The sequence below is a fragment of the Peromyscus maniculatus genome, chromosome 5 (assembly GCF_049852395.1).
Source record: "Peromyscus maniculatus bairdii isolate BWxNUB_F1_BW_parent chromosome 5, HU_Pman_BW_mat_3.1, whole genome shotgun sequence".
Taxonomy (NCBI): Eukaryota; Metazoa; Chordata; class Mammalia; order Rodentia; family Cricetidae; genus Peromyscus; species Peromyscus maniculatus.
Window position 1 is genome coordinate 8148297 of NC_134856.1, and position 72089 is coordinate 8220385.

Genomic DNA, 72089 nt, shown 5'->3' on the forward strand with positions numbered 1-72089 from the left:
GAGCTCTTCCCATCATAAACTGAACTATTTCAACATACCTTCCCAACCATGATGGGCTTAAGGTATGAGCCAAATATAACCTTAAGTTGTTCAGGTATTTTGGTTATAATTAAACAAAAGTAACCAATATAATAATGCATGTTATAATTTATGAAAAACAAAAACAGAAGTTATTTGAACCTTATAAATGCTCTAATTTATTCCCTAAATGCAGTATCTAAATTGCAGTCTCAGAGGAGGAGAAAGCAAGCACTGGATGTATATAAGAGTTCAGGGAGAGAGAAGTAGCTGTGAGTGGAAAGCAGTTTTGAAAAGAAGGGTCTGTGTAGATACACAGAGCCTGAAATACAGCCTTCAAAACTGACAGTAGTATGCTATTTAAGCAACTGGTTTTATTGAGTGTTTGTGTGTACGATAAAACTCTGTAAGGGTTAGCATCAAATTCCATAGAGTAGCATGACAACAACAAAATGTTCAAAGCTCACAGCAGTCCAGGAGTTGTTCGAAGTCTAACTAGCCAGGAATTGCAAACATGAGTGATCAGCCAGGCTGTTTGGTAAAGACTTCAGAAGAATTATACCTTAGAAGTAGGGATTAATTATCCCTAGAGTGAAATGTGCTCCAAATACATACTACAAAACCTTTAAAGTGGGCTTCAACATCATTTTTTTTCCAAAATAACATACTTGCCAAAAATTAGTTTCTAAAACATTGGCCTAGGACGTATAAGGTCCAGCCCCAGTCAAAATATTTCATCCACACCAAGAAGATAGGAAAAGTAACTTATAGACAAGGGAACAGGGAATACAGTCAACAAAAAGTACAAGTGGCAGTAAGACCATTCATAAATGTTAGCTCGGATTCTTTGGTTCTTCAAGGAGAGCTTGAAGCTACAGCAATAGAATGAAACCAAGTGAAAAAGACAACAAAAACCCAGAAAAAATTGGGAAAGTCTTCCCTGGCTGAAAGCATTCCAGATCTGATACAGATGAAAAGAAAAGGAGAAGAAGAAAAAGTTATTCAAACCTGGATTTCAAAATTGCCTTTAAAGCCTTTTCTCATTTAGTGGCTTTGAATCATTTGCATTCAGTTTTAGATCTGCATAAATTAGTTTCCTTACTGGGAGTTAAAATGTTATCTAGTTTGCTCTTTGGGAAATAATAAAGTGAGATGAAATTGAGATGGCATTTGGCCAGTACTCTCTCTTTTAATTCTAGGGAGATGTATACAGAAGGATGAAGCCAGGCAAAGTAGAACTTTATTACTGGCTGACATTTCATGCCCATCGCCCTATAAAGAATACTAGTGATATAGGCCGGAACAATTGGAGAAATCAGTTTTAAAGTCTGCTTTGAAAAGGCCTATGTAAACCAGTATAATGAAGGTGAAAGGTTGAATTTTGTCATTTTCCACACTTTCCAAAGCCCCAGAGAATAAGTACAATTCTCAACTGTAAATAGCAGAAACACAGAAAATGTGGCCAAGATAGCAACTGGTTATTAGGAAATGGTCAAAGGGAAAAGTATATTAATTTAGCATCATCATCACAGACAAGGTTGACTATTCACTGACTTAGTTGCCATTTTAAAGAAAGAAAAACAGTTTCACTTAAAAGAATGTAATGTGCCCAGCAAACAAACAGAAACTCTCTAGGAGTTCTCCCTGTTGAAGCAAGCTTTAAGCTTTTAAAGCTGTAGTGAGAAAAGAGACTATTGAGATACTATCATGTTTAATGATCCTATGCATTTCCTTTTATATGATTTGTGTTACTAAGAACTTATTCTAGGTTGTCCTTGACTTCTTGGCCCTTATTAGCTCTGTTGAATGAAATCACAAAAGATACACAAATGTTAATGTAGAAGAGACCAAATTTGTTATGGATTGACATGGGGCATTTGCAAGGGTAAGAGTGGGCAAATGCCAAAAGGACTATTGTTCTAACCTACAGTATTAAACAGGCTTTATACTTGTGTTTGTTTGAATGATAAAGTCCATATGTTTGAAGACTTGGTTTTCAGTTGGTTGAACTTTTTGGGAAAGATCAGAAGACATGGCCTTATTGTAGAAAGTGTGGCTTTACTAGACAAGCTCTGTTACTGGGGGCTGGCTTTGCGGTTTCAAAAGCTCATACCATTATGTGGTGGTTTGAATAAGAATGGACCACATAGCCTCATATATTTGAATGCTTTGTCATTTGGGAATGGTGCTACTTGAGAGATGTTGGATTAGAAATCCATTAGGATGAGCCATCCTAGTAGAAACATGAAAGATAATTGTGTTGAGGGAGATGCGAACTGTGGGAGCCTAGCTTAAGAGGTTTCAGAGGGGAAGCATATTAGCAAGTAGCAGTCTTATGATACTTTGGCAAAGAATATGGCTGCTTTTTGTCTGTGTCTAAAAAATCTGTCTAAGGCTAAATTGAAGAGTTTTGGATTAGTGGCATTGGCAGAGGACATTTCAAGATAGCCTAGTATTGACTGTTGTGTGGTTATTAGTCCTTACGCAGATCTGTAATGAAAGGGAGCAAGGTGAGCAAGGAAAAATACAAAATGTACAGTTTGAAGAGAAAATGAGGGCCAGAAAATGTAACATAGCTAAATTCAGAGCTCACGGAGATAAAAAGATTAAGGAGCCTGAGGCTAAATGTAATAAGGGGAATGGTAGTTACAGGGCAAGACTCCAACCAACTAAGTTTCCAGTTTGTGAAAAGGAATTAAAGAAAAGCTTAAGCAGTGAAGGAAACCATCAAAAACAGAAAGCTGAAGAAAATGTATTTGAATGGCAGTTCCAAGTTCAAGCCCTGGTAAGCAAAAGAACTGGGCAGCTTCAGCCACATTGTTCTGGCTTTAGAGTCAACAATATAAGAGGCCGTCCCCACCAGCCTGAAAGCAGGTGAGAGACTTGCCTCCAGGATGAACCACCACCCCTACCACCCACTGGATTCTGTACTCCAAGATCTACTCCACTGCCCAACCCCATAAACCTGAACATTCTCCCCATGGCTAGCCCTCTCCCACAACCCCAGCAGACTACATAAGCACAAACCACTCCAGTTGGAAAAACAGGTCTGAAAAGAATTGTGAAGGAGAGATCCAAGCAGCCAGCCAGCAGGTGAAAGATCTGTAGGCAGGCAGCACCACCACCACTGCCACCTACTAGACTCAGTTCCCATAAAACACACTCCACGGTGGCCCAACCATACCTACCCCAGCATCTTCCCTGCAAACAGCCCTCTCCTGCAATATCAGCAGCCCCTATAGGCACAAGCAACCTCCTACACCAGTTGGAATAACAGGTGTGTGACTGGTCTCCCAGCTGAACTGACCCAACCTCTAGGCCCTAAGCCCCAGGACAGATCCTATGCTCCTCTCCCTCTTACCTCAGCCCCAGAAAGGCAGCTGAACCTTACCCTCAACTCTGCTGGAATCTCACTGATCTGGTACAGACCCCAGCAACAGGCCAGCAGATGAGAGACCTGCAGGCAGGCTTCATTACCTCCGCTTCCACCCACTGGATTCTGTTCCCACACGGCCCACTCCACAGTTCAACCACACCTACCCCAGCATCCTCCCTGCAGACAGCCCTTTCTGGCAACATCAGCAGACCCTATAGGCACAAGCATCACCTAAATCAACTGGAAATATAGCAGCCCCTATAGACACAACACAAACTTCACCAGTTGGAAGAAGAGATGGGTAAATCCCAGTATAAGAATACATTCAAAAACATTAAGGACAATATGGCATCACCAGAAGCCAGTGGTCCTACAACAATAAGACCTGAACATCCCAACACAAATGGAGCAGGAAAAAAATGACCTAAAAATAAATTTATGAAGATGATAGAGGCCTTTAAAGATGAAATGAAAATGTCTTTTAAAGAAATCTAGAAAAAGACAAACAAAATTTGGAAGAAATCAATAAATCTCTTGAAGAAAGCCAAAAAAGTCAAGGGGAAAAAAATCAAACAGGTTAAAAAAAAAAAAAAAAAAAAACAGTTCAAGACTTGAAATTTGAAATAAAGACAATAAAGAAAACACAAATTGAGGGAATTCTAGAAATGGGAAATCTGGATAAGTGAGGGGGAACTACAGATGCAAGCATCTCTAGCAGAATACAAGAGATGAAAGAGAAAAATATTAGGCATTGAAGATACAAGAGATGAAATAGATTTATAAGTCAAAGAAAATGTTAAATCCAAAAATCTCCTAACACAAATCATCCAGAAAAACTGGAACACCATGAAAAGACCAAACCTAAGAATAACAAGAATAGAAGAAGGAGAATTCCAACTCAAAGGCACAGAAAATATTTTCAACAGAATCATAGACAAAAGCTCCCAACCTAAAGAAGGATATGCTTATGAAGGTACAAGAAGCTTACAGAACACCAAATAGACTGGACCAGAAAAAAAAGTCCCCTCATCACATAATAATCAAAACTCTAAACATATAGAATAAAGAATATTAAGAGCTGAAAAGGGAAAAGGCCAAGTAACATACAAAGGCAAACCTATCAGAATTATACCCAACTCCTCAATGGAGACTCTAAAAGCCAGAAGGTCCAGGACAGACATTTAGCAGATACTAAGAGACCACAGATGCCAACCCAGACTACTACAACCAGCAAAACTTTCAATCACCATAGACAGAGAAAATAAGTTATTCCATGACGAAACCAAATTTAAAAAATTCCTCTCCACAAATCCAGGCCCACAGAAAGTACTAGAAGGAAAACTACAACCCAAGGAATTAAGCTGCACCCACAAAAATATAGGCAATAGATAATCTTACACCAGCAAAACCCAAAGAAGAAACACACACACACACACACACACACACACACACACACACACACACTACCACTACCACCACCAAAACCAAAAAATAACAGGAATTAGCAATTGCTGGTCATTAATATTCCTTAATATCAATGGATTCAATAGGCCTATAAAAAGACATAGGCTAGCAGAATGGATACAAAAACAGGATCCATTCTTCTGCTGCATATATGAAACATACCACAACTTAAAAGTCAGGCATTACCTCAGAGATAAGGATTGGAAAAATATTTTCCAATCAAATGGATTTAAGAAGCAATCTGGTGTAGCTATCCTAATATCTAACAAAATAGACTTCAAACTAAAATTAACCAAAAGAGACGGAAAAGAACATTTCATATACATCAAAGGAAAAATCCATCAAGATGAAGTCTCCATTCTGAGCATTCATGCTCCAAATACAAGGGCACCCACATTTGTAAAAGAAATATCACTGAAGCTTAAACCACAAATTAATCCTCACACATTAAGATTGGGAGACTTCACCGGGCAGTGATGGCGCACGCCTTTAATCCCAGCACTCGGGAGGCAGAGCCAGGAGGATCTCTGAGTTCGAGGCCAGCCTGGGCTACCAAGTGAGTCCCAGGAAAGGCGCAAAGCTACACAGAGAAACCCTGTCTCGAAAAACCAAAAAAAAAAAAAAAAATATTGGGAGACTTCAACACCCCACTCTCACCAATGGACAGGTCTACCAGACAGAAACTTAACAGAGAAATAAGAAAACTAACAGATGTTATGACTCAAATGGACCTAACAAATCTACAGAATATTTGTTACAGAACAATTCACCCAAACACAGCACCTCATGGAACCTTCTCTAAAATTGACCACATACTCGGTCACAAAGCAAATCTCAACAAATAAAAAAAAAATGGAATAACACCCTGTATCTTATCAGATCACCATGTGTTAAATTTAGAATTCAACAACAACACAAACTAAAAAAGCTTATAAACTTATGGAAACTGACAACTCTCAATTGAATTACCTCTGGGTCAAGAAAGAAAGAAATTAAAGAGTTTTCATAGATTTCAATGAAAATGACTGCACAACATACCCAAACTTATGGAACACTATGAAAGCAGTGCTAAGAGGAAAGTTCTTAGCACTGAATGCCTACATAAAAAATTTGGAGAAATCTCACAATAGCAACTTAACAGCACATCTGAATGCTCTAAAACAAAAAGAAGCAAATTCACCCAGGAGGGGTAAATGGCAGGAAATAATCAAACTCAGGGCTGAAATCAACAAAATAGAAACAAAAAGAACAATGCAAAGAATCAATGAAACAGAGTTTGTTCTTTGAGAAAATCAACAAGATAGACAAACTCTTATCCAAACTAACCAAAAAGCAGAAATAGAATAGCCAAATTAACAAAATCAGAAATGAAAAGGGGGACATAACAACAGACACTGAGAAAAATCCAGAGAATCATTATGTCACACTTCAAAAACCTGTACTGCACCAAGCTGGAAAAATCTAAAAGAAATGAACAATTTTCTTGATAAGTACCACATACCAAAATTAAAACAAGACCAGATAAAAAAATTTAGATAGACCTATAACCCCTAAGGAAATATAAGCAGTCATTAAAAGTATCCCAAACAAACAAACAAACAAAAAAGAACCACCCCCCGAAAAAAAAAGTTTCAATGCAGAATTCTACCAGAATTTCAATTTGTTCCAAACAATATAAACAGAAGGAATATTGTTAAATGTGATTATTTTACACAATGGAGTATTACTCAGTTGTAAAAAATAGTGACCCCCATGAAATTTGCAGACAAATGGATGGAATTATAAAAAAATCATTGTGAGTGAGGTAACCATAAACATGCTGTGTACTCACTCATGAGTGGATATTAGGAGTAAAGTACAGGATAACTAACGTATACAATCCACATCCCCAGAGAAGCTAGGTTAAAAAGTGGGCCCAAAGAGAGATTCATGGATTTTCCTGGGAAGGAGAAATAGAAGAGATCTCCTGGGTAAACTGGGGAAGGTAGAGAGGAGCACAAAGGTGGGGGGATGGGAACTTTAGGGAGCAGGTTTGGCTGGCTGCATACTTGAGGGTGGGAAGGAAGGCTAGAGGGAAGCCTAGTGTCAGGGAAACTTTCATGAATCTACAAGGATGACCCTAGTTAAGACTGCTAACAATAGTGGAGAGGGTGCCTGAACTGGCTATCTACTGTAATCAGATTGGTGGCTACCCTAATTGCCATCACCAGCTGATGGATGCATATGCAGAGATCCACTGCCAAGCACCAGGATGAGCTGTAGGAGTTCTTCTAAAGAAAAGGACGGTAGATTGTAAGAGCCAGGGAGGTCAAGATCATGATGGAGGAACCCACAGAGACAGCTGACCTGAGCTCTTGGGAGCACATGTACTCTGGACCAACAGTTAGGGAACCTGCATGAGACCAACCTAGGCCCTTGGCATTTGTGTGACAGTTATGAAGTTTGGTCTGTTTGTAAAACTCCTAGCAGTGAGATCAGAACCCATCCCCGGTGCTTAGCTGGCTAGAGGGAACCTGTTCCCCAGGCTGGATTACCTTGCCCAGTCTTTATAAAGGGGGAGGAGCTCGGTCTTACCTCAACTTGATTGTGCCATGCTATATTCAAGCTCATGGGAAACCTGCCTTTCTGAATGGTGATGGAGGAGGAGCGGATGGATGGGGAGGTGGGTAAATGGGAGTTGGGGGGAGGGAAAAGGAGGATAGGTGGGAGAGGAAACTGTGTTCCATATGTAAAATAAAGGAAAAAATAGCTCCATTCCTGTAGACAAGGATGAAAGCTCTCAGCTACTGCTCCAGAGCCTTCCCTTCTTGTCTGCTGTCATGCTCTTAGCCAAGATTATTATGGATTCTAACTCTCTGGAACTGTAAGTCCCCAATTTAAACAAAATGTTAATTGTTAATTTAAACAAAAAGAAGTACATGGGGAAAAATAATAGAAGAAATAGATTGTAAAATCTCCCTCCACAACAAAGGAAAGCTGCTGAGGCCAGGCTTGAGTCAGGGGTGTCCCTGTACAGAGGCCCATAGAAGCCTGTGTGAAGCTTCGAAAGTGAAGCCTTGATTGTGTTGGAGAGCCCAAGGTGTTGGAGATACCAGAGTCAATGGATATCTGCTAAGGAGAGCTGCAGACCAGGTGCGGAACTAGGCTAAGAGAAGTGTGTTGCCAAAAAACCTGAAAGAAACTGGAGATCTGAAGAGCCCTTTGATATCAGACATGGAGATACAGAATTTGGAGTTTGCCCTGCTGGTTTTAGGTCTTGCTTTGGTTCAGTATTTCCTCATTATACTGCCTTTCTTCCCTTTGGAATGGTAATGCATATTCTGTGCCACTGTATATTAAAAGCATGTGATCTGCTTTTTTATTTTGGCTTTATAGGAGATTACAGTTAAGAGATTACCATGAATCTCAGAAGAGGCTTGGGAATTTTTAAAGTTTTGAGACTGTTATTGACTATGGGGACTTTTGAAGTTGGACTGAATATTTTTTTGCCATATGATATGGCTCTAAGCCTATGAGGGCCAAGTGGAATGTGGTGGTTTAACTAGGCGAGACCCTGATAGGTTCATATATTTGAGTGCTTAATCATTATGGAGTGGCACTACTTGACAGGGATTAGGAGGTGTGGCTTTGTTGGAGTCGATGTGACCTTGTTGGAGGAAGTCTATCTGATGGTGGGTGGGTGAAGTTGGGTTTCAAATAATCAAGCCAGGCACGGTGTCACTCTCTCTTCCTTCTGCCTGTGGATCTGGATGTAGAATTCTCAGCTACTTTTCCAGGATCATGTCTACCTGTGTGCTGCTCTCATGTGCTTCCCACAATAATGAAAATGGATTAACCCCCTGAAACCGTAAGCAAGCCCCAATTAAGTGCTTTCTTTTTATAAGAGATGCCACAGTCATGGTGTTTCTTCACAATAATAGAACACTGACTGGCCACACTGTCAGGCAGCTCTCTCTCTATGCCCCATTCCTGTAGACAAAGATGAAAGCTCTCAGCCACTGCTCCAGAGCCTTCCCTTCTTGTCTGCTGTCATGCTCTTAGCCAAGATTATTATGGATTCTAACTCTCTGGAACTGTAAGTCCCCAATAAATGCTTTCTTCTATAAATTGCCTTGGTCATGGTGTCTTATCACAGCAAATAAAAAGCCACTGAACTATGTCCAGGCATGGCTCTGAACTCATGCTCAAATCCCAAGATTCAGTCAGTCCAAGGACACTCAGTACACTGTTGCCTGTGGGCAAATACTGAACACCACTGTGTTATCTTCATGGCCTGTTGTACCTTAGTATTCCACTCTATAAGCCCCAAGAAATGAATCGAATTTCAATTAATTTTGTCAGACACTTCACACAATGCTAATATGGTAGACAGCCCACAAATGCATCATGAAATAAAACTCTATAAAGTGATTTACTGAAAAATTGAACAAAAGAAGTCACTAAGATAAAAAGTGTTTCTTAAAGTCTCCAGAATGATTTTATAGGCACCGACCAGCATCCTAAGCCATGTAAGTACAGACACACAACCTCCAGTTCTGAGAGAGGAACAATTTTATAACAAACTCACCATGTAGATAAAGGAACCCACTTCTTACCACAAATCTAGAAAATTTGGAAAATGTCTTCTGTACACCATCTAATTTTAATCTGCCAAACAGTAGACTTAGAAAACAATGCCCTCTTCATTAAAATGTAGATGGCATCGGGAACTGGGAAAGGTTAGTGACTTCTTGCCCCTAAGGCTACAGGAGACTGGAAAGTCTCATATTTGAAACTGTGTCTCCTTGAAGCCAAGGATGATATTCTTCATCACTGTACTAAATATATTGAGAAGATTCATAGAAAATGTCATGTTTCAGAGTCACAGGCAATGTATTCACACATGCTTTTTCCTACATTAGACAGTGATATCAGCTTATTATCCTTTAAATTTGTCTTCCTGGGTGGTTGGAGCATTGTTGAAGATCAGTAATTGAACTTCAATTGGAGTTTAACATATTCTATTTCCTTCTGACTCAATAGGAAATTAAGTCTCTCTGATCTATTCATTAGAGCATTCTGTAAAATGCATTAGAAGAAAAAAATTTGTTATTTCAAATGTTTCAGAAAGCTAAGGACCAGCTACTTATTCCAATTTTTCAAGAAAACAGCCTGAGGCAAAGCTTCAGGTGAAATAAGACTTAGGTGGTTTCTTCTGGGTGTCAGGAGGAAGGCAGAAATCAACCAGTCTGACAAGAGATAAAAGAAAATACAAAGTGAGACATTAATGAGATGACCACAACCAGACAGCTTCAGATTTGTGTAGGATCATCTCACCCAAGAACAGTTCACTGAGCTACATAAAAATAAGAGATGGCTGTGTCTGCCTAGCTTTTTCCCAGCTCCATAGCTCAGTGGGCCAAGTTTTCTAGTCAGCAAATCTCAAACTTGCAAGCTCCCCTGAAATGATTCCTCCAGAGCATGCAGGAATGGACAGAAGATACAGAAAAATGTGAAGAAATATGTGAGTTGAGACTCATATGAAATGTCATGAAATGAGAACTCAAAAATCCCTGCCAATATTCCTCATAAGTCTACTTCTTGAAAAGCAGCATATATAAACGGGCTAGTCATTTGCAAATCAAATTGGCCATGTATAATAATGAACTAATTGATTCCCAGGGTGTTAGCCACATATTTGTTGCCAGGCTGCATCTTAAAAACTGGAGTTCTATCAGCTAACAAAATCAAGTGTCCTGTTATAGCAGTGCTCAGATCTTGAAGGTAACTTACAAGGTACTGCTGTCAGTAAGAAACCCTGTGAAAAAAATCAAACAGCATGCATGTGGAGCTAGGAGGGGCACGGGTAATTTAAATGGTTTGAATCTTAGCCCTAAATAGTTAAAAAAAAAAAAAAGACAACTATGCAAATCTGGAAGGCCTGTGGAGGCTGATAGTATTTGAGAATGGGAACCTAAAATGTGGTAAGTCAATACTGACTATTAATCTGGCATTTTGGATGAAAAAAAAGGTACAAAGCCCCTTTTAAGACTCTCCATTTTACTTTCTTTGCTCATTGATACATGGAATTAAAACTCACATGAAATAATGTAAAGATGCATTGCTGACATTAGTGGGGAATACAGGGAGCAGATGATAGAATACATAGAATTCCTTTGTTTCCTCTGCAATAAAAATGGATGAAACTAGACAGTGTTATGTCTAAACCAGACTACTCAGATGCAAAACAAAACAACAATAAAAACAACCAAAAGAAAGCAACAACAAAACTTCATGTTCACTCTCAAATACAGATACGAGCCTATAACGTCTATATGCATGTACATACCTGGTGATGAATGTGGATATAGGCTTTGGAAAAAGAAGGGATGCCAGAGTAAAGGAGAAAAGAGGTATTGAGGAAGGCAGGGAATGTAGAAGGACATACATGGAAATGGAACAATACTAATTAAGGAGTAAAAAGGTACAATGTGAGCCCAGAGGATAGAAGGAGAAAAGGAGAAGAATGAACAAAAACCAATTCTGTTTTAAAATTCCAGAACACAAATGGTGTATGCAAATTGTATTATTATTACTATTATTTGGTTAAAAAAAAAAAGCAAGAGAAGACTCAGCCCAGGGAAGCAGGTAGGCTAACTGCAGATCTTCATTCTCCACCTGCTTCCCCAAATCCAATACCTCAGTCTCATTCCCACCTCTGCAGCAGAACACATTTTGCAACCTCCCTTTCCTCATTAACCCCATCTGCACCCCCATCTACATCGCACAGATCCTCCCCTCCGAGCTTCCTTCTCCCAGTTCATTGTTTTATCCCAGGCCTCATCTCAAATAGGCATTACCTGGGAACTTGCAGGCCACTCCACCCAAAGAATCAGGTAGGCTAATCACAGATCTTCACCTCTCCCCCCATTGCTCCAAGTCCAATGCCTTAGTCTAATCCCCAGCTCTGTAGCAGACCAACAGCTGATGGACCTCATTCTCTGCCCCCATTCCCAGGGGACTAATCTCATCTTGGTGGAATATTCTGCTTTCTTCCCTTCTTCCCTCCTGTGGATGTCTTTAGGACCCCACCCAGCTCATCCTCATTCTTAAGTGTCAGCTTCTATACCTCAAATCACATACTATTGAGTACTAATGGTCTAAACACCACACACACACACACACACACACACACACACACACACACACACACACACCAAAAACTTTAGCAATAAAATGACTTCTAATGACATTCTGATATGCTCAGAGATCAGTGCCTTGCTCATCCATCATCAGGGAAACTTCTTCTGCAGTAGTAAGAAGAAATACAGAGACCCACAGTCTGACACTGTGCAGAGAATGAGAGACTTCTGAACACCCAGCCATAAAAAAGATGTATCCATTAAAATCCCTCCCCTTGATGCTCAGGGAGCCCTGAGAAACAAAGGGTGTAAGATCCAGAGGGGGATGAAGAAAACAAATCCCTCAAGCAACATGATCAATGCACATATGAACTCAGAAAGGGAGGCAGTAAACACCGGGCCTACACAGGTCTGCACCAGTTCTGATGAGTATGTGTTACGGTTTCCATTTTAGTATGTTTGTGGGATTTCTGAGTGTGGGAACAAGTGGGTCTCTGGTTCTTGGGCCTCCTTTTGAACTCTTTTCCTAACGTTCCTTTTGTATAATTCTGTTTTAATTTTTTATCATATTCCATTATAAATTATAATATTATCCCCTAGAAGCCTGTTTGTTTTCTAATGAGAGAAAGTATGTAGATCCAGATGGGAGAGGAGGTAAGGAGAAACTGGGAGGAGTAGAGGGAGGGAAACTGTAATCACAATATATTATGTGAGGAAAAAAATTATTTTCAATAAAAAAAAATGCAAGAGAAATCTCAAGAACAAATCCATGGCTCCTGGAAGACAAATTATAGTGCAGTAAATTTTGATCAGGCATGAAGCATTGTTAATTTTTGCTTTAGGGGTTTTATTGCATAAGAGTTGGTACTTTCATGAAAAAGAAGAAAAATCACTCTTTGTTATTTGAATAGTTTTTTGATACAAAGTTGTCCTTTACCCTAAAGGTAACACTTTGAAGCACAAAGCTTGTTCGATATTTAAGCCAAAGGCCTACTTGACCTCATTTAACATCAATGTTAAATTCAAAAGATTAATAGAAATCAGATATGCCCACAGATAAGCACATTAAACTATTTTACTTTCTTTTATAGAATTTTCTGTCTTGTTTGGCAGAGATGATTATTGATTCTCAAACAAAATCTAGGAGAAAAGACAGAAGAGGGAAGTGTAAGCATCTTGGCTTGCTTCTGAGTATCCTAGGCTCAGATGAATTAATGGTTGATGATTATATTCAGGGGAAGAGCTGGCCTAAAAGACTTGTAGATCCAAGTCCTGTGTCCAGAACACACATAAAAATGCCAAATGTGATGGCACACTCTTGTAATCCCAGTGCTAGGGACGCTGAGATAGGAGGACCCCTGGGACTTATTAACCACAGTCTTGCCCAGGTGATGAACTCCAGCCCAATGGAGAGTATCTACCTTAAATGGAGGTGGACAGCATTCCTGAGGATGACACTCTAGGTTGTCTTATGGTCTCCTCACATTCACAGACACATGCACATGTGTGTCTCCACACCTTAGCACACACTTGTACATACATGTATAAAAATAACTATGTCCCATATATTGAACTTACAGTTTGTCACAGCGGTATGGCCAGCTGCTAGCAAGTGAGGTATATTTAGTGTCACCATCTCTGGTGAATAATCCTGCTTCCAGAAATGATTGTCCATCAGGGCTGTTCAAGTCTATGGGCTGAGAGGGTGGTTCAGTCAAGCTTAGCAATCTTAGTTACATCTCTGGAATCCACATAAAGTTGGAAGGACAGAAATGACTCCACAAGTTGTTCTGATCACCACCTGAGTGTTGTGGGGCCCAATATGTGGCACACACAGTGATGATGATGAAGATATTGATTGTGATGACAGTTAAAACCTCTAGAACTAGTGTTCCTTGAGAAAAAATATTTATCAGTCTCATTTCTGAAGGAAATTGGATTTGAAGAAATATGATTTCTTGGTGAAAAATTATAAAAAGAAATTAAAGAATTAAAATGTAAAAGAATAACAGAAATATGAAAAAGGGAAGATTTAATTAAATTATAGGAAAATAAAATGCTGTGGGTTACATAATATAAAGTGTATTTCTTTAAAAATGGTAGTAGTGTGGGGGATGATGCAACACTGCAGAGGAAAAGTGCAAGCAGTACTGTGATGTGTTGAAGATTTCTTTTTTATACTTCATGATAAGCCTCCTATAGACCATAGCATTCCTTCCATAGAATGCTGTTACACTCTCACAGAATACGGCATTCCTCCCATAGCGTACAGTATTCCTCCCATAGAATACTCTATCCTCCCATAGCATACAGTATTTCTCCCATAGAATACTCTATCCTCACATAGAATACTCTACCCCTCCCATAGAATACTGTACCCCTCTCATGGAATACAGTATTCCTCCCACAGAATACAGTATTCCTCCCATAGAATACTGCATTCCTCCCATAGAATATGGTACCCCTCCTATAAAATATAGTACTCCTTCCACAGATTGGAGCTGTCATTGGTAAATGATTGTAGAGTCAGATTTTACATTTCCTTACTCTCATATGTTTATATGTGCCCATGAGACTGCTGATTATGAAGAGGAGATGAATAGAATGAATGTGTGCCATTTCCACTGCAGGCATTTTAAAAGATAATATGCCTCTTTGCTTTTTAAGCCATTCTCTGTGTGCAAACAGACACACAGGAAAAGGAACCTAAATCGGTGCATCACTCCACAGAAGGGAGGCTCCCTCTGCTGACAAGGGACATTCAGACTCATATGCAAACCAGAAATCAGCCTATTCTGTGTTTGAATCATTATGCACACATATGAGACTGTTTCAGCATCTGGTTTTACCGTAATGAAGAAATCTACTCTATAGTAGTGAAAAATAGCTGTCTCAGCTTGGTGGCAGAATTATAAGAACATTTTATATCTGTAAATATGTGTTTTATAGTTTGTACTGCAAAATATTTGTATTATTGTTCACTAACTCCATTTGTAATTGCATTATAATTTAAGGAAATGGTAAGTATATGCATATACATACAAACATACATGCATACATATACACATATACATATATGTGCACAACCATAAGCTTAACTGTGTCACTGTAGGGGTAGAAAAGGTGCATAAAGTACAGCAGTCCTAAGCATCTCTTCTAGATTTTTCCCTGGTTCCTTTACTATCTCACTCTCTTCTGAAGGTGAACACTCTTCTGATTCCTGTCACTGTATAGCAAATTGGCTTTTTCTTGAAATGTATATAAATGGAACATTTACATATCCATGATAAAGTCTGAAGTTTTGAGAAAATGTTACTTTCATCGTGGAGGTCAAAGCTCTCCATAGAGTCCTTACCCTTTAACTCAGTTTCTCCTGGAGATCCTGTACAACTGACAGTGTTAATTTGCACATTTCTGCTGAGTAAATATTTATGACCTTAAGTCTCTATATTGTTAACCCAGTGCAGACACGAAGAAGCATCTCATAACATTTATTTAAATGATGGATGGACTAAAATATAATTTTACTTTAATATAATGGTTTGCCATTTATACAGAGTATGCTGTAATTTTTCCCCCAATTTTTGCCCTTCCTTGGGCTGCAGCTCTTGAGCCCTCATGATGGTAGATAACAATGTTTTTAACTATAATTTAATAAAAATTAAGCTACTATCATGTTTGCTCTGAGACACATTTTTCATTTCAGAAAAAATGTACCATAAAAGAAAAGAACTTGGTAAGAGAACTGGATGTCTACAATGCAAAACTAACTCAGTCGTCATTTTTGTAGATTTAATCTGTAATATTTGATATTATATCACATTATTTATATTTTTAATTATTCTCTATAAAAGAAGATTAATTTTAGAATAAATAGGAGAAACATGGATGAATCAAAGGATAGAACATGGAAGTTTTAGGTGATAGTCAATACCTGCTGCGATACAACATCATTACATTTTCACCCAAATAGCCACCCATCAACAACATGGCATAGTCAGGGGTCATGAACAAGTCCTTAGAAGTAAAACAATAATATAAAATAAGTATATAAATCAAATTTTTACTAATAGTAAATGTGGTGGTTTAAAAGAAAATGCACCCTACCCCAACCCGGGAGTGACACTATTAGGAGGTATGGCTTTGTTGGAGCATATATGGCCTTTTTGGAGGAAGTATGTCACTGTGGGGGTAGGCATTGAGCTCTCCTATGCTTATGCTACTCGCTACTCCCAGTGTTACAGTTGACTTCCTGTTGGCTTCTGATCAAGATGTAGCCAACACCATGTCTCCCTGCATGTCCCCATCCTCCCAGCTGCCATGCTTCCTGCCATGATGATAATGAACTAAACCTCTGAAACTGTAAGCTGCCATCCCAATTAAAAAAGGGAGTAGATACCAAGCAGTAGTGGTTAAAACTTTAATCCCAGAACTTTCGAGGTAGAGGCAGGTGGATCTTAGTGAGTTTAAGGCCAGCCTGGTCTACAGAGTGAAATCCAAGACAGTCAGGGCTATGTAGAGAAACCTTGGCATGAAAAACAAAAAAAGGGGGTGGATTTAGTCACAATTCTCTTTAGAATCTTCATTGAGGATTTCAATACCCAGTAGCTACCTCCATTTTTAACTCACTTAAAATACACTGTGGGTATAAGGACAAATGTTTATAGTTGTTGCTATAAATTATGCTGCTTTAATAAATTATTGGTTGCAGATTCTCCTCTAATAACCATGTTTCACTAGCAATGATGTACATAGTAACATCAGAAGCTATACCCATGAAGTCTCATCAACATGGCCACCTAAACATGAGCTGAACAAAGGTGGAAACTATAAACATGCCAAACTAGATGGGGAAAATCCCATGAGGTCTCAACCCTACACAAAGAACTGCAGGCGAGTGAGGAAAGTTGGAAACTGGAGAGGTGGTCTTCTCTGGGGAAGAACACATCAATTGATTGTCTAATACTAAGTGGTCAGTCCTGAAAACATACATACAAGTAACATGATATATATATATATATATATATATATATATATATATATATATATATATATATATATATCTCACATGTTTGCAATAACAGTGAAAAAAAAACAGGCCATGAATTTGAATGAGTGTGAGGAGTTGTATATGTAATGTTTTGGAATGAGGAAAGGTAAGGAGAAAATTTTGCAATAAAACAATAATCTCAAAAAGAAGGAAGGAAACAAAGAAAGGGAGAAAATAAAGGAAAAGCCAACACTGTGGGCTTTGGACCAACATTTCCTATTTGGGGGGTCCACTACTCCTTTACTATGGGTCTACTTAAACAATTACAGGGGAGCAAGAATTTTAGTAAAATTTGACTGAGATCCCCAGGGAGGGAGAACCTGTATCATCCGGGGCCAAAATCTCTTCTGTGGAGTTTGTCATTGGGGATAAGAGAGTCTAGCCTTGTCTATCTATTCATTTCCCCCTATGCAGACAGACAGAGGGCTAATGCCAGTTCCAAGAAAGAAACAGGAATAGGAACAATGTACTAAAGGAAAGAACACTGTTGTGCTGCTCCTAGGCTCTAATTCCAGTTCATTCCAGAGACCTCAGGCTAGCCTTGTCTTACAACAAACTATTTTATTATTATAACCAAATGTCCTCTTTTCATAAGAGACAAGTAAATATATTTCATCTACTTGAGTATAAATTAAATCTCTACTGAATTTTCACATTGTCACTAATGCTTTACTATATTTGAATTAAAATAATTTAGATTATAATTAAAATGTAAGATTATTTAGTGGCTGAGCCTTGGCAGGTATAACAGTGATGAAACTCTTGGGCGCCTCACCTGTTCAGACACCTCCTGAGCCATATTCTGTGATTCACACTGTGCATTTCTATGTAATGCACCAAATAATGATAAGCAAGTGTCCATCAAGAGCTCTACCTTTTACTGTCTGTGACTTGGTTAAAAGTAGCTCTGAGTGCATAAGGAGATGAACCTATGTGGCTACATTTTCAATAGGATCCTTTGTTCACCTTCTTTTCTACTCAAAGAAGATGCTTCCTCCATTATGATCATGATATTATCAGAAAGATCAAGAAACCTGGTAAACTCTGTCTTTGTTATCGAGACAATTTTTAGAGAGAACACTTTCCAGTGCATACCCTTTGCTATGTAAGTAATCGCACTGGGTCCTCCAGGGTTAGCAAGTTCTGTAGCTGAAAGCATAACCGACTTTTGTCTTGATTTAGTTAGAAACTTCTCAGAGTACTTAAAACTGATTCATGCTGTAGGATTGCATAAATAATAAATATCACTTGCCTTCCAAAAGGACTTGAATGCAGCCCGAAGCATATAACCAAACATCAGATATAATTCTATTTTATACAGTGTACAGAAAATGGCAATAACATTCAGTCTTAGGTGGATAATTCATTTTTAAAAAAAAATTACTTTGTCTCCTCTGTTTAAAATATTTTCCAGATAAATATTAAACAATATCAATTATGAAATCTAGAATATTATATTTAGAATATATATATAATTGTATGCAAATATATCATTGTATATTTATGAATACAAATAATACTTAGAATGAAGAATGTAATATTCAATATTAAGTATAAAATTAAAATGTATTTCTCTCTCATCATTTTTTTATTCAAGGTACACTACAGTTTACTCAAAATTAAACTAACTATGCAGCTTAAATGAAATAAAGATTAAATATTTGAAATCTTCTCAAATAAGTGCTTGCTATTTTAAGTATGTTAAAGTATATATAGGCCCTTTCTCTTTTATTTCCTACCCTGCCATTCTTTGTACTCCTCCAACACTAAAAATTAATGATCACCTTGGTTACTAAATCCTACGGAAACTCTTAAGTTTTCTGTTGATAATGCCTCTCCACTCCCAGCAGCATCACACATAGATAGTACACCGCCGTTGGTGAGCATTCATTGCTTGAACTCCCAGAACACCAAATGCTGCTCTTTTATTTGGCTGGCTGATGGACTAATTGGTTGCTTGGTGACCCTTTGTTGCAAACAGGACCCTTCTGTCTTAGCCCCTAGAGTGCTGAGATCACAGGTGTTCATCACTAAGTGAACCAAGTGTCCTTTCATGTTGTCGCTACCTCTGTCTTTGATGATTTCTCTTTCTTCTCTTAATTTTGTGCTGTTGAAATGTTCAAGGATCAAATGTTGGTGTTCTTTATCTGATCTTACTCTTTGGATGAACTCACATAATTTCTTGCTTTGAAAGTTCATATATACCTAAAACCTTTCATTCTTCTTCTCTTTGGGAAAGATCTGTCCTCTAACCTCCAGACTCACATACCAATTACTTACTGACAATCGTCACATGACCATCTAATAAAAATCTGAAAAATCAATATATCCTGTAAAGGACTGTGAAACTTCATTTCAACCTACTTCCTCTATAGCTTTCATCACCTCAGCTGATGGCAAACATCCTATTTGTCCGGTAAAAACATTCAAATTATCTGTGACCCATCTCTTCTCATACCCTGCATTCACTACACCAAATGCTCACACTGACTATCTTCAAAATACTCCTAAAACTTATCTACTACTCAGGAAATGCACGTATTTGTGCGTCTGAACACAAATGATAAATTTAATAGAGATATTATGCAATACTCGAATATACTTATCAGAAAATAGCTTTATTAGTGTATAGGATATCACAAGGGAGATCCACAAGGTGTTCAGATCCCACCTCAAGTTAGTTATGCCATTTTAGCAAAGTTATTTAATAACATCCATCTTTGGATGTTTATAGGAAAAACAGGATTGAGATTATTGATTTGAAATAATTTTGTAAGAATGCAATATTATCTCAGGGGCTTAACTTGTGAAAACAAGAACCATGGGGGAGGGAGGAATTGAGAAATAAATTCTTCAATACAAGTCTTTTCTTTGTAACCCACTCAGGCCTTTTTTACTCCTTTGTCTTAATGGCACAGAGGGCAGAACTCGGCCTCACAATGGATAGACACATGCTGTACCACTGATTAATATCCGTAATCCAAATCTTAACTTCTATGCTACTTGAAGAATTTCCAGTGTGAACTAAGCCACATTACACTATTCTTTTAAACATAAGTATGGAATGAGTGGTGGTTTGAAGGTTTTGGATATGAGCTGTAAGTAGGAGAACTAAAGAAATGTTGGGAAAGATGAGAGCATGAACGTAGAATGTTGTATGAGTAAGGTTCATAGCAAAGAAAGAGAGCTCCCTCAAACAGGAAGATCTCCTAGAGCTGAGCAGAAAGCAGAGGGACTAAGTATACATTTGAAATCATGAAAGACCCAAGACAGTCTGTAGAAGAACAGGGATAAGACCTGTGGAGACAAAGTGGAAGAGCCGAGAATCTTTGCTTCCAATTTGGCACCAACTTTTGTACAGAGCTCTAGTTGCAGCCAGCCTCAAGCCTTCATATTATAATCATTTTATATTTTTCACCCGTGTTCAAGGAAACAAGTTTTGTTTAAAAAGCTTTTCCTGGCAGGCAGGAGGTCTTCTGTTGATTACCTTAATGTATCTTAAAAAAGTCAACCGGTAATTCAGAAAAGTGTTCATGACATTCAGGGCACCAGAGTGCCTTCTATAGGAAGCACTTAATAATAACCTGTGAGGCTTCTTTGGATGAGTCCTAACATGAAATCAGTTTATCTAAAATTCTCTGCAGCAGGCAGAGGAAAAGCAGAATGGTGCCTGGCATCTGCCTAAAGGCCATTCTCATCATGACTTAAAGCAGAGAAAACTGTGGAGTCAGAGGCCTGGATCTGGGTTCCCCTACTTCCACAGCTTTTGGCTTCATAAGCTACTGCTGCATGCATGAAATATGTACCTTCCTCGAAGCAATATTGAGAGCATTAAATGAGATCAAGTGTCACGAAATTAAAGCAATTGACACTTGCAGGCCAGAGGCAGGCAGCAGGCACGGTTTGGCTTTTTTGTCAGCATCTGTGCCAAGGCGCTTAAGACAGGTCCCTGGGCTTTGTGTGAACTGGCCTGGAGCCATGATCAAATTATTTTTAAGAACACTGAATGATCTGGATAGACAGGCCAAGGGGATTTCTAAACTGATTGAGTTTATTAAAGAGTTTGTGTGTGTGTGTGTGTGTGTGTGTGTGTGTGTGTTTCCTTCCTCTTCCTCCTCCTGTTGCTGCTCATTCCTGCCTCCTCCTTCTTTTCCTTCTTCTTTTTTGCATGTACAAGAATAACCCAGAAAGACAGATTGAATGCAGTCAATAAAAATGTGCATCACTTTTTTTCAGAAATATGAAAGTATTCATTGTATTTTCTGAGGGTCTGATGTTACTATCTGATGATCTGAAAATGAAAGCAAGCCTGTTAGTGGTTGAAAGCATTACTTTCCCCATAACATGTTTAAGAAATATAAAACCAGATTAAACTGAAATTTTAAGTGTGCTGTAATTTAAATATGTTAATGTCTAAAATTTTATGGTATGAACTCTTGCTACAGGAACCTCTGCTGACAATTTTTATGAACTTGCTTTTGTATTAAATACAAGCAGAAAATAAAGACAATAATACAAAAATTCTGCAAAAGAAACATGATAAGTATTGGAGCTTTTGAAAGCTTCCTACCTTTAACACACACACACACACACACACACACACACACACACACACACACACACACACTATGCCCAATGTGGAAACCCTTGTTGAAGAAAATCTATTAAACTGCACTGCTCTGATTCTAACAATTCAGACTTAATGATACTGTTCATTTAAATATGCTATTACTGATATTGTTTCATTAGGTATACAATTTCTTTCTCAGTATTTTCATGCCTAAGTGACCTCTAAATTGGTCTGCTGCAAATCACTGCTAATAGACTCACAACAATCTACACCAATCAACCGTGTACAGATGCGAGAGGTTCAGATTTCTCAGGAGATAGATGAATCTTCAAAAACAAAGTATTTTTTTTTGTTTCTTTCTCATGTTCCCTTCCACTCTTTGCTTTCATGTCTCCCCCATCATCTCCTTATCTCTACTGCACTCTTTCCCTCTCCACATCTTTCACCCCTTTCCCTACCCACACCCCAGATAGGAGCATCACTGAGCTCAGCTGGAGAATAGAATCATTTGTCTTTTAAGAACTTATTGCTTAAAATAGGGATTTATAGAAATATAAGAAATGGAATTTCTCTGATATATCCCTGAAGCAATTGTATCAGTTGACCTAAGCCAATATTGAGGTTGTAGTTGACAAGTAAAAGGAGGCATGCACCCCTAATTTCAGCAAAGACTGAGTTCAAACCCAGAATCAGAGTACACCATCCCCTATAAAAATAAATTGTGTATCTTTGCAGTTATCTTTTTTTCTAAATAATTTTTGTTTTTATTAAGAGATTTTCTATTCATTTTACATACCAACCACAGATTACCCTGTCCTCCCTCTTCCTACCCCCTCAGCCTTCCTCCTCCAACCCCCCCCCCCCACACACATTCCCACCTTCTCCAAGGCAAGGTCTCCCATGGAGAGTCAGCAGAGCCTGGTACATTCAGTTGAGGCAGGTACAAGCCCCTCTTTCCTTCACCAAGGCTGTGCAAAGTGTCCACCATAGGCACTAGGTTCCAAAAAGCCAGCTCATGCACTAGGGGCAGGTCCCAATCCCACTGCCGGGGGCCTCCTATACAGTTCAAGCCAAACAACTGTCTCACCTGTCCAGAGGGCCCAGTCCAGTACCATGGGGGCTCCTAAGCTATCTTAATGTGTGCAGCCTGCTATAAGAATACTCAATACTAACTCACATAGAAACAACAAATATCTATTTCTCAGTTATGTAACATGGGAAATCCAGAAACAAATTGCCAGCAGATTATGTGCCTGGTGAGGGCCTATTTCCTGATCCATATGCACCCCTTCTCTCTGGACCCTCAAATCATAGATGGAATGAGCTAACTCTCTGCAATTTTTTTCTATAGAAACACTAATTCCAGTCGTGAGGGGGCCTTTGGGATGAACTGAGTCCCAAGAACCCACTCCTTAATGGTTCGGATTTACTATACCAGTTGCACACACACACACACACACACACACACACACACACACACACACAATTGTTCTTTTGCTTTTCACATAGATTAAATTATTCATCTATCCAATAAAAATATATTATTATTTATCTATTCTGAATAGATGTTAGTCAATAGGCAATGAAAGAAACAGATATGAACCCTTAACCCACTGGAGTATTTTATATATAGCCTTTTTAGAGGTGGAAGATTATAAACTCAATAGAAAATGTGAGGTAAGGGTAAATGCAAACAAAGTGTTTAGCAGGCTGAGGATGTAATTCCTTAACGAATGTTCAGTTACCTGGAGTAATTTGTAATAGTACCCCTAGTGGTGAGGCACTATCCATCTCTAGGTGAACATACCTACTACTAATCTTTTAGCCTTGGGCTAAAGGCAGAGAGGCAATGACTACCTGGAAGCAAGGGAGAAGCAGCAGCCTGGAAAGAGGGACTCGAGTTCATTTCTTCTGTGCTCTGCGCAGACATGTGCCCTCCAGCCCCCAAAAGGTGAAAATAAAGGCCATTTTGTTCTCCCCATAAAATAGTGTGTTCAGCTCCAGAGAAAAAGAAAGTTGTTATTTTACACTGACAAGGCCTCTAATAAAAATAATATATAAGGATCTATTGATTTCTTTTGGCAGTCAGTTTTTGTTTTCCTTGAAGTTTTATGTTTACCATACCCAAGTAAAGGGGCATTTATTTTGGATGCCAGTAAGTCCCGTTGAGGAGTCATTTCAGAAGTTCCTGTGGAAATAAGAGTACGGCAAGGAGGTGGCCCACATATTTATATCATTGCAAACCAGCTGCTGGAAAAGGAAGCAAAGCCCAGGGCCTCCTGGGATTGTCTGTCCTATAAATAGACCAGTCACAGTGCAATTTAGAGATGTGAGAGGAACAGCAGGGAACAGGGAAAAAGAAAAACGCCCAATTAAAACCCAGAGGATCCTGTTCCATAGACACCTTGACATTTATGCATACACAATTATGAAACAACGTGTTGTGAGACTTGATATTTGGGAGGTTGCCCTGTGTGTCCTTTTTCAGGCCACTTTCAGCAACTTCAGAGAAATGATGTGATTAAGTGGGGAGCCTCCGTCTCTTCCCTGATGTGCACTTATACTTAATTTGCCATTGGGGCCATCATCCCTAAGAACAGTGTTTAGGCTATTTCATGCTGGATTGGCAATGCTACTGAGTTACTTCGTGGGGGAAGTCCAATTTGTTTCTCAACTTATGCCTTGGAAAGCTCCATGCTTATCAGAGAATCAATCTAATGGGCCATTTCTGATAAAAATAATACCCATTCGTTTGGTTTACACCTGCCAGATTTATCAAATCATTTGGAGGGTCAGGGTTGGTACTGTAAAATTTTTGGCCCCCTGACTTAAGGCTTGCATACTGGTGCTGGCTATAGATCGCTTTGGGGATAAAGAATATGTGCACTGTATTTTACCAATAACATATAGGTATGCTTTGAATGTGCTTAAATACTCATCACACCGTGCCTTGGGAGAATGGCAGGAAATAGATGCAGTAATTTGCTATAGGCTAAAGATATTTGCGAACCATGATTATAAATTTAACACCTCCTGTAGGACCCAGAGCTTATTTGTGCTGAAGGCTAAAAGGGTCCTTGGGCATTGATGCTCACAAGTTATAGTATTTCACATAACCACTGCTGGCTCCAATTTAGTTTTACAGTCTGTAGACATAGTTCTTCTCTTTTGCTACTCTCCTGTCCGTCTGAATTGTCTGTAGAAAAGTTAAGTGCACAGATCTATTGTCCTTGTACATTGAGAGAAATCAGCATAATAGATTTGTCTAATGATGTAATATATTTGTTATGAAAATTGTCCATCACATACAATACTAGTCTATAGATTGCAAGGTATTACAGGAAAAGTTAAAAAGCAGGAATGCCTAGATAGAGTGAGTAGGGAGATCGCTCAGGAAGAAGTCAGAGCAAGAGCATTCTCTTCAGCTTCTAGAAGGTGATTTGAATCCTGTAATTCCCAATGAACTCTTGATGGAAGGAAATTAAAAAGAAAGGGAGGAGGGCTATTATTGCCATCATTTCAGACTGAAAAGCTCAAAGCAGTCTCTGTCTCTCTGTGTGTGCAAGTGTGTGTGTGTGCGTGCGCGTGTGTGTACCTGTTTAAATGCTTATTTTTGCTTCTAAGACAGAGTGGCATGTTTGAAAATTATGATATTTTTTTCTAATCAGGTAATATCTTAGTCTGTTCCATGTTTTGAATGAACCTTGTTATATTACTTGTAAATGATTTATTTTGAATCCAAGATAAACTGGGAAGCTATGCCTGATTAGGGTCATATTGTAACACAGAGAATAGCATTGCAAGTTGGGAACACTCTTATCTATGTGTCTGTAGGTTATCATGAGTTTGTGGAGGGAGCAGAATAATTCTTTTATAACAGTGGAATATAATCCATTGCTAAGGACCTAATCAACTCTAAGAGATGAACATTAATTTCATCATGAAGACACATGGCCCTAGTACTTGTCATTAATCTCTGCTTCCTAAAAAACTGGGAACCAAACATGAGCCTTTGGATGACAAACCACAACCACATTATAGCATGTGATGCCCATCCAGTTCTTTTATGACTCTCGGTTCTTTCTCTGAAAGCAGGAGAATAATGTCTGCATCTGAGGTTCACAGTGACAATTGGGTGAGGACCTGTTGAAGAGGAATGCTTGCAAGTTTACAGAAGACAAGTGCAGGCTGTTTGTGAGGACGTCGTCAATCAGATGTGTTGGAGGACGTAGTCAATCAGATGTGTTGGAGGACGTAGTCAATCAGATGTGTTGGGTCTGAGTTCCAGAAAATTAAAAAAATGCTGTTGTTGTTTTGCTTTCCAGGTAAGGAATCCATTTTTTTTCAATGTGGCACTATCTATAGATTATAGAAATATGGTGAGATATATCCTTAACCAAAATTAAAACATTTATCTCCATAGTCAATCACACCTTCGAAGTTTTACTTAGTTCTTTAAAAAAATTCTTACTAATTTTTGAGAGCTTTGCAAAATATATTTTGATCATAGTCACTTCCTCCTCACCCAACTCTTCCCTGATCCACCCCTTCTTCATTCATCCAGTTTGTACCTCTTTTCTCTGCCATCAAGAGTAATTTGTACTACCCAAATATTCGTAGATATATGGCCTTCCACAGAAATGTGGTTGACTTGCCAAGGGTTGGAGTCTCAGAGAAAACTGACCCTCTCCTAGCAGCTAACAATTGCCAATTGCTCCACAGGGACAGGATTTTGTGCCCAGCTCTGTTATCCATTCTGGGACTTGATATGGTTTGAGTTTGCATAGGTTTTGTTCATGCTGTTGCAACCACTGGGAGTACATATTGCAACATGTCCAAAAGACACTGTTTCCTAGTAGTCATGTATTGCTGCTGGCTCTTACACTCTTTCTGCACTCCACCCCCTCTACCAATGATCTCTGAGCTGAGAAGGTAAGGGTGAAATATATATGTTCAATTTAGAGCTGAGAATTGTGCAGGGTCCAGGTCAGATAAATATTCGTATTATATAATAACGTATTTACTTCCTTGAGTACAGTGATGATTTATTCTACCTTAGCTAGAGGTAGCTCAGTGGGAGAGTGTGTTCTAGCATGTAGAAAGCTATGGTTTCCATTCCAGGACCACGCACTAAAAGAAGCTACCTTTGGAACACAATAGTCTCCAGTCTGCCTCTGTGACCAAGGCCTTTGGTGAAGTGTTATGTCAGATATGACCCAAAGCTTAGTCAATAAATCTTAGACAAATCTGGTCTCATTCCTTCTATATGTGACTATACAATGATCCTGGCCTTACAGTTAGTAAGGAATACTTTTTTATGAGAGAATTAAATCATGAGAAGTCTGATTGACCTCAGAGAGAAGAATTCACATAGTACTTCTCTCGAAGTGGGTTGCAAACTCTTGGCTTGGCTTCCTAACCTCAAGAGGCTTTTAAAGGTTTTATCTGAGATTCTATATAAAAATTTCTAGCTAGGCGGTGGTGTTGCATGCCTTTAATCCCGGCACTCGGGAGGCAGAGCCGGGTGAATCTCTGAGAGTTCAAGGCCAGCCTGGGCTACAGAGTGAGTTCCAGGAAAGGCACAAAGCTATACAGAGAAACCCTGTCTCGAAAAACAAAAAACAAAAAAACAAAAAAAAAAGTTCTATAAATCATAATAGTAAAAAAGGCTGGGGTGTGGCTCAGTGGTAGAATGTTTGCCTTGCTATATCTACCATGGCTTGGTCCTGGAAACCTGTCTTGGGAAGGTGAGAGAATGAAGAAATTTCAGACACTAGAGAAACAATAGGCACTTGTACACAGAGAATCTCCTGTGGTTCAGGTGGGCTGTGTACACTGTAGCCAGGAGGTGTCTGTAGGTAAGCAGGCTCAGTCTGTAAACATCCAGGTGGAGGAAGCTGCAGTGTTTGCACACACTGGTCAATCATTCATTAACTCTTACTTGGACCATAGAAAGGCTTTGCCATTCCACAGTGGACTCAAAGAAGGCTATGCCACTCCTGTGGGTCCTTGATAAGGCCATGGTCATGTCAAACAATACACATTCACCTGGGGCTTTGTCTATTTTTCCACATTCACTCATGTTCACTTCCTCTGTTCCCCACAAGCCTGGCATGTGGGAGGTCATATGTTAATCTTCAGTGCTCTCTCTCCTCTCAAATGGCAAACATGAGGCAATGGGGAGCTTACAGACACAGGCACCCTCCTCTGGAACCCTCTCTTGTCCTCACTCTTACCTTTCTGCAGTTAGAAGTATTATACACAAGTGTCAGCCATTGCATGCATTACCCTCAAATTTCATATTGCCTACACATTCTTCAGAGTCTCATTTCAGCCTCAATATTCACCGTCTTTCAGATTTGAGAGAGGTTCTCTGTACATTAAATTTAAAACATCAAAACAAACTCAGTAGGGCTTGTTGTCTTATATCCCTGAAGGATATTGAAATCAGAACAGATGTTCTTAATAAACAAGGCCAGTCTGTTCCTGAGGGTCATTAGGGAAGAATTTTTGCTGGGAGCACAGTCCTGGCAAGGGGCAGGCAGGGATCCTGTGACAGCCTCTGAAGGTCTTTGGACACTTTTTATAGAATAGTGCAGTGTTCCTACATAAGCCATTCTGTACTTTATTACTCTACATTGTAGTTATCTGACACAAAAAGGAACCCCTAATCTGTAATGCAAGTATTATTTCTGATACTTTTGATCACAAAATAATAATATAACTTGTGCTCATTGTTTAGTATCCTGGGCATATGGAGGAGACAACTGAGGAACATGGTTACTTGGGGTGAAAACACAGGTCAAGAGTTTTGTAGCATGTACCTAGATATTTAGAGTACTTTTTTAACAGACGGGTTCATGAGCTCTAATACCATATTACGCTCATTTGGAAACCAAAAATTTGGAGCCACATTACATTTTAGTGAGATTTTCTAGTGATGGTTATGGATATTTTAATTCAGCTGGTAGATTATTAGTGTGAATAACTGATTAATCATAATTTTCCAGAATTTTTATAGACAGCCAGATCACTGTTGGTGTATGATGAGGAAGGGCTATAATATGCAGTAGTACTAATTATATGCTCAGTGTACTGCTAGGTATTTTCATGCAGAAATTCAATTCCTTTTCACAGCAAAGCTATGAAAAAGGTGCTATTCTTTCTTCTTATTTTTGAAGCAGCTAATAGAGTACCCGGGAGATTAAGCTGGTCAGAGGTCCTCGCCATAGCTGGAAGGTGGTAGCATGCAACTCTGTCTACCTCATAGGCAGCACTACAGCCCATGAGTGACTAAAGTCTCACTTATCTTAACAAATCTCTATGTAATGTCCTTCAAAAGTGCTTTGTTGGTCATTCATTCGATTTATGTCCATTTAACTTGTTTTTCTTTTCATCAATTACGAACTTTTATGACATGTTTCTGTTTATCACTGACAATATGCTTTTCCTCCAGCGCCTTGGTAGTTAAATCCACATGTTACTGTCTGGCCCTTTATTACAACGTGCTCTTTACACATTTGCACATCAGCTCCCTGTGCAGTTGTTCGTTTCTCGGTCCAGCTGTAGATTAATTGTAATGCCCATGTTTATGTTCTTACGGGTGTTGCACTACAATCATTTAAACTCAGTTATTAAAATGTTAGATGGCATAAAATGGCTGTTCGTTTTCCTTTTTATAATGAATCTCATAGTTTAAAATGCCCAAGTTCTAACTCAAGAACAGACATTAATTATGTAGTGTGTGGAGTCCAGAGAAATGCATGGAAGTAACAGTAAAATTTAGCTTTCTGCTGGCACACATTGAATTTATTTTTAGGGAGTCAGCATTGGCTCACAGGGAACAAATAAGTGCTTTTATTTAGAAAAGTACTCTAATTCAGCAATGGAAGTGCATGGTTGTTTGAGTGAGAATGGTCCCCATAGGCTCATACATTTGAATGCTCGGTCCCTATGGAACTGTTTGGGGACGATTAGGAGGTGTGGCCTTGTTGAGGAGGTGTGTCACTGAGGGGTGGGCTTTGAAGTTCCAGTAGCCTACCACAGGCCCATTGGCAGTATCTCTCTCCTGCCTGTGAATTAAGATGTAAGCTATATGTTAATGCTCCAACACCATGCTTGTCTGCCACCAGGTTCCCCATCGTGATGATGAGGAGCTAATTCTTCTGAAACTATGAGCAAGCCCCCAACTAATTAATTAAGTTGCCTTGGTCATGGTTTCTCTTCACAGCAATAGAACAGTAGCTAAGATGTTGTGACCTATTTGAGCTCAACCCCTTTAGAGTCAAGCTAGTTTCATCCTTGACCGTGTGTGGTATAAAGCCTATAGTTAAGGGTCAATATTATGTGTGGTCTTGCTCTCTGGCGAAGTTGAATGGCCTCATGTGGCCTAACTATAAACTTTCCCCCATACTCTGCTCTAATGCTTGAGATCTCTGAGCCAAATGATACCATTTTCAAAGAATTAAGTGTAGTGTCTGGGCTTAAATTCTTAGTCAGCCCATGGAATTATCAAATAAGCCAAGCACATCCTCCTATGGGAACTAGAGGGCATCATTCTTTTGACACAAGCCTGATGCTCCATCCCCTGTCTGATCATATTGTTCTTTACTGCCTATAACATCCATATGGACATGTATTGGACACAGTGTCTTCATGCCCAAGACAGAAACACATACAATTAATGAAATACATAACCTCATCTGTCCAATATTGGTGCCATGACTTGACCTCTATATAACCCCAGGAAGACTCTCTTTTAGAAATTAACCAAATAGAGTTAATTATAAAATAATACCATTTTCCCTCTCCATTTCATATGCAGAATCTGTCACTCTTATGAATTTAGATGAGCTCTTTATGGAGAAGAAGGTAATAGGAAATATCTATTTTAAAAGGAGCTTATTGATCAATAGCTTCAATAAAGCAATTGCAGTCAATATCTAGAGGGTACACTGTCCAGCCATTCAGGTTCTCAGTGAAAGTCCAGAGAGCATTTGGCATGGAGAGGGTGGAGAGAGATCAATCACATGGCATTCTGAACATTTTGAGGAGATGGGGCAGCTTCTGCATGCTAGGACCATAGAAGATTCTCAGTATTCTCACAACAGAACTCTCTAGGAATAACTTCTTCAGAGACTAGATTACTGTTTCTGCTGAAAGCATCTGTTAAAGATCATGTTGCAGGAGAATTATGTAAAAAAAGATGATTGACATGATTGTATGAACACAATGTGCTTCCAAACTCACTAGAAAATTACTGGGAGAAAAGCATCACAGACAACCTTACTAGTTAGAATTGCATGTTGATGAAAGTCTGTTCTATCTTTCCACTTCAAAGTTTCAGATTCCAGAGTGTGCTGCATAGGCTTGCTAGTTATTTAAAAACAAAAATAAAAAATAAGAACCAAAAGCATCATACATATGATTCTAGTATTCCTGTATGTGTATATACATTTTCTTTTTTTACAAACCAGGAACATGCAATGAACAGGTCTCTATAACTTGTCTTGTTATTTTTCACCTCATATTATATCATGGTTCTATTTTAAGGTCACTAATACTAAAACCATGTTTTCATTGCCACTTTGCTATTCTGGAAAAGCATACTTTAACCATTCCCCTCACTCCAAGTATTTTGTTATTATTACAAACTCTACAAGTAGACATTAAAGGCTGATCAGGATTTGAGTCTAAGGACCATCACTACATACTCTATGTTGGAAATTTTACCTAATTTTCCTCATCTTCATTTTTATTTCATAGATTAAATGGAGAATACTTGAGCTTTTTAGGACTTATGAGTATAAAATGAAATTATATGTATAAATAATTAGTACTTTTGTGTCCCTATCTTTTAAAGGTCCTAATTTAGAAACCTAAGAATTATTGTAAAATGACTTATTTATTTTGCTTACTACATGGTTAAGACTTTTTTGAACCTAGCCATGAATATAACAGTGTTAAATCATTAAAAAGTAAGCATAAATTATTCTTGAAATATTGTGTTCCCAAAGCTTTAGTGAGAAAACAGAAGACACACTAATAATTTGGCTAAGAAAAAAAACCACAAAGAAATATTAACTAGTCATGGTGTTACATTCCTGTAGTTTTAGCACTTAGAAGGCCAATGTAAAAGGATCAGAAATTCAAGGCCAGACTGGGCTACATAAGGAGAACCTGCCCACGGAAATTAACAACAACAAAACCATGCACTAATTAATTGAAGTAGCTAAAAAGTATAAAAATTACTAAAAAGTGTCAGAACTGTATGAAGAAGCTGCCACTCTTAAGGGTGAGTGAGTGTATTCAATGAGAGCTAAGCAAATAGAAGAAGCTTGGACCACAGTGCCGAGAGTCTGAACTCAGATGCAGTTCTTGGGAATGTGTCATGATGTATTGGCATAATTTGGGACAGAGTTTATCTATAACAAACCATCATCAACTAATATGTGAGTAACCTGGATCCAGTCCAAAAGAAACTGATCATCAGTATGCTTACAAAACTTCTTGGATATCATGAAGTCATTGGGAAGATCAGCCCTTTGCTTTGATATATTTTCCTCAACCTATGTATTGCAGTCTATAGACAAAGCTCAGCACTACACAAATAGCTAAGGAGAAATAATTATTGAATCTAACTAAGGTATCAAACTAAGGCATTGAGAAGAACTGAAAGGCAATACAATGGCTTGAATGCAGTTTCACTGACAAATTAAAACCTTTTTATATAATTTCAATAGGCCATTCACCAGATTGAGAAATACTGATACAGAGCTCTGAAAATTATTTACTCTGTCCTTCCTCTTCTTGCTGAATTTAATTTAATTTTGATTGTTGTGTGGAAACAGTATGTATTAGTGGGGTACAGTTTGATATCTCAATGTACACACAGAATGTACTGGCTAAGGAAGGAAAATGAACATTTGTCACTATCTTTTCTTTCTTTCTTTTTTTTTTTTTAGTCTCTGAGCTCCTCTCTTTTGGATCTTCATGATACAGATACTAGGTTATCATGTCCTATAGCTATTCCACAGTGCTGGACAACACCAGAAGGTCTTTGGTTTCACAATTTTATCACATTATTTTTGCATTCTCTTATGCATACGTGTAGGGTTGGTGTCTAGATTTACCTCCATTTTAAAGATCTAAAGCAGAAGGATGCCAACTACCTAGAAGAGCCCATTTAGCTATAAGCAACACTAGAACTCTTCCCTAGTAGTATATAACTTGGACCCATGTTAGATATTTAGCATTCTGAGGTGGTAGAATACGTAGCATGTATACTTCTTGGTTCTTGTGGGGTTCTCCTTCTTCATTGCAATCCATTGGCCTCCAGGTAACAAGACAAAAGGAGCAGAAGAGGCTAGCAGGGTTTTATATGGCCTGTGAGCACGGCAGAAGAAGTCTTCCAGGAGGCAGCTTCAGTGAGACAGCTCAGCTTTATTCCATAACAAGGGAAATATATATATATATATATTTGATGGGAACAGCAGCTGGGGCAGCACCTAATTTGTGTTTGTCAGCACAGTCCTACCATGCAGCTGGGAGCACAAGACCTAATTATCATATGAGCAGCAGATGCAGGGATCTGTGTCAAAGGTCACACTTGAGATAGGCATCCAGGCTTAGGGACAGCTTCCATAAAAGCTCAGGCCTCAGAGCCTGGAGACACCACCCAGCTAGAGAGGGAGTCCTGCTGAAAAGGGAGTCCTCCATTTTTCACTGAGCCCAGAGAGCTGTCCAGACATAGTGGACTGCAACCTTAAATGCAGTGTACTCCAATGGGTTCTTTTAGGATCAACACTTTCAAAGTGTTCAACTAACTTAACAAAACACCATTTCAAATAAGAGAACTGCAACCTTGTCTTTGAGTTTTAACGGACTATAATTATATAAGATTTGGATCTCTCATGAGAACGATCTCATTTGCATAGGAACAATCCTTGGCTGAGGATTTTGAGACTCTGATTTTAACCATACACCTTCCAGTTTCATCAAGTAAAAAAGTCACAACCCTCTTTTTCATGTAATTCAGTTGTTAATAGTAAAAGGAATTATTTTTATTTATCCCAAGCTTCCTTACAATTCCATCACTCTCACAGGGGATCAATGATCAGTGTTTGGCAATATGGTTTAGCACATATATAATTCATTGACAGCAGGCTACTCACTCTTTTACGCTGCATAATCTCACCCTTACAACATAAGATCTAGATATTTGAATGTGATAGACAAACTTTTATCACTCACATCTCTATTTTATATCCCAGAGTCACATCTCATCAATTTTTATTTCTTGGATTTCTCAAAAACTGTATTAGTTCTATTTCTGTTAGTTTGTTTGCATAGCCACAGGCTAGCATGCTCCACAATCACTTCTGGCTGTTATTCACAATCCACTGGCTGTTATTCATACTTCCATCCCACATCTTCCAGGAAGCATTAAATTGACCCCTCAACTGGCCAAAGTCTATGCTTTGTACTCCATCACAGTGTTTCAGTGTTTGTACTCCTGTCACGGTGACACACATTTGCAATCCAGCTCTGGGAACATAAAGTAAAAAGGTTGAACGTCTAAGGATGGCTAGAACACACGATGGAACTCTGTTTCAAAAACAAAATGCATTGCAAGATCCTCATGGCACTCAACATTCATTTCTGGGTGGGAAGGGGTCATTAATTGAGCTTTCTACCCCATGAAGATGAAATTTCCAAAAGAACCTACAAATGATAGCTATATCATTTACTATTAAAATCAAACTGACATCTCCAAAATACATATGCCTCCTTTCCTCCTACGTTTTCTAGTTTATACTATTTTAAAGAGTCTTTGTGGCACATTATTTGTATTAATAAATGTCCTGGAAGTCTGTGCTAATGTTTGATCAGCTGTTACCCAATCTGGATGTCAGATAACTTATTTTGAGATGGATTGAAGCATCCTTCGCCCAAGTCTCAGCCTTTGCCAAACTAGGCGTTAATCACACTATAATATCTGAGTGTCATTTCTGGTCCGGACAGGCTTCACTTCAGCCACAAATGAATATGGTCAAAGGCGATTAACTGTGGCACCTTAATAGATGAGGCCTCCCTCCCTGCCTGCCCTTGCAGGACTGCTCACCTAGAAGAAATGTTGCTTTATAAAGGAATGAAAAGTTAAAGTTTAAAGGGGCAATCCGGAGAAGAATTGAGTGAAGCAGGCCATTAGCCTACTCAGTGTTCAAGGTATGGTTTTATGCTGAGTTGTGGTTCAGTAGTTTGGCATTTCATATATTGTTTAACTACCAAAAAATTGAATTAGCCCCAAGTTCTTTTTCCTTAGTGACCCATAAATGTCTTAGGTAAGAAAAATGGGGGAAAACACAGAGAACTGTTTCCCTGTCTTCCCAGGTTGACTACAACCAGAATGGTTGTCTCATATAGTATTTTATTTTAAGTAAGTGCATCACAGTTTATAAAATTTAATGTACAAGTGATGTAATTAAATAAAAAACCATAATGTATACTGGAAACTCATAGAAAATATTTTCATAACTGTTTTTTCATATTAATGTACATGGGTTTTTGCTTGCATGTTTGTCTATGAATGACCATGCAGTGGCTGAGGAGACCAGAAAAGGGCAAAATGGACCCCTGGGAACTACAGTCACAGATGGTTGTAAGTTGTCATATGGGTACTAGGATTTGAACCCAGGACCACTGAAGAGCAACAGTTCTCTTAATCACAGAACCATTCCTCTGTTCCGGAAAATTAAGAGACTCATAATCAGACAGGGCTGGCATAATTAACTTCAAAGCACTCATGGCAAGGGTATGAATGGATTTTATAAGGATGTCTGTAAATGGGAAAACTTTCAAGGCTGTTATATTTTCAGGCAATCTGTGGAGGGCTTTTACCTTCCTACTGACTAGTCAGTGGGTGAGGAATGGTCTAAGTAGGTGGGCATGGAGATACTTAACCGAGGATGCTTTCCTAGGGGAACTGTCAGCTGGTAACATCCCAGATCATTGGGAATTATATGTCTCCACCCTGCATTGAGATCTTAACTTGCATCACAGCAGGTTAGAATCTCTTGTGAGATTCTTTATTCATGCTTTGACTAATGGCAGCATTGTACAGAAACATTAAACCTCAACCCAAGGTCTAGAGACATGGCCCTGCACTTAAGAACATTTTCTGCTCTTGCAGAGGACCTTTGTTCTGTTCCTAGCACCCACTTTATGTGACTAACAACTGCATATTATTTCAACTCAAGGCGATCTGGTGCCCTCTTCCAGCTACCTCCAAAATATGTGCATACATACAAGACATATACAAAAGAAAAAGAGCAATATTTTTAAAAGTCACAACCCATTTGCATTTCTAGTATTTCTACTCTTTTCTTATTTTTTTCTCTATTTGTTAATTTAAAGGCTTTTTTTTTTTTTAAATACAGGGTCTCACTGTGCAGCTGGCTGGCCTGGGACTAGTTATGTAGATCAAGCTGGGCCAAAACTCACAGATATCCTTCTGCCTCTGCCCCTGAGTGTTGGGATTAAAGGTGTGTGCCACAGTGCCCAGGAATATTTTAATTCTTGAACATACTGTTTAATCTTCTCCAGGCATCAGAGTTTCTCTATGCAGTATAGAAATATGCCATCTGTCCTCTAGCTTACTTTTCAGAATGGTGGTGATGATGATGAGAAAATGAAATCACGAATGGAGCAAAGAATTGAAAAGTATGAAAAATCACAATCTTTTCCTATAAGCTACGTTTACCTCAGCCCAAGTTCAATCCTGCTTCTTTGTTTTTACACCATGTAAGTAAATTTGACATATGAAATTTCACAAAAAAATATAAGTACATTATCTGATAAGAAGTCATCTTGGTCACATTGGTGAACCTCTCTACTTCTACTGCACTAGAGACAGAACCAGTGGGAGAAGCATGGAAACTGGTGGTCATAATTAATGAAGAAGTTTGTGTTAATAAGCAAGCAGAAAACAGAAAATTTTGTCCTACTCTTGGTGTACCCTTGAAAGTGTTCCTTCTAGGAAAGTACCAGCTAAGGGTAACTGAGATATTGAACAAGGATATTAAGTAGAACTTGTAGCAGACATCTTAACAGGTCTTATTAATACAATCAAACCTGGGGCCAGGTATTTGGGTGAGTGCTGGAAGATCAGAGAAGCAGAACAAGCCACAGCTTCCTCACCTTGCCAGTTCCTCAGATGACCCTGTTTCCTCAGACTGGAAGCCTCTGAGTCCTCATCCAAATGGATCTCAGCTGAACTGCTGCTCAAAAGCCTGAAAGCTTAACCAGGCTAAAACTTCTAGTTTCTGGTCTTTACACCTTATATACCTTTCTGCTTTCTGCCATCACTCCCTGGGATTAAAGGCTCATTTTCTGGGATTAAAGGTGTGAGTCACCATGATTGGCTGTATCCTTGAACACTCAGAGATCCAGGTAGATCTCTGCCTCTGGAATGCTAGGATTAAAGGTGTGTGCTACCACTGCTTATCCTCTATGTTTAATATTGTGGCTGTTCTGTTCTCTGATCCTACATAAGTTTATTAGCATGCACAATATTTTGGGGAATACAATACCACCACAAAAACTTTTCTTATTTTTCCTTCATTGAGAGGAAAACAAATGACTTCCTTTTATCCTCTTCAAACAAACATACAAACAAAAGTAAAAGAAAAATAAAGAAGGAAAGAAATTATACTACATCACCTGAACTCAAGACAATGTTTGGGTTGACTCAGAACTCAATATACTCACAATGCAAAGGAACAGGCCCTAAAATATATTCAGATGGACCCCATCACTGACTGCATCTGATCTTGTAGTGTGAATAAATGAAAAAAAAAAGGTTTTGTATTCTTAGTTTTTAAAATTGTGTTATATCACTTAAAAATGTGCCTGCAGAAAGGAACTTCATTAAACTAGAGCATCTCAATGATGATTGGATTTAAACTTTTGTTGTTGACCATATCATACTGATGTTGTTTACAGCCATTTCTGCCAGTAATTTTCTTTGAGGAACAGCTGTGCCGCCAGTGAAGCAACCTTTCCCTTTATCCCCACTAGCCCTCAATGGGAGAAGTCCAAAGAACAGTCTTTTCTAGAGCATGGCAGGGCAGGAAACATAGACCCTTGAAGACATTCACCCTATAATTAAATAGGATTAGTATGTTCTTACATCAAGGTTTTTTGATATGGTAGACCATTTCTCTTTCCTATTTACTTTTCATTGGTGACACTGTTATAGAAGGGAGGGAGGAAGAGAGGGAGAGAATAAAAGAATGACATTAGAGGAATGTTTTACACTGGATAGATTAGACAGAAATGTAATTGAAAATAATATATCCCAAACACTTGGGTTATAGATTATGTTCTGGTCTTTACTAATGATGTCACTTTGCAACAATCAAAATATAACCCAGAAGATTAAATGAAGTGCCTCCTGTTTTCTGTAAACATTCTGGGGTTGTAAATGGTAAATGCTATGATGTAAAGGATTATGCCCTTTTTAAGATTAGACACCCAAAACCCACTGGAGTAGCATTAGAGAGTGTGGATTTGGTAAGCAATTCAGTCATGGCAGGGGATCCACAGGAATGCTGTTAGTGACCTTGCAAAAGAGACCAGTGAAGGTGCAACAAAAGCCTCTGAAGCAGGGAGTGAGCAGTCTCCTGATAGTGGATTGTCCTGAGCTTTGACCTTGAATTCTTGCTTTGAAAATCTGCAAGTAAGTTTCTTCTTCTGTGCAAGCTGCCAAGCTCATGGTATTTTATTATATTGTTCAAAAAGACTAAGAAAGTTAATCTGTGTAAAAAGAAATAAATGAAACGTTGCTTGAAGTATGACATAATATGCTATTCAAAATGCAATAGTTGAAGACTTTATACTAAAAATTTATCACATAAAGTTGTGCCAACAGAATGACATCCATATGTGAAATATGTGTGTCTAATGACACGATGATTTTATGTAAATAAATGAATGAAAGCTTTAATGGCTTATCAACAGGCCCTTCGTGCATACTAATGTGATCAGAGGTGATAATTTTGATTGGAAAAGTAAAACATAACGGGCAAGTAAGCAAACATTTCCAGAACAATTGTCATTACAAAATCACCTTCAGGGCACAAGGAATTGAAAACCCCTCATGCATAAAATCACGTTTTCCTAGTAACTTTGATGGGTTGCATTTTGATTTTTTTCATTAAGGAAAATGACAGCAAATGATTAGCTCTTCCAATGGGCTTGTGTGAATGGAATAGATTTGTCTAGTGGGAATGTTTGTCAAATTTTTAAAGGTGGATTACTGAGCCTATCTAAAGAATCACATTTGTCAAAAGATAAAAATACAACAATGAGTAATCAATATCAAGATTCCAAATTATTCTTCAAATGATCCAAAACTTGACCCCCTACTCAGAGGCAAATAAAAATAATAAAGCTTACATAATAAATAATTTTACTGTATAGTTTTCTTTTGTACCCCCAATGACTTTCAGAATGTCATGGATGGAAACTTCAGGGTAAAGTTTAATTACTCATGATACCATGTTTGAACTTAGCATTACAGGGGCTTAGAAAGGATAAAAACCACCATTTATTGACACATATTATGTAGAAAGGACTTGACACTCATGATTGAATTTAATCCTTGTGAAAGCCTGTGATATGGAGCCATTATCCTAGTATTACAGATGGAGACCATTGGGTTAAATAACTAATTCAAGATCACACAGCCAGTAGATAGGAGAGGAGAGACTCAAGGCCTTATCTATACACTTTTAAAATACATGGTCACATCCCACAAATCCAAGTCAGGAGGCCTGGACTTTCAAGCATAGTGTAAATAGGCAAATGTATGAACCAGAAAACTGTGGGTTGAAATACTAGTGCCTTTCAACATTAAACTTTCTGTTTCCTACTGGGTTTGTGGCACTGAAATAAGTGTCTGGAGATAATTTAGAATCTTGTTAGCTGATGTGTAAAACTTAAGAATGAGGACTTTCCCAGAGGGACACAAATGTTTAAGCCTCATTTGTTTGGGAATTATCTGACATGTTTTGGCAAAGCCTACACGGAAACCAGATTATGTAACGGAAATGTTCTATCCAGGTTAACTGTTTTAATCACGCCTTGGCCTTTCAGTTCAGATCAAGTGCTGGTGTTTGCTTCAATGCTCACATTTTACATTTGACATAGGGTTCAGTATTTTACCTTCAGTGCCATGTACCTTACAATTTTGGAATTACTCATTGCAGATGCTCACTCACTTGCTTTTCGAGCCTAACTCAGAAGCTGTCCTGGAATCCAGCGCCCTCAAGAAGAATGAAGGGCAGAGACACAGTTTCCTTGGGTGCCTTGTTCAACAATAACAGCAATTTTTGCCAATAACAATAGACCCTGTTCACTGATGCCTTGTGGAAGGCCAGCCCCTGAGCGCAGCATTCTGCTTTACACAGGAAAACAGGGCTGGGAAAACAGCTCATGAAACTGGGCTGAAAATGATGAGCTAGTAGACTCAGAACAGAGTCCTGTGCCTGCATGTGTACACATCTGAACATGTCTGTGTACACATGAAAATGCACATAACTTAACACATCAAGCATGATCAGCTCTCTCTGTCATTTCCCTGTCCCTACCAGTTGTCTGAGGGAATTATAAAATATAAATATTATAATCCTATTCTGTTCTTGTTTCCATTTGCTCATCAGTTTTAGCCCCATATCATGAACTCCACAGCCCTGTCAAATAGAGAGTACACACCCAGCAGACAAGGACATGAAGGGTCATAAGACTAAATATCATCCATCTTATGTATAAAATAAACAGACATGTGACTGACAACTGAAAGATACTGGGAAATGAAAAATCTATCTTTCAAACATATCTCCATTTCTTTCTTATCCTTCCCATCTGAAAAAGAAAATGCACATGCACCAATACACACACATTATTTTGAATATATTTTTATAAAGCTATACATTATAATTATTTAAATGAGATTGACATCAACTTTAATTATGCTAAAATGCTCATTTATATAAGAAAAAGAGCAATAAATACTCATTAACACTGAAGACCTCAAGAACTTAAATTAAATTTTACTTTGAGATAGAAATTGGTATGAAAAGAAGCCTGCATTAGTCTCTCCAATCTACCCTTCCTACCATCCTCCATTAAAAATAATTTATACAAGTAATCATCTTTAAAGCTAAAGTGATTTTAGAGGAAATTTTAATCACTTTAAATTTTAAAAAGCTTCTAGCCATACCAAGTATGTAGCTAAGAGTTGACTCTCCTCCTTGACTGGAGACACTCTCCATCTGCCCTCTCAGCTCTGAAGATACTATGACAGGCCAGGTGGCAGCAGGAACTGTTGAGTGTGCTTGATGTGTTAATCCATTCATAGTTTTATGTGCACCAATATTTTCCTGTGTTGCATGCAAATGCACAGACCAACATGTATGTTTTGAAGAGTTCTGTGTTGTGGCAAGGTGAGCATCAGAAGCTCCATCTTCCTTCAGGAAATCTTTCTAGAGTGTTCTGCAACGGCTTCCAAGCTATCGCTATATGACTTGGGTTTAAAAGAACTCAGTACCCTGTTAGCACTTCACAATTGGTCTGGCCTGGGCCCCGCAGAACTAGCAATTTAGAAAATTGCATATGGCCTATTCTGTTAGCAGGAGCAGCGTCTGTCATTCAGTTCAGGCAGAATGTTCATGTTCTGTCCTCTAGTTTACTACTTCTGTGTATATCAACACTTTGAGTCACTAATGATTGCTACTAACAAGAGCAGAAAAAGGGTATCAATTGCAATTGCCTAATATTAATGATACAATTTAACATGTACTTATTTTTTTAAATCTAGGTCAAGGACAACTGTAAATTGAGGATTCCAACATCACAAACTCAAGAACTAGGCATTATTACCATGCATTTCTGATCATGAAGCTTTTACATGGATTCTAAAAATGTTCATTTTATGGAATCAGAGCAGAATGGTCCTTACTGGAGACTGGGCTGTGAAGGAAGCACTGGGGTCAGGGGATGTTGTTCAACAAGTACAAGTTTTCAGCTCAAATAGGAATAAATTCTGGCATTCTGCTGTGTAATACCATGATAATACTCTAACAGAACTAAAAGAGGATTCTAGATCTTAATATTTTCATCACAAAGAAATGATAGATATTTGAGGTGATGGGTATGAAAACCAACCTAACAGTGTGTGTGTGTGTGTGTGTGTGTGTGTGTGTGTGTGTGTGTGTATGTGTGTGTGTAATCATCATACTACTTGCCATAAATATAGAGATGCCAGATTTATGATGCTGTTATAACTCTAGAACCCATCATTAATTTAACATCATAAAGATTCTCTTAATAGTGTGTTAATTACTTATGTTCGGCTGTGGCAAAATACAAGACAGAAAACTTAATGGGAGGAGCTATTTGTTTTTGTCTCATGGTTTCAGAGGGTTCACTGAATCATGGAACAGAGGGTGTGGTCAAGCAGAACAGTTGCTGTAATGGCAGCCAGGACAAAGGGTTGGGAGAGAAGAGGGTGCTAAGGATAAGAGAGTTCAGAGGACCATCCTCTAGTGATCTACTTCTTTCAGTTACTGAAGTTTCTGGAACCTCCAAAAATAGCATTACCAGCCTAGAGGACCTGGGTTTTGACACATAATCTCAAGATGGACTTTTCTCATTCCAATCACATCATATTCTTATTTGTCAAACACCATCCTTGAACAACACAGAACACTGCAAAGCACTGGGTTTTCCATCATGTTACCATAGGAATTACATGCCAAACTTAATTGCTCAGGATCCCAAGGAAGAAGTCCACTGCATATTATTTAGTTTGGAAAAATATCAAACTCCAAACCATACCTTCTACTAAATTTATATTGTTATTCCACTACAATTAAGTTACAAAATGAATATAGACAATAAAATCATCAGTGATTTTGTCATAATTAAAAAAGGAAGAAAAAAATGAGGTCCTTATTGAAATACATTTTTAAATGATACTTCTTTTCCCTTTTATTGTTGTTTTGTTTGAGACTTGGTCTTACTTTGAAACCCTGGTTGGCTGAGCACATGCAGCTTCCTGAGTACTGGGATCAAAAAATGAACCAGGGCATTCAACTTTAAAAGAGTAGCTTTTAATTCGAGTAATAGCTAATGGTTATTCTTTGTAAAATTTGCTAATTGTGGTTATTAAATATTGAAATACGTATGCTGAACCAAAACCAATAACTGAAATTTTCAGATGGTTGAAATTGCAAAATACAAGGTGATTTCCCAGCATTCTGTTGGCTGTGAATCATTTAGTCAGTTGATGTCTCCTCCAATGTCACTTTTTTTTATTTTCTAATGAAACTCACATTGGTTCCATCTGCTGGCAAGGCATGCTGGGAAGACCAGGATTTTTTAATCTCTTCTCTCCATATGGGTGTGTTTAGTACAAAACTAACCATGTTTCTCAACAGGAGACTACTTTGGCTATTGAAGAGCTGCCAGCACATGAAAATGGAAGAGAACTTGGGACAGGCTGACAGAAAGTGGTGCCACATTTGTAGACAAGCATCTTCACCAGCTCCCCTAGGGTTTTAAAGCCTAGAAAACTTATTTTATCTCCAGGTGAGGCAATGGAAAAATCTCTTTAACATGAAAGGAAAACATTCCTTTTTATGGGGTATAGGCTCCTTCTATTTCCAATCTTCTTACCTTTGAATGAAATAAAGAGGCCCAAGAAAATTGAAGGCACTGCTAAGACTGATTGGTCTAGGTTCTTCCCTCTCTTTTGTCTATGTTTTTCACTTAAAAGACCAATTAGAGTATTTTGTTGTTTTTTTTTTTAATTAACAACTTATTTTTATTCATTTTACATACCAACCACAGATCTCCCTCTTATCCCTCATCCTGCTTCCCCTCAGCCCACCCACAGGCCCTTCTTCAAAAAGGAAAGGCCTCCCATGGGGAGTCAGCAGAGAAGCAGGTCCAAGCCCCTCCCCCTGCATCAAGTCTGTACATGATGTCCCACCATAGGTAATGGGCTCCAAAAAGCCAGCTCATGCACCAGTGATAAATCCTAATACTACTGTCAGGGGCCCCTTAAGCAGATCAAGCTACACAACTGCCTTATTTATGCAGAGGGCCTAGTCTAAAGTTCATGAGTTCCCGCTAGCTTGATTTGGTTGTATCTGTAAGTTTCCCCATCATGATCTTGATGCCCCTTGCTCAACTGAATCTCTTCTGCCTCTTAAAGGACAATTAAGGACTGCCAATTAGTCAGTAAAATAGCACTTCATCCCATATACACCTAAATCAAAGCACATGTGCAACTATGTTCACAGCCATGACTCTAGGATCAGAAACTACAGGGCCAGATTCCAAAGCTGCCACATTGTGACTTTGAACTTAAGTAGAAACCACAATAAGTGGTTGTATTTCTGCTATTCTTCTTATTTGTAAAAGAAAGCTAGGAATACTTCTTACCTCAGTAAGTCCTTAATATCAAACACAATAATGTATGCAAACTTCCCAGCATTTTACAATAAACCATCATCTATTTTAATAATTAAGTTGTTAAAAATAAATAATTTTTATCAATCTATTTTTCAAAACAAATATTTTTTTTTCTGCATGACATTACTTTAAATGCCTTTACTTGTAAATATCCAGAAGAGCCCATGAAAGACAGTCAAAGTTACAGGAAATTTAGTGGATAGATGTTGAGTGGCTAGTGAGTTTAAGACTAATGTGGTCAAAGTTGTGCTTTATTAACTCTCAACCGACCTACTTCAGTTTTTCAGTTAAATCATCAAAAAGCTTTCCTGAATGGCTGAACAGTGACTTTAGAAGCCTTGACTTCATGCTGATGCTCTACAGTGTCCAAAGCATCATCATGTTTATGATTCTAAGACATTGTGTTTATTTTCCTTTTAAATGAATACAGCTAAAGCCAGCCAATATATCCAAAGGAAGCTGGGTTGTTAGGATTCCCTGAGCAGAATAAACCTCACACAAGGGTAAATAGAATCTAATTAGTCTACTTATCCCAGTCAGAAGCTTTATTCAGGACTGGAAGCTTAAAAGTTTATAAGACAGCCAGGAGATGATGGGGACTTTAGAAACACGGGTATATGAGCAAAACACTGTCAGGACAAATTGTTCTAATAGATTTCATATTTTTTGAATTGACAAGTCAACATTTTCTAGGACTTTCACAAGTCTTATATTGTAGCCACATATACTATTTTAGCTGTATCTGGAGTTCTGTTCATTCTGAATCCTGTATTTAATTTAGTCATTAACAAGCCAAAAAATATTTAGCACATTACTTATTCTTTTCTTGGGCACTGGTGTTGTTCCTGTAAAAAGAAGGGGACTGGATTAAATGAACTCAAAACCCCACTAGTTTCTGGGGTCTCCATGAACACAATACATTTCCTTTATAAATGGCAAAGATGGCTGTTAAGCAATCTCTCAACTTCTGTTCTGAAAATTACACAAAATAACCCAAACTCCTTTTATCTTTCCTCACAGGGACTATTTTCTATCCCTTTAATCTTTTTTGTTGATATTCTATGGACTTCTTCGTTTTCTCCATATATCACTTCTCTGTATGAAATTTCCAACCGGAAAAAAAATTCATGTGGAGAAATCAATAGCGTCTCCTAAGCAGGTACATCCTCAGCCTTCTGGCCCTAAAATTATTGTTCATTCTGCCTATGTGTTTAGCAATATTTTTGTATTTTCAAATTCCCCTTTTAGATTATTTTGGTAGGTCTTTAAATTGTAATTTATCAGTTTAAACTTTTATTTTCTGTAAAACATAAAATACAGTCAAAAATACAATTCTTATCATACTTTCATTGAATTTGAATATGTATCCAGTTGCATAGCTCAGACTTTCACTTTATAAAATGGAACCTTAATACCACCCTACATGTTCTCTGTGGCCCTTCAGTCCTCATTTTAGTGATTCCAGAAGGAACAATAATCCCAATTTTTTAACTATGGATTCAATTTGCCAGTTGTAAAACTTTACTCAAATAAAGTCATAAGATATGTGCCCCTCTTCATGGAAAGACCATATTTATAGTCAAAATTCAATTAACTATTTTGTGTATGTCAATTTCTTGGTTCTCTATTCAGCTCTACAGTTCTACATGTTTATCGTTTAGCCAATACTACATTACCTTGATTTCAATGCTTATTATGGGTGTTGAAATCAGATTGCTGACTTTTCCAACATCACTATTCACTTATAGTCTACTTTGATCTTCTAAGTTCCTTCACTTTCTCTTATAAATTTTAAGAATTGACTGTTGATGCCTCTAAAGAAGACTCTGACTGGATCACTTTGCATCTGTAGATACATTTTCAGAAAATTTGCTTCTTACCAGTATTTACTATACTGACCCCAATTTAATCTTTCATTATTAAAAATGTCTTATAATTCCTCTTCTGGATTATTTTTTTTTTTTTTTTTTTAAGTTTTTGTCATAGTTTTTTTTTTTTTTTTTTTTTTTGGTGATATATATTTTTTATTTTACAGTACCATTCAGTTCTACATATCAGCCATGGGTTCCCCTATTCTCCCCCCTCCCACGCCCTCCCCTTACCCCCAGCCCACCCTCCATTCCCATCTCCTCCAGGACAAGTCCTCCTCCGAGGACTGTGATCGACTTGGTAGACTCAGTCCAGGGAGGTCCAGTCCCTTCCTCCCAGACTGAGCCAAGTGTCCCTGCATAAGTTCCTGGTTTCAAACAGCCAACTCATGGAATGAGCACAGGACTTGGTCCCACTGCCTAAATGCCTCCCAAACTGATCAAGCCAATCAACTGTCTCTCCTATTCAGAGGGCCTGATCCAGCAGGGAGCCCCTCAGTCTTTGGTTCATAGTTCATGTGTTTCCATTCATTTGGCTATTTTTTTTCAATAATTGAGTAAAACTGAAATTTATTATATGCCACAGTCGTCCTACGGACCTCCATGCTATATATATATAGCCTCTATGGTTCTATGGGTTGTGGTCTGATTGTTCATTTTATATCTAGAATCCACCAATGAGTGAGTACATACCATAACTGTCTTTCTGGGTTTGGGTTACCTCACTCAGGATGATATTTTCTAGTTCCATCCATTTGCCTGCAAATTTCATGCTTTCATTGTTTTTCTCTGCTGAGTAGTACTCCATTGTGTATATGTACCACATTTTTTTCATCCATTCTTCCGTTGATGGGCATCTAGGTTGTTTCCAGGTTCTGGCTATTACAAATAGTGCTGCTATGAACATAGCTGAGCATGTATCTTTATGGTATGTATCAGCATTCTTTGGGTATATGCCCAAGAGTGGGATGGCTGGGTCTTGAGGTAGTTTGATTCCTAATTTTCTGAGAAACCGCCATACTGATTTCCATAGTGGTTGTACAAGTTTACATTCCCACCAACAGTGGAGGAGTGTTCCCTTTGCTCCACATCCTCTCCAACATTGGTTGTCATTGGTGTTTTTGATCTTAGCCATTCTAACAGGTGTAAGGTGGTATCTCAGAGTTGTTTTGATTTGCATTTCTCTGATGATTAAGGATGTTGAGCATTTCTTTAAATGTCTTTCAGCCATTTGTAGTTCTTGTTTTGTGAATTCTCTGTTTAGCTCTTTAGCCCATTTTTTAATTGGACTGTTCAGTGCTTTGATGTCTAGTTTCTTGAGTTCTTTATATATTGTGGAGATCAATCCTCTGTCAGATGTGGGGTTGGTGAAGATCTTTTCCCAATCTGTTGGCTGTCTTTTTGTCTTATTGACTGTGTCTTTTGCCCTGCAAAAGCTTCTCAGTTTTGAGAGGTCCCATTTATTAATGGTTGTGCTCAAGGTCTGTGCTGTCGGTGTTTTATTTAGGAAATGGTCTCCAGTGCCAATGCGTTCAAGAGTGCTTCCTATCTTCTTTTCTATTAAGTTTAGTGTAACTGGATTTATGTTTAGGTCTTTGATCCACTTGGACTTGAGTTTTGTGCATGGTGACAGATATGGATCTATTTGTAATCTTTTACATATTGACATCCAGTTATGCCAGCACCATTTGTTGAAGATACTTTCTTTGTTCCATTGTATAGTTTTGGCTCCTTTGTCAAAAACCAGGTGTTCATATGTGCATGGATTAATGTCAGGGTCTTCAATTCGATTCCATTGGTCCGTATGTCGGTTTTTATACCAGTACCAAGCTGTTTTTATTACTATAGCTCTATAGTAGAGTTTGAGGTCCGGGATGGTGATGCCTCCAAGGGTTGCTTTATCGTATAGGATTCTTTTAGCTATCCTGGGTCTTTTGTTTTTCCATATAAAGTTGAGTATTTTTCTTTCCAAGTCTGTGAAGAATTGTGTTGGGATTTTGATGGGGATTGCATTGAATCTGTAGATTGCTTTTGGTAAGATTGCCATTTTTACTATGTTAATCCTACCTATCCATGAGCATGGGAGATCCTTCCATTTTCTGATATCTTCTTCAATTTCTTTCTTTAGAGATTTAAAGTTCTTATCAAAAAGGTCTTTCACTTGTTTAGTTAGTGTTATCCCAAGGTATTTTATATTATTTGTGGCTATTGTAAAGGGTGATGTTTCTCTGACTTCTTTCTCAGCCCTTTTATCATTTGTGTATAGGAGGGCTACTGATTTTTTTGAGTTGATCTTGTATCCTGCCACTTTACTGAAGGAGTTTATCAGCTGTAGAAGTTCCCTGGTAGAGTTTTTGGGGTCACTTATGTATACTATCATATCATCTGCAAATAATGAAAGTTTGACTTCTTCCTTGCCAATTTGTATCCCTTTGATCTCCTTTTGTTGTCTTATTGCTCTAGCTAGAACTTCTAGTACTATATTGAATAAATATGGGGAGAGTGGACAGCCTTGTCTTGTTCCTGAATTTAGTGGTATCGCTTTGAGTTTCTCTCCATTTAATTTGATGTTTGCTGTTGGCTTGCTATAAATTGCTTTTATTATGTTTAGAAATGTTCCTTGTATTCCTATTCTTTCTAAGACCTTTATCATGAAGGGGTGTTGGATTTTGTCAAAGGCTTTTTCAGCATCTAGGGAGATGATCATGTGGTTTTTTTCTTTCAGTTTGTTTATATGGTGTATTACATTGACTGATTTCCGTATGTTGAACCATCCTTGCATCCCTGGGATGAATCCTACTTGGTCGTGATGGATGATTGTTTTGATGTATTCTTGGATTCGGTTTGCCAATATTTTGTTGAGTATTTTTGCATCAATGTTCATGAGGGAGATTGGTCTGTAGTTCTCTTTCTTTGTTGCATCTTTGTGTGGTTTGGGTATCAGGGTAATTGTAGCCTCATAAAAAGAGTTTGGTAGTGTTCCTTCTGTTTCTATTGTGTGGAACACTTTGAAGAGGATTGGTATTAGTTCTTCTTTGAAAGTCAGGTAGAATTCTGCACTGAAACCATCTGGTCCTGGGCTTTTTTTAGTTGGGAGACTTTTGATGACTGTTTCTATTTCTTTAGGGGTTATTGGTCTATTTAAATGGTTTATCTGGTCTTGATTTAATTTTGGTATTTGGTATTTATCCAGAAAATTGTCCATTTCTTCCTGGTTTTCCATTTTTGTGGAGTACAGGTTTTTGAAGTATGTTCTGATGATTCTCTGGATTTCCTCATTGTCTGTTGTTATGTCTCCCTTTTCATTTCTGATTTTGTAAATTTGGGTGTTCTCTCTTTGCCTTTTGGTTAATTTGGCTAGTGGTTTGTCTATCTTGTTGATTTTTTCAAAGAACCAACTCTTTGTTTCATTGATTTTTTGTATTGTTCTCTTGTTTTCTATTTCGTTGATTTCAGCCCTCAATTTGATTATTTCCTGGCGTCTATTTCTCCTGGGTGAGTTTGTTTCTTTTTGTTCTAGAGCTTTCAGTTGTGCTGTTAATTCATTGGTATGGGATTGCTCCATCTTCTTTATGTGTGCATTTAGAGCTATGAATTTTCCTCTTAGCACTGCTTTCATAGTGTCCCATAAGTTTGGGTATGTTGTACTTTCATTTTCATTGAATTCTAGGAACTCTTTAATTTCTGTCTTTATTTCTTCCTTGACCCATTGATGTTTCAGGTGGGTATTATTCAGTTTCCATGAGTTTGTGGGTTTTCTATAATTTTTGTTGTTATTGAGTTCTAACTTTAAGGCTTGGTGGTCTGATAAAATACAGGAGGTTATTCCAATTTTTTTGTATCTGTTGAGATTTGTTTTGTGTCCAAGCATGTGGTCAATTTTTGAGAAGGTTCCATGGGGTACTGAGAAGAAGGTATATTCTTTTGTGTTAGGATGGAATATTCTGTATATATCTATTAGGTCCATTTGAGTCATAACATCTGTTAGGTCCTTTATTTCTTTGTTAAGTTTCAGTCTGGTAGATCTATCTTTTGGTGAGAGTGGTGTGTTAAAATCTCCCACTACTAATGTGTGGGGTTTGATGTGCGTTTTAAACTTTAGTAGTGTTTCTTTTATGAATGTGGGTGCTTTTGTATTTGGAGCATAAATGTTTAGAATCGAGACTTCATCTTGGTGGATTTTTCCTGTGATGAATATGTAATGTCCATCCTGGTCTCTTTTGATTGATTTTAGTTTGAAGTCTATTTTATTAGATATTAGGATAGCTACACCAGCTTGTTTCTTAGGTCCATTTGCTTGGAAAACCTTTTCCCAGCCCTTTACTCGGAGGTAGTGTCTGTCTTTGGAGTTAAGGTGTGTTTCTTGTATGCAGCATATGGATGGGTCCTGTTTTCTAATCCATTCTGTTAGTCTGTGTCTTTTTATAGGTGAGTTGAGACCATTGATATTGATGGATATTAATGACCAGTGATTGTTAATTCCTGTTATTTTTTTGGTTGTGTTGTGTTGTCCTTCTGTGGTGTATGTTGGTGTAGGATTATCTATTGCTTGATTTTTCATGGATGTGTTTAGCTTCTTTGGGTTGAATTTTCCCTTCTAGTGCTTTCTGTAGGGCTGGGTTTGTGGACAGGTATTGATTAAATCTGGTTTTATCCTGGAATATTTTGTTTACTCCGCCTATGGTGATTAAGAGTTTTGCTGGGTATAATAGTCTGGGTTGGCATCCATGGTCTCTTAGTGTCTGCATGAGGTTTGTCCATGATCTTCTATCTTTCATAGTCTCTATTGAGTAGTCTGGTGTTATTCTGATGGGTTTGCCTTTATATGTTACTTGGTCCTTTTCCTTTGCAGCTCTTAATATTTTTTCTTTATTCTGTGTGTTTAGTGTTTTGATTATTATGTGGCGAGGGGACTTTTTTTTTGGATCCAGCCTATTCGGTGTTCTGTAAGCTTCTTGTATCTTCATAGGTATTTCTTTCTTTAGGTTAGGAAAGTTTTCTTCTATGATTTTGTTGAATATATTTTCTGTGCCTTTGAGTTGGTATTCTTCTCCTTCTTCTATCCCTATTATTCTTAGGTTTGGTCTTTTCATGGTGTCCCAAATTTCCTGGACGTTTTGTGTTAGGACTTTTTTGTCTTTATTGTTTTCTTTGACTGACGAATCTATTTTCTCTATCGTGTCTTCAGTGTCAGAGATTCTCTGTTCCATCTCTTGCAATCGGTTGGTTATGCTTGTTTCTGTAGTTCCTGTTCGTTTTGTCAGGATTTCTATTTCCAGCATTCCCTCAGCATGTGTTTTCTTTATTGTCTCAAATTCATTTTTCAGATCTTGGAATGTTTCTTTCATCTGTTTAATTGCTTTTTCTTGGCTTTCTTTGATTTCTTCCCATTTTTTGTTCGTTTTTTCTTCCATTTCTTTAAGGGAGTTTTTTATTTCCTCTTTAATGGAGTTTTTCATTTCCTCTTTAAGGGAAGTTTTTATTTCCTCTTTAAGGGAGTTTTTTATTTCCTCTTTAAGGAAAGTTTTTATTTCCTCTTTAAGGTAGTTTTTCAATTCCTCTTTAAGGAAAGTTTTTATTTCCTCATTGAGGGAATGTTTTATTTCTTCTTTAAGGGCCTCTATCATCTTCTTAATGTCATTTTTAGGGTTGATTTCTTCTGTTTCTTCTGTCATGGTATGTTTAGGTCTTGCAGGTGTAGAATCACTAGGTTCTGATGTTGCCATATAGGTCTTTATGTTGTTGCCTGTATTTTTGCACTGGCGCCTACTCATCTCTTCCTCTGTGAGGTGCAGGTGGTGTCTGTGTCTGAGAGTGCCTCTCTTGTTCTAATTTTTAGTCTTGGTTTAGTAGGGGTTCTTGGTTAACTTGGTGCTTTTGGGCTATTTCTTCAGGGGCAGCTGATTTCGATCGGTGAATTATATACTTATGATTCTGGTGATCTGGTTTGGTGTCTGGGTATCGCCTTCTTCTGTGTTCTCAGGTAACTTTTTGTTCATTTGTCAACTCCTCAGCTGATCTTGTTTCTTCAGACTTTAAACTGTAGGCATCTGAATCCTCTCCCAGATGGGTTTCAGCTGAGCAGGGTAGTCTCACCAATACCTCCAAGTTGTTGGGTTTCACAGGATCAGCAGCTGGGCCCTGGGTTGTCCTCAGACGGAGTGTTCAGATTCGTTCTGGTTCTGACCCACGGAGATAGCTTCTTCCCCAGATGTTGGGGTTAGGGGCGTCCCTGTTCCAAGCTGTGTCTGCTTGTCTCCGTCCCTGGGCCTGTTTACCTCTGCGGTCCGCCGCCGGGCCTGTATGTCCCTGTCAGCTGCCGCTGGGTCTGTCTACCTCTGTGGGCCGCCGCTGGGCCTGAATGTCTGTGTCGGCTGCTGCCGGGCCTGAATGTCCCTGTCGGCCGCTGCCGCCGGGTCCGTTTACCTCAGCGGGCCGCCGCTGGGCCCATCTACTTCTGTGGGCCGCCGCTGGGCCTGAATGTCTCTGCCGGCTGCCGCTGGGTCTGAATATCCCTGTCGGCTGCCGCCGCTGGGCCCGTCTACCTCCACCGGGCCCCGCCGCAGGCCTACCTGCGTCTGCTTGTCTCTGCCGCCGGGCCTGTCTACCTCTGTGGGCCGCCGCTGGGACTGAATGTCTCTGCCGGCTGCCTCCGGGCCTGAATATCCCTGTAGGCTGTCGCCGCTGGGCCCGTCTACCTCAGCGGGCTGCTGCTGGGCCCGTCTACCTCCACCGGCCCCCGCCGCAGGCCTACCTGCGTCTGCTTGTCTCTGCCGCCGGGCCTGTCTACCTCTGTGGGCCGCCGCTGGGCCTGAATGTCTCTGCCGGCTGCTGCCGGGCCTGAATGTCCCTGTCGGCCGCTGCCGCCGGGTCCGTTTACCTCAGCGGGCCGCCGCTGGGCCCATCTACTTCTGTGGGCCGCCGCTGGGCCTGAATGTCTCTGCCGGCTGCCCTGGATTATTTTTTGAAGTGGATAAAACCTATAGTTTAAGATAGTGCCACTAGATTTTACAAGAAAAATAAAACTAAAAGTATAGAATTCTTTTTTTTTGTTGTTTGTTTTTTGAAACATGTTTTCTCTTTGTAGCACTGTCTACCCTGGAACTCACTCTGTAGACCAGGCTAACCTCCAGCTCACAAAGATCTGCCTACCTTTGCCTACTGAGTGCTAGGATTAAAGGCATGAGACATCACTGCCCAGCTAGAATTCTTAAGGAATAACTAGATAAGGCTGAGAAAAAAATGATCATGTCAAAATAAGGATAATTTTCAAGACTCTACTGTTAAATGAACTCTCACACAAGCACACGCACACACACACACATACACACACAGCAAGGGACAGAGACAGAGAGAGACAGAGATGCAGAGATACAGGGCCAAAGAGACAGAAAAAGAGACAGAGAGATAAAAACTAGAGAGAATCACTAGGAAACCTTCCATGGCTGCAATCAACTTGATTAAGCTTGATGAATGCAAACTATGATGATGCAGAGTATCTGAGAGCCATGCATTTTGAAGCTGGCAAGAGGTTATTAGTCTATTTAACTCATTGTGTCCTTTAAAGTCACCAAACACAGAAACTCACTGGAACCGAGATTCTTGACAGCTGAAGTTCTTTTGCAAGTGATAACAGAACAAAGGAGTCAAGTAGGAAAAGTACATCTCTGATACATATAGAATCACATGTTCTCACAATAGTTCTGCTACCAGGGTCATCAAGAGCTGCGGAAGGCCAAGGATAGAGTGACGAGCTATAAAATAAGAGGCAATGAAAGAATTCTTTCATTGTCACAACAGACTTGCAGAGTAATAACTATTGTTGGCTTTTATTTTATAATAATCAAATTGAAAGAAATGACAAATCCTACTGAAAAAGAAAACCGAAGCATTTGAATCACAAATAATTTGAGGTAAATCATGGATAATGTAAAATTAAGAATAAACTAACGTGAGATTGAACTTGAGAAATACACAGAACCTCGCATGTTGTGGCTTGGTAAGCTTTTGAAAGCATATTTCTCCCTAGAATAATGAAAACCTATGAAAGATATTTTTGAAGATAAAAGTGAGGTGATCAGAATATTGTGAAAGGAATGGTCAAGAGAGCTGTAATAAAACCAGTACCAAGCTACTCTATCCACACAGAGAAAAAGTGAGAGTGAGACAGGGAACCCTTACACATACTGTGGCACTGTTCACAACAGCCACATTTGGAATCCGCCTAGGGGCAAACAAAATGTGGATTATGTATGAAGTATATATTCAACTGTGAAGAACAAAACTAATTTTATGAAAATATTAATGAATTGGAAATCATCACATTGAGTTTCAAAAAGTCAAATTTCTTTATTAAAGAAAGAGAAACATCCCATGTTATTGTCCATAGGCAGAACTTGATTTAAAAATTGCAAGTCACAAATGTATTTGGGAACAATTTAGGGTCAATATGAGTTAGGGGCAAAAGAGTGTAATGGGTAGAGTGATATTATAACTTCATCTTAAATGTAAATATAGCAATAAAACTCATTATTTTGTAAAATTAATACATGTTTCTAAAGAGAAGAAAAAGATGATAGCTATAAGGAAAAATACACAAGGGAATTTTAGAAAGCTCTTGACGAGAGAAGCTAAAGAAAAATACATATGAATAGGGTAAAAACAAGAGGCCCTAGCTCATTGAGGTATTTACTGAGATATTACTATGTGTGCCTGCAAGAAAGGGATTCACTAGAAATTCACCTCCAAAATGAATCAAGTAACTATGTAGTTTGGTGTAACTGAGGTAACAGATAAAACAGAGTCACAATTTTAATCTCATATCTGCAGTCGACTTCTCAGGAAGCCTTGGGCCAATTATTTTTCTAATTTGAATTATTTCTTCATTGTATGTGCAAAATCTCAGTACCCAAGTGCCTAGTCACTATGGAAGGTTTCAGAGAAGGTAATAGCATGTACTAAAAAGGGACAAAGTCCCACATGTGTAAGAAAGAGAGAATGTCATTTGTATAATATTATGGTCCCTTGATCCCCACAACCCACCTCAAATGCTAACAATACCCAAATAACCAAAGTCAAGACACAACTTTATCTTTCAGGCTAAGTCAAAAATTTATTCACATCTGTCCTTAATCAATGCAGAAAAAGGGGGAGGCCTTGTTGTGTTTTCTCTCTGGGGCATGATTTTGGAGTCTATACCTTGTCTTCCAGAAGTGTGAGAGAGACAATCTGCTTGCCAGAATCCAGCAAATCAAAATAAAAAAACCAATGAGTATACTATATGTGATCTGTAAACACAAAGTGATTTTTTTCATTTTAAATGTAGTACTCAATATCAGATCAAAGGTGGGACTCTCTGAGGATGATATACCAGAGAAATCTTGAGAATTAAGTTAGCTACTCATTGAATAAATACTGAAAGTGTTTGAAAATTTATTTAATATTTTTCAGTCATAGAAAATGACAAATTAGGCAGGAATTTATTTCTAAACTTTCCAAAGATTATTACAAACACAAATAAAACTTCCTTCTAAATCTGTCTCAAATTAAACCAAAGGCACATAATCTAAGTAAAACTGTGACCTGAATTATTTTAGGTTGTAATATTTTCACATTATTTGAGAAATTTAGAAGAAATATTATCTAGATAGCAAGATACAGGGAGATACAAGGCATATATAATTCAGGCTATGCATGATTCTGTATTAAATATCCTCTAATATACATTGTTTCTTACAAATATAATTTTCACAAAGTTTCTTTGCTGGCTCTGATTGAATGGGTTAAAATTTTATATCCAGGTTTATATAGAAATTTATATTGAGCTAGTAACCATAAGAGATGAAAATTGAGTTTTCAAAAGCATGATGTAGGTTGTGGATTTTCTAAGGAAAAGAAAGTAACTTGGGATATAATGTTGTTCTCATATTTTTCAGAGCTCTTAAGTCAAATTTTTAATCTTATGTGTCAATTTTAGTAGCTCGAATTATAATCATTGATCAATTATAATCATTGATCAATATCTGAATTTCTTCCAGAAAGCAAGTCTTGCTCTTACAAATAAACATATGGAGTGAATGAGCCTCACTATCTTTCTTTGAAACCTTATAGTTATAGGTATAGTCATTTCTCACTCTGAAATGAACACTATCACAACACAAGAAATCCCCCAAAGAACAGATATAAATCATGGTGGATACTATCAGAATGAGATAGAAAGTGAGAAATTCTGTATAGTAAATGAGATCAGTGAATCCAAAGACATTGAATTGGGATATGTGATGAGCAGGAAAGTGCTGTTAACGTGAAAAACACCATGAAGACATAAAGGAAGGAATGTACTAATATGGTGGAAGAGTGGTGGGAGCCAGCCATTCGCATTTATATTTCCAACATTGTTGTTCAGGAAGTCTTAGGAGATCTAAGTTTGGGGTATGACTTTCAGAGATAAGGGGTAAAAGATTCTTTGCTCTTCTACATCACTACATTACCCCTATATCACAGAAAGTATCTGTTACCCCATGATGTAGGGAAAGAGCTTTCCCCACATCCAAAGCAATTATTTGATGGCAGATACAAACTGTGTGGTTAGTTATTTAAATCAATTTTGGGAGTATCTTTCTGAAGGTTACATCTGGTGCCACAGAGGAAGGATGAGTCCCACATGATTCTTGACTTCAGATACTAGTTACAAACTCCAAGTTATGACTTTGTTTCTAATGAACTAACAAGCTGTAAATTGAAGTACTGTACCATCAGAATATGAAGTTACCAGGGCAGTTTACAGAACTTCATAGGGAAATGGCTAATTTGTGCTTGATCACTTATAATAATGAATGATTTAAAAGAATATAAATTAATATCCTTTAAAGCCCAAGGGAATCATGGGAGAGATCTGGAAAATTCTGAAAAATGTAGGAGCTTCTATCCTTCGGAGTTAATTCCTTAGCTCTGTGTACTGTTCCTATGTCTGTAGTACCTTCAAGGAACATGAGCAGGTTTGTGTGTACTTAAAAGCTCTCCAAATTGATTTCTGTAGGGTTTTGTGTAAACTACATGACATAGCTGAGATTGGCTACCTCTTTGGAGCAATTCAACACTGAACCATCTCATGCCAACCTGGAGGTGATAATCTCAAATTTTCCAAAATCACCTTATAAAGGCAAACTCAAATGCAGTGGCCCAAAACAGACAATTGCCAACAAAACACTTTTCTCATCTTTGTGGCTCCAGAATATCTCCAGAACAGACATCTATTCTAAGAGATGTGCCTGTGTTTTAGTCACTTTAGGGTTACAAGTGAACCAGAAAGTGTGGAGGGAAACAGAGATAGATGCAGTTGTCCCTTGATAGCCATGGAAACCTGTAGGTATCAGAATTCTCAGGTGTTCAAGTTCCTCATAGAAAACGCAAAGCGCTTGCATTCAACCTATCCTATACTTTACTTCCAATAATCTCTGGGTTACTTATAATACAAAGCACATTGTAAATATTGTGTAAATAGAATATTTACAATTTATGAAATATTTACAATGCATCCTTTAGGAGATACACACACAAAACCACATCCATAAATATTCAGTACAGAAACAATTAAAAAATGTTTTTCAACTCTATTTTTGTTGGATGGATGTATTGATGTGAAGCCACAGGTAAGGCTCATTATACTTCACGATATAACTACCAACTACTGAGGTATGCAGACCAGAGAAAGCAAAGACTATGAATTTGATTCTGGGACATCAAATCTGAGTGGTTTAAGAGTGTACCTTACACAGTTTTAGAGAAGTCTTCCACCTCAACAAAGGAGCTGATTGATGAGAAACTATCACATCCTCCTAGAGATGTAAAAAATGCCAGATTGTACCTACTTGTCAATTATAAATGCAGGGTTAAATTTTGAACAATGCTGTGGATCCTGAAGCTGGATCTTGTGGCACTTACCAAAGGAATAGGATCTCATACTGTGTACTCCTTGTGTGCAGGGCTTCTTCCTTGTCTGGGTCCATGAAACAAGCAGTTAAGTACTGCGGATCACTGCACTAGAGTTTCCTAATACTATGTGCTATTCAACGCACAGTATTGACTTTCTCCTTTCCTGTTCTATCTTCACCTTGGTTATCCTGGCTATGCCTTATTTTCTAACAAATAACAATGAAAATTTTAGTCTTTATTTTAAATCCATGGCATTCTCTGCAAGATTCCTGAGCTTACCCTAGTGATTTTAGTTCAATCTCCTTCTCAGTTCTTACATCATTCTCTAAACACTGGCACCAATGCCTTGCTTCCTAGGGATGACTTGCTGATGTATGCTACTTCCCCAGGAAGGCAGAGTGCCAGTAGTTTTATCTGCTTATCTCTGGAACCAAACAATGCTTGGCATATAGTCTTTATTTGAAAATATATTCAAAGTTTCTTCTTGCTACCAAGGATTTTCTGCAAATAGTGTTACAAGAGTGTGAAATGTCAAAGCAGATGAGCCTGTGAAAAAAAGCAAGATGGAAAAAAAAGATTGAGCAAAACCTGGAAAGAGAGAAATCCAAATGAAGCCTGTATACAGGCTTTCGGGGACTCTGAAGTAAGTAGTACATGCTTCCACCTAAGTCCCTCTGAACCTCACTGGGGATTATACTTTATGTTTCCTAAAAGCATTAAGTTGTGTGGTTTTTGCATATCCTAGCATATGAAGTTATATTTCTTTCCTTATTGTACCTTACAGCCTTAGCATCTATCAAAATGCCTGCCTCAGGAAAAGACCCTCATTTTAATCTGTGATGTGATACAACCTGATTACCAGTAACTGAAAAGTTAAATTTAGTGAAAATTTAAGTTTCAGTATTTATTCAATGAGCATTTATGAAAATATTTTATGAGTAGAAGCTAGGATATGAAAATAAAATTTGATTGGTAGATTGGTAGAGTCAACAGAAACTGTTCATTTTATTACTCCATACTTAGGGTTTTGTCATGGAAAAGCATCTATAAGTAGATAATTTTCAGTCACAAGTATTTTTAATATCATAGCATTAAATTATAGAGTTACCATTATTAGTCATATTTATTCATGAGAAGTAATTTGATATCTTACAAAATAAGCCAATACATGGTATAACTGCAGTCTAATTTTTCATGGATGAGCACTTACAGACTTAATATCCTTAGAGGTTATATTTTAACATAGTCTAATTACCACTTTCCCTTTATTTCTATTCAGTTTGACACAGCCACTTTGCCTAAAATAATTTAATATTCTTATGAATGAGATAGTGTTAAATCTAGCCTATAACATCAATTGCCTTTGTTTATACTAACAGCTCTGGTGAATTAGCATACTAGAAAGTGAGAACAAATGGTCCTTAGAGGAAAGTGAAAATGTGTTCTTCAGAATTTTACATGATTTCTGAAAAATCTTAAATATTTCTAGTTTGAATACCATATATCTATACAACAACTCAGGGTCTCTGTTAGGACAGTTAATTAGGAATAAGTTCAAGTCTTTCCATCCCTTTATTTGCCCATTGAATTCTTACCCATCTTCCCAGGGCAACGTGCAGCCTGGCAGGTTCCAAGGGCTTCAGGCATGACCGGGACATGCTTGATGACATTCAAAGTGCCATTTCTATAGCCTGATATCCCACTGCACACAGGAGGGTATAAGCAGAGGTCTTGGATGTTGCCATTCATAGCAGAATCCCAAAACTGACTAGCAGGCATTTGCTATCCCTGATGAGCTCTGTTGTGGGCTTTTTACCCATTTCCCAGTTTCTAGAACATATCAGCAATAGCAGCTATCTCACAATGTTTTCATGAACAAAATGAGTAATGTCATACAAGTATTTGAGTCTTGTTTGTCATAAGGAATATTTTAAATGCTGCCTGATGATCACTGTGATGACTATGGATTGTATATACTTTTAAATTTTATTACCATAATAATAATCCTCTTTTCATCCTTTAGGGAGAATCATCTAATAAAATTTAATAGATACCAACAATCTATTGACTTGAGAGGTGATACTTAGACTTCCCAAATGTCTGATAAACTTTAGAAGTTGATTATTTTTTCCAGGCTTTAAATATGAACCTAGTATCAGCAAGTCATAAAATGATAGGCAACACTATCATCATAAGATTATGTTTGTGTTAATACATTGGAAGTGACATAAAAAATGACCAGAAGTAAAAAAAACACAGGCCATGTTTGTTAATTTTCATTTTATAGTTAAAAAACATAATCTGTAATGAGCCGAAGCCACAAAAAATGATTACTCACAAGATCATGATTGTGAAACATTGAAAATCTATAAAGGACATTTATCATGTAATTCTCAGAATGTTCTTGCCAATATATTTTCCTTGGCTGAGACTAGTTTCTTCCTCTGCCAAGTGTGGACAATACTCAGAAGAAGCCAGAAATATATTGATCTGCAAATTTCCTATTTGGGTTTTTTTTTTTTGCTATCATTGTACACATTTCCCATTAAGTACAGATATTAACTCCCTTCTGCATGATGATATCATTGTGCAAATGGGGGAGAAAGGTTGTAGTAGGCTGTAATGACTTCAAAAAGCAAGCCTGACAAAATAAATCAAAATACACATTTCTTCTTCTCAAGGCTAAACTCTAATCTACTCATGTGCTGACTCTAATACTCATTCTAAGGCTCGCAAATCTGATTGATGATGTCTTTGAACAGTTTGGAAAAGGATAATCAACCACAAAGCCAAACTAGAAGCCGAGCTGAATTTCAAAGCCTAAACATTTAATGTGCTCTGATTTATACTTGCTGAAAGGCTTAAGACATTCAGATTACTTATGTGTGTATCATCATTCATAGGCTTAAAATTTAATTTCATCTTGCAATATTTCTGTTTGTGGAGCACACTCCTGACTTACCCACCTGGCCTTTGGTCAAACTTCTTAGAATCAGATTAACACAGCAATTGCCTCATGCCATTAAATAAATTTCCCTTAACAATAAAAACATCATTTTATGTTACTGATATTAATTACATATGACTTGTTCATGATAGTATGCAAAATGTGATGATGACTGAAATGTTGTAATTGGTTCATTGACGGTACTGCCATAATATCTGACACAATGATTTCTAGATTTCCTATGAAGAAGGTATGATTATGTAGCAGTTGTCATATAATACATGTAAGGGTGGGGACAGCTGAGAATTTTAAGCTTATTTTGAAGAGTTCATTTAAAGACAGCAGAATGTCATATTATGATTACAATTTCAATTTTTCTTCTCTGTGCTCAGCACATTCATTACATGGTAATTGAGAAATTCTGACTATTGTATGTTTGCATAACAACATATAATTTATCTTTCCCGAGAACATGCTAGAGATTTGATATGTATAATTACCAAATTTTATTTTCTTTCCAGGCTTATTATCTCTGGCTAGAAAAATCAGACAAATAAGTGGTCTAATTCTTACTTTCAACTACCTGAAAGACGATTTGGAAAGAAAATTGTTTTTCACGAAGACATTAATGTTATCTGATGACAGGTTTGCAAGTCGAGAATTACTCTACAGGGAACTTGAGATTGAAGTCTGTAGTTATCACAGCTCTTATTAGGTGCACAAGAGGGCTAATGAGTTCATTTCTGAGCTGCCTCATTTTCCCAAGGATGGTGAATCACCACGTTGCTCATAGCAGAAAGAGTTGAAAGGCACAGGTGATTTGCAGGGTAGACTGGAGTTCCACACTACTGGGAGGTGCACATCACTCCCAAAACATTCCAGTTACACATCAAAGTGAGATTGGATCCAAACAACCATTTTTTTCTTTATAAAATTCTTCCTGGCACTCTAGAAGTTTCCAACTCGTACAAGTCACAGACAGAATTACAAAACTGTCATTCCTTATTCCCAAGTGACAATGAGGACGTGGTAATTAGTTCTATTCTTGATGACCATAAAGGTTACTTCAAAATACACTTTTGAATGACAAATAGTACTATTGAATAGTAACCAGGGACATTTGGATTATTCATGGTTCTCTGACCCTGCATATGGTTTTCTAGATCTCAAATTCCCACAGTGATGTCAAAGTTAGTGGTGATGGATCATTTAGTGATGTTCTATGTTAAACTGGATTAAAGGACCACCTAACACTACAAATGGCATAACATACTTGAAGGATGTGCCTGACTTCTTAGTTTATAACACCTAGTGGCAAGTCATTCAACTAAGGAAAGGTAAGACTTATTATAGTTGTGTTTTTAGTGTAAGATGCATGTGTGAGGAGATTTTACTCCCTAAGAAAGAGTGATTAAGTTCCATATTTAGTGAAATTTCTGGAATGGTTCAAGTGGCCACTTTGTCCATCTCCGTGTTGGCTATCTCTTGCCTAAATCAGTCTATCTGAGGTCTGAAGAGAATAGAAGTGAACACACCATATAACGCAGATAGCCTACATGATGGAGTTCTTTGACCTTCAGTTTGAAGTAAGAAGTAGAGCTAAAAGCCTTACTTTCAGCCAACAGGTTTTCCCAAAGTGAAATATCTCGGTGGTGTCTGACTTTATTTTCTGTATCAAAGCAACGATAGTCCACATTCGGTACCTTATGTTACCTTTAACTGCTCTAATTGTTACTGCTATTTATTCATATTCCTTGTACCTGAAGCTAAGGTGATACCTAACCCCCAATAATGTTCACTCACTTCCTTCCCACAAGGCCTGTGTGGCATGCCTCCAAAAGATGTTTGTACCACATGGATGCAATTAGACATCTCCAGGCTTTTCATGATTTCTTAGTTCTCTATTATGTTCCTCTCACTAGATACCACTGGAATAAATGGCTTAAGCAAGACAATCCATCATACTATGCTCCCCTGTTCCCCCAGTGCTTCAGACATCATTAAACCTCTCAGCTCGTGCTTATCTTATGAAGCTTAATTGTCAGAAAATAACTCAGAATTCACATTGTTAGAAGTGAACATGTAGAACTAATAAACTCTTTCTCCATATGTTAAATTAACAGAATAGAAGTCTTAGAAATGCTGTGGGTGAGGTGCATCTTCCCAGGGCGTTTTCAGTGCCTTTGTGAATCTCCACCTCACACTAGGATGTATTTTAGTTGATTACAATCATTTATGCCCATCCATAGTCCTACACTGAGGCCTCTCTCAGTGAAAGTGAGCTTTGTTGACAGCAGTATTTTAAAAGAGAAAGAAAAAAATTATCAGATTTTTCTCATTTCTCTCTTGCTCACTCTCTCTAAGTATCATTATCTTCACTAACACTGACAGCACTACCAATTATCCATCCTGTGTTTATGACCAATCCCTGACAGATTATAGCCCATCCTTAAAACATCTCTATAGAAGTATCATTATTCTCCCTTTAATAGCAAAAAAAGGACAAGAGAAGTAACTTCTTCACTCACACAATTTATAAGTAGGGCAATGGTTTGCAAATGTGCGCTGCCATCAGGACACATCAGAGTCCCTGTAATTACACATCTTCAGCAAAACTCTGTATTGTCAGAATTTGTCATTTTCAGAGGCATCTGCTTTTAGGCTGCCTGTTTGCATATCTATCGCTTTGTTGTTTTGCTCTATTTTTCTCATCTGCAAGGAAGGAAACACCCTGGCAAGTCCCCATTGCACATCTTCAGACACCCGGCACAACTACTTCCTGCTTATAATCATCTCCCTTCTCTGCAGGGAGGAGGGTAGCCTACCAGATTCGTCTCTTTCCTTGTCAGAAGAACTACCCCCCAATACAAGCTTCTCTCTCCCACTCACACATTCGGAGCATGTGCACAGCAGGTGCCTCACAACCAACAACTTCAGACTTTTGATTTCATAAAGCCCTAAATATTCAGTGTTAGCCCATTGGGGGAACAGTATAGTTTGAAATCCATAATTCTTAAAGAGACCTATCTATAAGAACGTCAGAAAATCAGATATGAACTTGCAATGCAATACACTGATATTTGAAAAAAAATCGCCCTGAATATATCTGGATACCATGCTACGATTCCAAAAATTGATAATATGTCTTCCTATGACACTACTGAGGATTTTTCTGAACTACGTTTTCCAGTTCAGCCTGATAATGCCTGTCATCCTTCTCCATTTCTGAAAATGTTTTCCACTTAAGCCACTTAGTTAAATACCTCATGGTGTTCAACTGTGAAGGTATTAGAGTCATTTTGTATTTTAGTTAGCATCTTCCCCCCCATCCCCCCCTGCCGCCGCTGCCACCTCATTCTTATTCTGAAGCTTCCGCTATAGTGTGCCTTAAGCAAATCAAAGAAAATTTTAGATGAACATTTTGTTTTTCAGCCTCAGAAGTTGCCTATCTTTCTGTGACACTTCAAGGGTCACCTGGTGAATAGCACAGAAGGTGTCCTGTGCTTGAAAGAACAGTCACTGAATATGCGCTTTGTTTCTCGGAATTCATCAAAGATTTGATGCTCTCTAATGTCCTGTACTTGAGCTGCCTCATCATTATGCTGCTCTTGTACTTAGGAGAAATGTCTATAGTCAAATACCTATTTGTACAAAGCATCGCATTTGCTGCTTGCTGTCTGTTTGTCCTTCATGTAAACTTTTTGAAGTGATAACAATCTACACATCCCCACCTTGACTCTGTCTGGCTGCTCCTCTGACTCTCAGCCCCTGGGTTTCACCAGTTTCCTCTTTCTCCCTCCCCAGTGAAAGAGTTAAGAGTGTTCGTGGCAAGTGATAATTCACCATCAGCCACCCATCTGCACAGTCATTATAGATGCTATAAGTGCCTGTTATCTGAGAAACTCGAGGTTTCAAAGCAAGCACAATTCTCCCCTCACCCTCAAGCTCTACTTTCAGTCTAGTAGGAGCCACAGATAGGTGAGCAAATCCTTGCAGAACTGTGTTTGAAGTACTAAATAACAAACGTGTAAATGTGACATGGGATTAGCTCAAAATGAACAGATGTCCTTTTCCCTGGAAAAGCAACAGGAATATTAGGGGGAATCTACAGGAGAGATGAAGAAGAGAGCTAATGACCTATAGTACTTCCGCAGATCTCAGCATAATTGACTCATGCACTGAGCAATCCCAGCCTCTCTTTGAAGCTCCAGCTTCCCCAGGGAAACAATATTTAAACTGTCTTTCCCAGGCTTGGGGTCTCCACTTACAGGATTTGTAACAGGCTGCTGTGGCTCTTGGCCTAATGCTTCTCTGTGACTGTAGACAAAATGAGGATGTTTTTCTGTGGCCAAGAAAATAGGAGTTTTGGGACTCCTGTCTTCCCTTCTTCAATGAGTCACAATTCTCTGGGATTCAGATTTCTTCATTAGAAGAAGACAAGCAAATGATATTTAAGGATAGTTAGATGTTGCAAATGAAAAAGAACAAGAACAGCTCCCACTGCAAGTCATAAAGTTCTAGGTTCAAATTTGTGCTTAGCCGTCAAGTAGCAAAGCAGTATATGTGCATCTGCATTCTGTATTTTCACCAAATAAATAAAAACTGATGTAGGAATAAAGCCTCCTCCATGGGACAGTGATGAGAACCAGCTCCTATATGGTGTGGGAACTACTTAGTCTCTGGAAAGGCTTCCTTACTATATAAAAACCTACTTTCATAGGTAGAACAGAAAAGGCAAAAGCAGCAGTTTTGTGGATATTAAAAGGACCAGTCTAATGTTCCAGGACTCTAAGCATAAACATAATGCTCCTTGCATAATTTTTTATTATTACCCTGTTTAAAAAAAGCAGTGTTTTAACCATGCTGAACATTCTGCCACCTATCCAATATTTTCTACCATGCAAATTCAAACCTAAGCATTTCGTTGTAGAGTACATCTAGTGTCAGGAAGTGTAGTATATGCAGGTACTTTATACAATGTGCTATACATAGGTCAGGCACACTAAAAATAGGCGATAGAAGGGGCAGTCACTGCTGATAGTCAACCAGTAGCCCTCTAACAATCAAATAGACTGGAGAATAAACATGTTGCCACAGACTGGTGGAAGTTGTGTGTTTTATATGTGAAGTATGGAATATTTGAAAGTATTGGGTGATTTGATCATCAATGCATACAATCCTTTATTTTAGGAAAGCTCTGCTTCCACTTGGGGTGAATAAACTCACCAACAGCTACAGTTTATCAAGATCTGACTTGTATTTGTTAGACATCAACCACATCATGCACTATACATGTATTTATACAGGAATCTCCTCAATTCTTTTTAACAGCATAGAGTAATGTGTAAACTGAGGTTCTGTATTAGTTACTGTTCTTGTTATTGTGACAAAGCACATAACCAAAGCAGCTTAAAGAATAAAGGAAGAAAGGAAGGGAGGGAGGGGGAAGAGGAGGGAGGAGAGCAAAGAGGGTTTATTTTGGCTTACCTTTGAGTATAGTCCATCATAGCAGGGAAAGTGTGACCACAGTAACATGAGATGACCCCAGGAGCATGCAATGACAGCAGGAGTGTGCAGTGGCTGTTCAGATTGGATCGTCAATTAGAAAGCAGGGAAATGAATACTAGTGTCCAGCTCATTTTGTTCTTTATGGTTATTTTTGGACCTCAGCCCACAGAATTCAGGGAAGTTCTTCTCTTTTCCTTAAGCCTTTCTGGAAACACCCTCATAGACACACCCAGAAGTGTGTTTCCATGGTAATTCTAAGTCCAATCAGGTTCACAATGAAGATTAATCGCCACAGGCCCTGAAGTCAGATCCATGGTTTACTACCTTGTGTGATTTGGGAAAAGTTGATTATTTTACATAAGCACCAGCTTTCTCATCTCTAATTGGATAATTAATACTATTGTTTCAGAAACTTCAAAGAAAGAATAAATGTCACCACCAAAAATCATATTGATATTTGGTCACCAGTGTGAAGAATTAAGAGGCTGAGAACAGCTAGATTGTGGTATTTGGATATTGGGTCTTTCAGATGGGATTGAGGTCAAATGATTCCATACAGCTAGTACCCTAATCTCATAAGAAGAAGACTTCATAAGAAAAAGGGGAAAACTGATTCATGAAAGTCTTTGTCTTTCAATGCACTATGACCTTCCTTACCTTGGGGTTCTGCAAAGAAGTGCCCCTTGGGTAATGTCACTAGATGAATTTGTCCAAGCTAACCTCCCAGTCTTGATGGTTCAGGGACAAGAGACTGACTTAAGGTTTTTTGTTTTTTGTTTTTGTTTTTGTTTTATGGTGCCTTTGACATAGGGTTGGATGAGGGTTTTCATTGTTTGAACTTCTTCCTAGCCCCAAACAGGGAAACTGGTAGGTTTTCTTTTGAATTTTGTCAGACATGAAGCAGAATGGCAAACATAACAGCTTAAAATCTGTTCAAGGTTAATCTTCAAAAGTGACTTTGTTCATGAGCTTGAACTGACATGAATGCCGCTTCCATGAGGACTAGCTTTCATGGTACTAGAAGGTATCATAAAAGCATCCCAAGAAGGAAGGCAGCCAATAGTCGTACCCAGATATGATACCTATGAACCATATCGAAGGCCTGCATAGCCTGATAACTTTAGGGTGAAGTAGCTGTATGCAACCTTGGCCTTGGTGATAACTAACAGCTCTGTAATCAGATTTAAAATATGCTCAACAAGGGGGAAATCATGCCTGGAAGGAAACCTAGCCAACTACTCATGGCTAGTGAAGTCATTAGCAATACTCCAAAGAGTTGTCCTTATACCCACAGATAAATGTAGTCCTCACCTCTTTTCAAGGAAGCTTCTCTTTGCAACAGACAGAGACCATTACAGAAAATCACAGCCAACCAAAATTTAGAGTTGTGGAACCCAATCCCCATGTATATATCTACAAACATGCCTGAACTTAAGCCTCAGGGAACATTGCAGAAAAAGCAGAAAGATTGCAAGAGCCAAAGGATCAGGTAATCTACTGTGAGCCTGTGTCTCCTGGTAATGTCCGAAACTACACCCATAAAGTCTCACCAATGTGGCTGCTACACAAGAGCTAACAAGAGCAACAACAATAGATGCCAAAGTGGTTGGGGGGAAAGATCACAAGGTTTCAACTCTACACAAAGAACTATAGACAACTAAGGAATGCTGAGAGCAGGAAAAATATCCTTCCTCAGGAAGAGCACAGCAATTGGTCCTCCAACACCAAATGGTCAGCCCTGAAAACATACATGCAATTAACAATATACAGAGTAAGTAGGTCATATTTTTCATTTATGAATGTGTATGCATATACATATGCATATAACAACAAATAATGATAAAAAGAGCATTAATTTCAAAGAGAGCAAGGAGGGGCATATTGGAGGAAATGGTGGGAAGAATGGGAGAGAGACATGGTACAATTACACTATAACAACAAAATTTTTTTTTAAAAAGTGAATTTAGACTCAATTAAGAGTCCCCACCTCAGTGCTTCCTCAAAAACATAGTCCAAGCTTCTCTTTTCTTACATTATAAAATGTGAGTGAGCAGTCACTGTATTACCTATGTTTCTGAGAAGTGAAAATAATCCCTAGGTTACCAGTCAGAAAACAGAGGGTCAGAGAGTTCCATGAATAATGCACAACTAAAAACTGGATGAGAATGAACTCAATCTATGTCTTAGATCTTCTAAACACCGAGATTTTAATTAAAGGACAGGCAGATACCCTACTATATCAGCATCTACAGTAGCAAGAGAACTTTCTGCAAATAGCATATATATATATATATATATATATATATATATATATATATATATATATATATGTGTGTGTGTGTGTGTGTGTGTGTGTGTGTGTGTGTGTGCAGATGAACATACATATTTCTGTTAATACTGTACTTTGTACTGTAATATTTGAGTGGTAGACCTGGTTAAAATTCTTAGTACTTTAGTATGTAGGACTCGGTGACCTACATTGAACGCTTACTAGTGCTGGACACCCAGTTAAGGTTAGCTTTCTAGTAAACAAGTAGTTTTTAGTTTAAGTACATACAGAATGAGTTCAGAAACACGTTGCCTGCTCCAGCATTTCCTTGGCAGATATTAACAAAAATTGCCCAGTTGCTCTGCAATATTTTCCTGATTTCCTTTACAGATGAGATGTTACTCTTTGAGATAATTAGTTCTGACTCATGACATAGAATACAATACAAATATAACAAAGTCCATGCACTTCTGCATATTCTCACTTTAAATTGCTTACTTCTCTTTCAGAGTAGAAAGCAAACCCATGCATGCATGCATCATAAGTAAATAGGGTCACTTTTCAACCAGTGTGTTAGTTTCAGCCAAGCCTGTAGTAATTGTAGAATCACACACTTTAAGCATCAAAAAGGCAAATGGATGATTCTTGTTTTCCTTTCTCAGGGGAATAATTGTCTTACAGTTTTCAGGAAGTAAAAAATGTTCTCTTGGGATGAAGGAAAATGGTGACCTAAATGCAAATGCCTGCACTGGTAGGGGTATTCCCTTCTAGCACAGTGATGTTTCTTAGTTGGGAGTCAATCCCCTTTTGGAAGAAGTATGCACGGCTCTGGGATTCATGCCAACTTGGCATCAAAAATCCTTCTGTGTGGCTTTTCTCAGTGCCAAAAGCTTTGGCTCCTCCTTAGAGAAAGGAGTAAGAGAAGAAAGGGAAGAGAGAGAGAAAGAGAAGAGAAGGTCTTTCTTTAGCTGCTTTTCTCTAATTACAGAGTGATAGTTAGCTTGCCTTTTCTGGTATTTTGCTTGTCTGAAATACTATGGGGGAGAAGAATAAAGTAAAAGCCTCTAAATGCATTGCTAAGTACGAAATACCTGTAAGTGTGCTGCTCAGTTTAGAATCTAAGTGGTAAAGATTAAAGTGGCTTCTCTTCCAGCGTATTTGCTGAAAGGCCCTGGTTCATTGCACCTTGGCTGTAAGCACACTGATGGACTATCTTCATCCTTGCATATATTTATCACTTTATCTCAGTTATGCCTCAAATTTACATTCAGATTCCATTTCTCTGTCTCAATCTTCTCATCAATTTTAGGCATTTTGATCTAATTTTCAAGTTAATCTCAAAGTTATCAGTTCATGATAGCTTTTAGTTCATGGTAATTCACATGACCAGCAAGACACTGTCCTGTCCTGACAGCGCTGTGTCTCACTGCTCTCCTTCATGCAACCGGGAATTAATGATGCATTGTATGCCCCACAAGACTATGGTCCCATTGAATGTATCATTTATTTTTATTTTTATTTATTAATTAGTGTGTGTGAGAAAGAGACAGACAAACAGACAAGACAGACAGAGAGGTGGGGATGCACCTCTTGTGCTGTGTGGAGGTCTGAATCTGTTCTCTCATTTTTCTTTTTGATGCAGGCTTCCTCTTAATGTTTCTATGGTGTTAAGTACTTCAAGACAGCTGGATCATGAGCATCCAGGACATTCACCTGTGTTTGCAAGCAACACAATAGTAGGCAGGGTAAGCATCCAGTGCTCTATGGTACATTGTGCTCTAAGCTAGCATGCTCAGCAAGCAGATCTATTGATTTTATTTATTAGTACACTAGCACACACCCCATTGCAATCCAAGAAGCATCTGTGTGAGCACATCAGCACTCCCAGCAGAGTGATGCAGCTCCCTGAACATCCCTATATTATTTCCTCACTCAGGGAGTCAGAATGGAAAAAAAAGGCAAATAATGTCCTCAAATTATGAATATGGCTTACATAGAATAGTTTCATGAGTCCTTTGGGAAAGAGTAATGAGGACCCTCAGGGATCCTGGAGCACACTTTGAAAAATGCCATATTAAATGAATGTTTCTAAGACGGAGTAACAATTAGAGCAGTGTGAAACAATGAGGCGATTAAATACAAGGGCATTGAAATCCACGGGTCTGGGACTCAGCTCTGCACTCTGCTGTTTACTTGCTTGTGACCTTGAGTTTCTAATCATTCATGTGTTAATAGGAGTAACTGGTAGCTACTTCTTAGCATTGACATTAGTACTAGAATGCTGGGAGAAGCCATGTGTCATAATTATTGTAGTAATAACAAAGTACTTGATTAGACCTCAGAAGTACCTCTGGCGTCAAGTAATATTATTTAACTTTAATTTGTGCAGGTAGAGAAGAAAGAAAATTTCAAAGCAGGCAGCAAATACATCCCAGTTACTAAGGTCATTGTTCAATGATTGTCTACAATGGTAATGTCCAAAAGAATAGCACACATCAGCAACAGAGGAGCTGAGGAGGGTTGGCCTGAACATTGGACTTTTTGTGAATTCACTTTTTATAAATGAAGGGTATAGTCAAAAGTTTCCTCTGGTCCCACTGGGCCCCACAGTCCCGCAGCCTGCTTATAAAATAATCACTCAGAAGTTTATATTAATTATAACTGTTCAGCCATTAGCTCAGGCTTTTCACTGACTAGCTCTTACATTTAAATTAACCCATAATCCTTATCTATATTTAGCCACATGGCTTGGTACCTTTCCTCAGTTCTGCCTTGTCATCTTGCTTCCTCTGATCTGGCTGGTGACTCCTGACTCTGCTTTTCCTCTTCCCAGCATTCCTTTAGTCTGCTCACCCTGCCTATACCTCCTGCCTGGCTACTGGCCAATCAGCATTTTATTAAACAGTGTAAAAGAGCATTATCCCACAGCATTTCCCCTTTTCTGCCTAAACAAAAAAGGAAGGTGTTAACTTTAACAGAGTAAAATTACATATAATAAACAGTTATCAAGCAAGAATTACACTTACAATATCTAGTTTATCTGTATTTGTTAAAATTAAAGAAAATATTCTATCTATCCTACATTTGTGAGTCTAAAGTTTCATATCTTACCTTTCATCATAACCAAGGAAAATTACAACTATCTAGTCTTCAACTACATCAAAGACCTCAGAAGGATATAATATTACCTAAGTAAAGAGGAAATACATTGTAAGCAACTTCCAAAAATCTAGAATGACAGAGACAGCTGGCTGCCTGGACAGTCACCCAAAGTTCCTCTGCAATGTTGGGGCATCCATCTTCAGTCTATAGGACTAGAGTATTTCAGTTGCTTCTCCTTGTGTCCTTCAGAATATCTAGCAGTCTCCTCTGAGAAGCAGGAGATTTCTCATCTTGCAAAGTTCAGTGGTCACCTTCCTATGGGT